Source organism: Apodemus sylvaticus, chromosome 3 (assembly GCF_947179515.1).
Source record: "Apodemus sylvaticus chromosome 3, mApoSyl1.1, whole genome shotgun sequence".
Lineage (NCBI taxonomy): Eukaryota > Metazoa > Chordata > Mammalia > Rodentia > Muridae > Apodemus > Apodemus sylvaticus.
Window position 1 is genome coordinate 137,002,357 of NC_067474.1, and position 68,837 is coordinate 137,071,193.

Here is a 68,837-nt window from a genome sequence, read left to right on the forward strand (position 1 = left end):
TAGGAAGCCTTTCCCAGTCATCACCTCTGTATAGATTACTTTTTCCTTTGCTTGAGGGTCCAGTCTGAGGCACTTAATTCCATAAGCCTTGGTGACAGATCAATATTATTGACACCAGATTGTGTTCCAGGGAAAGGATGATGCTTTATGTATTTTGAGTCTAGGTCTCTTCCATCAGAAAAATAATTATTAATTCCTTTACCTATACCCTTGACTTCTATACATGAATGGGTTTTTCAGACTAGTTCTAGCTTTTAACAGTTTTCAGCCAGGTGGTGGTGGGTCATGTCTTTAATCCTAGCATTCAGGAGGCAGAGGCAGATCTCTTATGAGTTTAAGGCCAGCCTAGTCTACAGACTGAGTTTCAGAACAGCCAGCTACACAGAGAAATCCTGTCTTAAAAAAAAAAAAAAGAAAGAAAAGAAAAGAGAAAGAAAAAAGAGAGAAGGAAAGAAAGAAAGGAAGGAAGAATGAAAGAAAAAAAAAGAAAAAATAGTCTGGTTCTTGGTGATACTACACATTTAATCTCAGTTTCAGATCTAAGAATAAACAGCTCATTCTTAAGCATTTTCTAACCATAAAGGAAAGAAGCCAAATCACAGGTCTCAAAAGGGAGGAAAAGTATCTTCTCTCTCCGGAGGAAGGGCATGTCCTTTTTTCCCAAGACTGACTGAGCCTGTCCTGTAGATAGGAAGCTTAGCGACGCGCTCCAATGTTGTGGGGCCTGCTCCAAGGCCTGAACCCAGCCTGGAGGGTCTCAGAGTCAGGCTGTGGGGGGAAAGGCCTTCCTCCATGCAGGGCAGAGCCATTGCTGCCCATGGGAAATAGAGCTTTGGTAGCAATGGCCTCAGTAGGGCTAGCTGCTCTCACCGTCTGGAGCTCTCCGGAAGGAAAGCATCCTTAGCATCTTCGGCTCACGGGAATACTTGTCCTCTTGTTTCTGTCCCCTCAGGAGGCACGATGCCCTGTGAGTGTTCAGCTCAGAGCGTCTAGCCTCTCAGCACAGAGGCTTCTTCAGAATGCCACAGAAAATTTGTTGACTTAGTGAGCATATGACTCTAGAAGGCCAAGTCTTTATACTTTTCTATGTAAAATCACCACCTGCAAATGTCTGCAAATCGCCACTCGCTCCACTTTCTCCTCTCCTCCATGAGCATGTTCTCCTAGACATTCCAGCACTGTCGGCAAAGCACAGATCCACTAATAGCAAGCCCTGCCTCAAATAATGAAGTCTGTTCCCAACCTGGTAAGAATGCACTGATTTATAGAAGGTACACACACAGGTTTCCCTTTGGATCCCTGTAGGATTCTCTTCTTGCCTGCCTTTTGTCACTATGAGACACTAAATCTTGTAGACTGAGTGTCCCTGAAGCTCCCATGATTCCATACATGGTCTCATAGAGCCACACACCCGCCCCTTGAGACTAATTGGTATCTTCACCCCCACCCCCTACCACATCCCCCCCTACCCACCCCACACCCACCCCCTGAGACAGGGTTTCTCTGTGTAATCCTGGCTGTCCTGGAACTCACTCTATAGACCAGGCTGGCCTTGAACTCAGAAATCAGCCTGCCTCTGCCTCCCAAGGGCTGGGATTACAGGCCTGTGCCACAACGCCCGGCAGACTAATTGGTATCTTGTGATTTTTTGTTTGTTTGTTTGTTTCAAGGCAGGATTTCTCTATGTAGCTCTGACTGGCCTGGAACTCAATCTGTAGACCTGGCTGGCCTTGATATTTTCTATATATTTAAAAAAAATTTTTTTTCATATAGCCCATGCTGGCTACTGTGCCCATTTGTATAAAGTTCCAACTTAAGAGCTTCATGCATGTGAGATGGAGCTCCATCACCAGACTGAGGTTTCCAGTTTTACACACACACACACACACACACACATGACCATATATATAGCCTGAGTAATATTTTTATGTGTATATAAGCTTTTGAGACAGGATCCTATTGCAACTCTCACTACTCCCAAACTCTCCATCCTCCTGACTCATACTCTGATGTATGGTCCCGTGTCACCACACCTGTGTCGCTACACCTGGAAAGATTCAGGTTTTGAATTTTTGGGTCATGGACACTGCTGGATGTCAGCACTGGTTTGGACAGCATATTTTTAGGTATAATAAACTTTTTGAAATGAAGATAGAATGATATGGATGTGATTATGAGTGTTGGCAAGCTACTTTAGAGATTAAATGGTCTGGGAAGATGTCTCTGAGGAGGGAGTCAAATATTACAGAAATGCTTTATTCATTTGTTTTCTTCTGGTTTTTGGACATTTTTTTTTTTGCATGTAGCCCTGGCTGTCCTAGAACTATAGACCAGGCTGGCCTCAAACTCAAAGATCTACCTGCCTTTGACTCCAAGTGCTGGGATTGAAGGCATGCGCCACCACTGCCCGGCTGTGTTTTGTTTTATAACAGCTTTGCCAAGATTTGCTCGTTTTTTTCAGAAAAATCCCATGTAAGATACCAGATACCACCACCTTTTCTAACGACCTCCACAATCCAACCTCAAGGTTATATGTTCTTAAAACTTCTCTATGTCTTGCATACTCAGCTCAACCATGTATCGCATCACCTATGAGATGTACTTTAGCATCCCTTTGTGTAGATGTAGGCATTTCATGGATGTTTTAAAGATTATACCTGCGTGTGGGTGTTGGGGAGGGCATGGCTCAATCCCTACGTTGCGCAAAGAGAATCATACAGGTGCGAGCAGCCGGTCCTCCAAACGCAAGGGGTCGCTGTGACACCTTGCGGCCGCTCCAGGTCACTCTCCTGTGGCTGCCCCGCCTTGGGCCCCAGGGCAGAGTGGGCGGGCACGACTGCGCCCAGGTCGCGAGGCGCCCTTCGACCAGCAGCGCCCGGGGCGGGAGGGTATAAATGGAGCGGTGGCTGCCCCAGCCGCCTCTCTCCGCCCCGGGTCGCAGCCGTCAGTGTTGCGTTTGGGCTCAGCAAGCCTGAAGCAAAAAAGAGAAAAAGCCTAAAAAAAATACAAAAAGCCTAGAAAACCTTAAAAAAAAAAGGAAGAAAAGAAGAAAAGAGGAAAAAAAAAGAAAAAGGGAAAAAAGAAAAAGAAGAAAAAGAGAAGGTGATAGCGACTTGTGCTGGGAGTCCGCGGGGAAGTGACTTTCGCAGCTTCCGGCCTGCCTGTCCGTCGGCGTCGGTCTGTCCGTCCGGTGGTGAGCCGTCCCCCTCGGCCCGGCCCGCCCCTGCACGCCTCCGCGCCGCGTGGCAGCCCCGCGCCCCGGCTGGCCGCACCACGTGTCCGCGCTGCCCTTCGCCGGCACCGGCAAAGATTTGGTTTCCCCCTTCCCGGGCCGCTGTAATTGTAAACCGCCGGGAGCCCGGGGCCTATATTTATCGCGAAACGCGTGTCCCCAGGGCCGCCGTGAGCGCAGCATCTGGCTGCCTCTTGAAAAAAATTTTTGCCTCCTTTGCAAGGGGATTCCCTACTTTAATTTTTTTAAGCTCCAGGCCAGGACAGCTGGAGAGCACAAACTCCAGGGGAGGGCCATATTGTTTTTGAGAGCCTTTTGTCTTGGGGCTTTTGCGGTCCCGTGCAAGTCGTCCCGCCTCGGAGCCTCCCTGCTCCAGCCTCTCGCCGGCGTCGCTGGTGCCACCTGTGCGCTGCGGCGCGTGCCACAGCTCTTCGGAGCCCCTTTTGTCCTGCAATAGGCCTTGTAAGAAGTCCTCCTGGCGGGGCTCGGGGTTGTGGGGGGTGGGGAGATGAACGCTGCAGCCAGCAGCTACCCCATGGCCTCCTTATACGTGGGCGATCTGCACTCGGATGTCACCGAAGCCATGCTGTATGAAAAGTTCAGCCCTGCGGGGCCTGTGCTGTCCATCCGGGTCTGCCGCGATATGATCACCCGCCGCTCTCTGGGTTATGCCTACGTCAATTTCCAGCAGCCAGCTGACGGTGAGTAGAAGCGGTGTGCATACATTTCGAGAAATTCCTGGGGACCTTGGGAGTTCAGTAGGCGGAGGCCAAACTGCCGGGGCTGGGGAACATACCAGCATGTTGCCAGAGAAACCTTGGATGGAAGCAAGATGCATAGGTTGAGAGCCAGGCGTGTGGTCATGACCCCGGCCGCTTCAGTCTTCCACTGCTTGCTAACCTGATGACCTTGGGCTACTGGGTGGGGGTGGGGTAGAACGGGGTTGGAACCCAAGAAGATTGTAAATCGGGATCTGAATAAAGTGACTTGGCTATTGTAGGGTGTCTGGCCCCACTCAGGTAGAAGTGGGTCTGCCGTAGACCCTGGATTGGCACTCAATGGATTGAAACAACACCGTGTAGGTTGCAAACAGCAAGCTCTAACCTGAGCTGACTGATGCTTTGCAATGGCTTTAGGGCCGTGGGAAGGAAGGAGAGAGCACTTTCATGCAGTAGCCTTGAGGGGAGTCGCTACTGTCTCCAGAAGCTTCTTCCAGGCCAGACCCCCACGCCCTATCATTTGCTTAGGGGGGCTTGTTTGCTGTGCTGCTTTGGGGACTTGTTCAGCAGCACGAAGCTCTAGCGATGTAGAGAACAGTACCTGGGAAATCTAGGAAGGTGTCACTTGAAATGTCCTGGGCACTTTGTCTCACATGTACTTGTCAAAACCCGTTTTGAAGGAAAAAGTACATCAAGTTGGGCTTCCAGGGAGGGTTTGCCACCCTGGTGAAGTGTAGACTGCGAGCAAGCCACACAAATAAGCCCAGAAACCTAATCGGGTGCTGCACATGACTCCAGATTAAAAGGGACCAACTGTAGAAACTGGAGTGGGGGCAGGGGCAGGACACACCCCATTCTGTGGCAAAGCTCTCTAGGCTCCTAGCTCTGTCCCCACTTCATTAACTGTGAGGCAGAAGCTTCTGAGGCCAGTGGCTTGGTGTAGTTGAGATGGCAGGTGTTTCTACTATTAGCCAAAACACTTTCTATTGGCCACTGGGATGTAAGGGGGTTGTCACAGAGTCCCTTAGCTGTTGGCCCGCTCCCCTGACTTCTGAACAAAAGTTGTGTCTCTTAGAGATAGCAGAAGCCATTGGTCAGTGTGTCTGCCAGCACATACCTCTGTAAGACTTCTCCTGCTATAAATAAGTGCAGCCTGATTTGTCAAGCTAAGCTGACTCTGATGCTGTCTGAAATAGATCAGGAATTGTGTTGGAATGGGCTCCTTTCCTGTTAATATGATGGGAAAGTTAGTTTGCAAACTGTCTCCTGTAGCCTCTTGGTGCCAAGCTCCTCTCCTAGCTGACTCCCTGATCCGCCTGGCATTCCCCCCTAGCCAGTCCCCCCCCCCCTCACCCCCTACCGTGCTATGGGAAAGGTTGGGTGTAAATCAGTCCTTGGCTGATCCGCAGAGTTGAATTTGTTGAGCAGTTTTAGGGAGCTTTTCCTCTTTCTTGGCAGTGCTAGGGTCTCAGGCACATTGGGCAATTAACCTTGATACTAGGCATAAGCTAGTCTTTGTCCCTCTGAAGTAAGCATGGTAGGGTGAGAAAGAGGCTCACCTACTTTGTTTTTGAGACAAGGTCTCTTTCATGTAATCCTGGCTGCCTGGGAGCTCACTGTGTGAAGTAGACCAGGCCAGCCTCAAACTCAGATCCACCTGACCCTGCTTGTCCTGTGACTGGACTTTTCCCAGGAAGATGCAACATGCTACTCACCACAGATGGGAGTCCAGGACTGAGCAAAGTTCCAATACCACTGAAAGCCCAGCTTTATGAACCATGGGTTTTATTGGTGTTACTTGCAGGAATATGGGTGAAGGGTTCCTTGACAGACAGCTGCATCTCCAAGGCCCACCCCAGCATGGGTGATGACCGCTCACAGAGGTGGGGAATCTGGAGCACACTGCACAGCCTGCAGGCCGCTTAATTGAAGAGTGTCCTGTCCACGCGCCTCAGTTGTCTAGACCTTCAGGCTGCTGATTGGCTCTTGTCTGCTTTTTCCAGGAAGCTGGTCTGGTCTTGACAGTTTTTTGCCACTTTCTGAGAGTCTTGGCAACCCAGCTTCCTTCCCTCTGAGGAGGCTATCAGCTTTTATTGCAGGGATGGCCCCAGTGAATCTGGTCAGTTTCAGGAACTTCCTGATGCTAATGTGGGTTTTTGCCTTTCTGCTTGTCTGGATGGACTGTTTCAGCCACATGGGACGATTACACCATGACTCTGCTGGGCTTAAGAGCCCCGTGCCCAGCTGTCTGATTTGACTGTTTTTCTGACAGTCACCTCACTCACCCAGGTTGATCTCGAACTTGTAATCTTCCTGTGCTGTGGTTTTAGGCTTGTGCCACTGTACCCTACCTTTGACCCTGTTTTAATCTTCTTATAGAGGGTGCTTAAGTCATGTCATTGCTATAGTGAGGTCACTGGTCACATAAGGAAAAGTGTTCGCCATATCTGGGCATCTTTGCCACAAGTGGAGAATGTCATTGGTCCTCTAGTGCCTGGTAGGCTTGGTTGAGCAGTCAAGGAGCAACCCTACCTACTAGATAGAAAGGGCATCTGAATTCTTAGGATTCCATAGAATTCTAATTAAACCTTTGAAAGGCCTAGGCACCTCCAGGCTTTAAGGGCTGAGCTCTTGGATAAAGGTGTGGCAGTTTATCCTTCCTCTTTAAGTTTTGTTTTTCAGGTATAAAAATAGGCAAGGCGTGGTAGTAGAACTCCCGCTGTAGCTGACTGAACTCTCTTGAGTTCAAGGCCAACCTGGTCTAAATATAGGATCTAGGACAGTCAATACTGTAGAGAGACCCTGTCTGGAAAATAACAGGGAGAATAATGGTGAGGACCCTGGTGTCCTGAAGCCATCTTGATATTTTTCTAGGAATTAGTTCAGTAAACTTTCTGGCATGGTGGCCGACATCTTAGTTGGTCAGCATTCTTAATTAACGGGTGTTCCTCCTTGACAGCTGAGAGGGCCTTGGACACCATGAACTTTGACGTGATTAAGGGAAAGCCAATCCGCATCATGTGGTCTCAGAGGGATCCCTCTTTGAGAAAGTCTGGTGTGGGAAATGTCTTCATCAAGAACCTGGACAAATCTATAGACAACAAGGCACTGTACGACACTTTCTCTGCCTTTGGAAACATCCTGTCCTGTAAGGTAAGCATCATCTAAATGATGTTAGCTGAATAATTACTGCATCTTGAAAACAAGATAAACTATAGCTGGGTGTGGTGTGTCCTCAAGGCTGCTGAGATAGGAGCTATCTAGGGAGTTCAAGGCTAGCCCGGGGTATAGAAAGACTCAAAGCTGGATAGCATCAAAGGAAGGGTGCCCTAGAATTGGAGACAATTGGGTGTGATAACTTAAATTCTGGAAATGGATTTTCTTTCAGTCCTGGGATTGAACACAGACCAATGCAAATGTTCTACCACTGAGGGTGTTTTGGTCTGGTTTTAGTGTTTCTTATTAGCATCTGTAGTGGTTTGATTATGGCATTTCATGTATATGCAAATGTATCTATCATTCCCCATTACTTTAGCCTCCTCCCCATAATCCATCCCTAGTTCTTGACTAGACCACTGCTGTGTCCTGTTGTGTCGTGTGTGTGTGTGTGTGTGTGTGTGTGTGTGTGTGTGTGTGTGAGAGAGAGAGAGAGAGAGAGAGAGAGAGAGAGAGAGAGAGAGAGAGAGAGAGCCCAAGACCCAATTCATTGGGGTCATTCTATGACCTCCTCCCCCTTTGCTGTGTAAAGCCCGTGGGATCCAGCTTTACCCCTAGAGACATGGCACCGAGGTGTCTAGTGAGGCCTTGGATCTGTGATTATCCTGAGTTTCAGCATCCTGAGTAGCTGTTGATAACTCTCACCCACTAAGCTGTATGGCACTCTGGAAATGGAATCAAAAGCTTAGCCGCAGCCCTGTATAACCCACGGGGTTTTTTTTTGTTTTTTTTTTTTGTTTGTTTGTTTTCTTTTTGTGTAGCCTTGGCTGTCCTAGAACCATCTCTAGCTCGGGCTAGCCTACAACTCACAGATGGCCTGCCTTTGCCTCCGGAGTGCTGGGGTTAAAGTGTGACCCCATACCAGGTGACTTAGAACTCTGTATGGCATATAGCCAAGGATGACTGAACCTCTGATGTTTGTGCTGCTAGCTCCCAAGTGCTAAGATGCTTGTGTGGTACAGGGCTTACATTCCAGGCAAGCAGTCTGCCAGATGAACTCCAGATAAGTGTGAGGTGTTCTGTGTGCCTCACTACCCACTTTGGGCAGTTTGAACAGTTTTCATTTGGAACTGGGGGCGTGGGGACACAAGCCTGTTGTTTCCCAAACCTACTCAACTCCGAGGCATTGGTTAACTGTGCTCTGACCTTCACGTGGTGGCTCTTTACAATTTCAGCACTTGAGACTTAATTTTTTTGTGCATTTGGAAAACACTCTTCTGAGCACCTTGGTTTATACCTGGATTTTTCCTGGATTTGGTTTTTTTTTCCCATTTTCTGTGCTGATGATTGAACCCAGGGCCTTGCTAAGTGCTTTGTGGAGCTCTACAACTGAGCTACAGTCTGCAGTCCCTGCCCATGAACAACCAGATTGTATCATGGTCTGTTCATGGATCACAGGGAGTGAACCTGGCTATAGGCTTAGAGGCAAACGCTTGTACTCAGTGAGCCATCACCCTCCCCTAGCCTCCCTCCCCACTTTAAGCAGGACCTTAACCTCTAGGCGGGCCTCACGCCATGTCTCGTGAACATGAAACTGTTCCCTATCCCAGGTGCTGGTATTACAAGCTCATCACCAGCCAGATTTTTTTTTTTTTTAATTATTTTAAATGAGAGAGCCAGGCAGGGCAGGAAACCCATTTGGTAAAGTGTGTGCTGGATAGGGAAGGATCTGAGCTTGATCCCTCGAACCCATGTTAAAAAGCATGGGGCTGTGCATGATTGGTATCAGTGTTGGAGAGACAGACATAGGATCCCTGCGGCTGTGTCAGTCTGATGGAGACACCCCGCATCCAGAAAGCCATTCGAGGCTCACCTTGCTGGCACAGAAACACGAAGCGGGTTGGAAGGAGACTGACTAACTGTGGCAGCCAACTGGAAGCGGGGGTCCTTGGTGGTGCTGGGTGCCGTGGGGCGTTGGGTCCCAGTGGGTGCATCTGGCCAGCGGCACCCAGGCGCTCTGCCTTTCCTTCGGCAGGTGGTTTGCGATGAGAACGGCTCTAAGGGCTATGCTTTTGTCCACTTCGAGACCCAGGAGGCCGCCGACAAGGCCATCGAGAAGATGAACGGCATGCTCCTCAATGACCGTAAAGTGTGAGTGTCCCAGTCTGGAGCGACAGCCATCGCATGAGCCAGCCGTGGCCCCACCTCGGTATTAACTGGCACACACAAGGCGGCTGCTGGTTCTCCCGGCCCAAGTGTGGCCTGCTCCTACCTCTCCACTCCAGGGCTGGTGAGTCTCCCTGTCCCAGCCACGGCAGCCCTTTTGACTTGCCGCAGTCGGCTCCCTGCCCGAGCCATGGCCTGCCTGCTGCCTCTCCCTTAAGGCCTTCGTCTGGGTTCTGTGAGCATCGGCAGGTGGGGCTGGCTAGGAGACAGTGCTGAGCCCACTCTGAGCAGGGGCCTTGGCCAGCGGCAGAGTGGAGAGGCCCTTGGCTGACCAGGAGCTGGATGTTAGCTACACAACCTCAGCTTTCCTTTGGCTCGTTGCTGCCTGTGGGGCTCTGGCTAGTTTTTGGCACCAAATTGTCCTCTAGTTCTTTCCTCTGAGCTGCAACATTTCACTGCCCATTTAATTGGCATACAGTGAAGACGTGTCCGTCCCTTTTCGGAGACACTGCATGACGTCACTACTGTGGGGCTGGGGACAGAACTTAGCAGAGCCATGTGGGGAAAGGCATTTTGCATTTTGTACTATTACATTTTGGCTATTACAAACCCCAATCATTTCTGTCCTTTGGGGTGTCGAATAGACAAGGCTGTGTTTATGTCCGTGTGTCGGGTGTGTGGAAATATTTTCCTGTTAAGGTTACCAAACGATAGAGTGAGAGAGCAAAGGTCACCTGATTGCAGCCGTCTCACTGCTGGACTAACCACTGTTAACAGTTTGGCTTGTATCCTTCCAGACATTTTCTATGCATTTACATAGATGCACAGAAATGAACGTTTTAAAAACATGGCCGTCAGGTTCCTTCACGAAGGCAGTGTGATGTGGTAGGAGTGGCCCTGGTCTGAACCAGGAGCCCTGGGACTGGTCCTTGCAGGACAGCCCTGCCTCTTTCTTTTTCTGCTGGGGACTTGGGGCATCTGAGCTTGTTCTCGTGGTGGACGGGGTCCTCGTGTGTTTTAACCTCTCCTGTCAGCCTTTAATCTGCATTCCTTTGGGCCCCTGGACATCATGTTTTGTTCCTTCTGAGTAATCGCGGTTATCCATGGTCTCTCTGTAGGTTTGTGGGCAGATTCAAGTCTCGAAAAGAGCGGGAGGCCGAGCTTGGCGCCAAGGCCAAGGAGTTCACCAACGTTTACATCAAGAACTTTGGAGAAGAGGTGGATGATGGGAATCTGAAAGAGCTCTTCAGCCAGTTTGGTAAGTTGAGGTCTAGAGTCCACGTTACACTGACTATCATCAGCTCAAGACATAGTCTCTTTTCACTTAAACAAGGCACTTAGCTCGCTGGGAGTGAATATGGAGTACAGGCCTTCTTCTTTTGGCTTCATCTCTGCTTTTTCCTTTGTAAGGCTATCCCAGAAGCTTGGTTGGGTTTTAGACCAGATGTGGTACCTCTTTCTGTCTCACACCCATCTGGGCTCAGCCGGAGATTTGCTTCAGCTAGTTAGTAGCAAGAAGTCTCTTGTAATCCTCTGGTAACCGTGGCATCACTCGCTGTTCTGTTCTTTGGTGATAGGTAAGACCCTAAGTGTCAAGGTGATGAGAGACTCCAGTGGGAAGTCCAAAGGCTTTGGCTTTGTAAGTTACGAGAAACACGAGGATGCCAATAAGGTGAGCACGCTGTGAGGGTTGGGAAGGACCTGTGGGCGGTGCCCCGTGCTTGGTAGAGCAGCTAGAGTGGGCTGGGTAGTGTAGTGGTGACTGTGCAGCTCTGCCCAGCATCAGAAATAATGCCTGTCCACAGTTAATGTATCTGCTAACTTGTGTCACCTCAGATACTGTTGGAAGATGAGGACAGATAGAGGGTTGTTCCCATTCTTGGCTAGGGAAACTGAGTCCTTTTGACTGGGAAGGGCATTGTGCTGGACCCTTAACCTACAAAGGGACCTGAAAAGTTGAATGTTGCCAGATCATTAGTCAAGACTCATGGCCTTTGTCTAAATTCATACAAATACGGGGTTTGGAGACCACCGCTACCCCACCCCTCTGCACTAAATCTTTCCCAGGCCTGCTGCTTGGTGCTGGTCTGGGGACAGACAGTGCTATAGTAGAGCAGAGGAAATCCAGACGGGTCGTTTCCATCTGTCCTGGGGCCTGTCTCTACAACTCTGCCACACATCTCCATAGATGTTTTGAAGACCCTGAAGCTAGGGGTGGGAGTTAAGAACCTGTGTCTGGACCAGTAACTCGTTTAGATTTTAACCCCACGCCCCACGTTAGTGCGATTATAGTGCAGCAGGCTTCAGAGGTCGAATAACGCAGGTTGTCGGTCCGGCTTGGATGTTTGTTTTTCTTGGTGTACTGGACTCTGCTCCAGAAGACCACCATGTCTCTGCATTACACATGTCTTCATTAAAGACGTGTATGTTTCTCTCCAGGCTGTGGAAGAAATGAATGGAAAAGAAATGAGCGGGAAAGCCATATTCGTGGGCCGAGCACAGAAAAAAGTAGAGCGTCAGGCTGAGCTAAAGCGGAGATTCGAGCAGCTGAAGCAGGAGAGGATTAGTCGGTACCAGGTGCGCTGGGCCGCCTTCTAGACAGCGCTGATGTGGAATGTTTGAAGTGCCCCGTAGTATTGTAGACTTCTGTGGGGGCTGGGCAACCCAACCGCACTTTTTCCCCTGTAAAGGTCAGGTTTAAAGGTTGTCACCTACCAAATCATTGTGGAGCAGGGACAGTGATTCAGGCCAATTGAGGTCTGAAACTGTCCACTTACTGCTCTTTGCTGTGTGGGTTCCTTTTCCCTAAATTGATGCCCCTTTTGGAATAGCAGCTAAAAGAACCCTGTGGAGTAAGTGGTTGGCCAGAGCGAGTGCTTATGGAAAAGGTGGCTTCACTCATAGCTCTGATTGCTTTAAGGCAAGAAAGACTTGCTCACCATGGGCTTATATCAGAGGTAGGTTTTTGTTCTGTTCTAAGGCAGGGTTTTACTCTTAACAGAGGGTGGCCTGAAGGAAGTCCCTGTCACCTTAGGCTGGCGCTCTCGGCAGCCCTCCTTCCTCAACAGATGTGGGCCCAACTCTGGAGCTCCAGCTTTTAGGCTTGTGTTTTAAAGTTAGGGTCTGTAGCCTAGGTTGGCCTCCTGATTTCAGGGGTTATATATACAGGCAAGAGTTTTTGTTTGGTTGGTTTTGGTTTTTTGAGACAGGGTTTCTCTGTGTAGCCCTAGCTGGCCTGGAACTCACTCTGTAGACCAGGCTGGCCTCAAACTCACCTGTCTCTGCCTCTTGAGTTACTGGAATTACAGGCATGCACCAACCCCTGCCTGACTACAGGCAAGAGTTTGAGCTTGACAGGTTCCTAAGTATGTGGTTCTGGGCTCTACACTTGGGAAGTGACTGTCTAGAGATGTAATTAACAGTAATCCCCTCTCCAGGGAGTGAATCTCTACATTAAGAACTTGGATGACACCATTGATGATGAGAAATTAAGGAAAGAGTTTTCTCCTTTTGGATCAATCACCAGTGCAAAGGTAATAGCGTGTGCTAGTGTGGGTTTGGAAACAATTTTCTGTTGAGTTAATGATGTTAGTTAATTGTGTTGGTGGTGCAGAGCACAGTGTTCTAGCATATTACTCCTTGCTTCAGATGCCCCTGAGAGTCATGCTCTGAAGAGGTAGGCTTGTGATATGATGTGATGTCTACTTTCATTGGAGCTTGGGAGTCTGGTCCAGTTTCTTCCCCCCACCCCCTTGTAATCCCCACAGCACTCAAATCTTTCCCAGGCCTGCTGCCTGGTGCTGGTCTGGGGACAGACAGTGCTATAGTAGAGCAGAGGAAATCCAGATGGGTCGTTTCCATCTTGTCCTGGGGCCTGTCTCTACAACTCTGCCACACATCCCCCTTGAGAATGGGGTTGTTTTAAAGATTTAGTAGGCCTTTGACAGGAAAGTTTGGCTTGGCAGCCGTGGTTACGTAGGTGTGGTCTGCAGCAAGTCTTTGGCACTTAGGGAGTGTGACAGACTGGTGTCTAGAGGTGTAGTGGGTCATGACCTGACACAGTTTACTCCTTGGTAGAGGCACAGCAGCTGCCACAGACTATAGGTAATAAGAAGGGAGGTTGGGTGGTCAGGTGGGCTATGTTTGGCTTTCTGTGTGAGGTGTTACCATTTGTATTGGTGTGGGTTTTTCATTGGTTGTATTTTTCATATTGGGTCTGGCTATGTAGCCCTATTTTAGAACTACGTAAACCAGGCTGGCCCAAAAACTCAGATCCGCTTGCCTCCTGGATGTGGCAAGAAGGTGTATGTATGCCACTATGCCCTGCTGTGGGATGTTTTATTTAAATGATATCCTTCTGGCAAACACTGTGAATGGCTGTGAAGGTGATGTAATATAACTGCATTGACAGCCCTGGCAAACTTTTTCTGGTTCCTCTTGGTGTCACCCACCAAGGTGTCCTGTTGGTGTATCCCACTGCAAAGTCCTATGCCTTAAAGTCCCAGGCGCCATTTTCAGGCCAACAGCAGGGAATGGGAAAGCAGTGAGTGACCCTTCAGTGAAGGCAACATCGCAGGCTCTGCAGAAGACCAAGGACCGGCAGCTGTGACACATTCTTATAGAATGTTGTCTTGTAGAATGTGGGGACTGGGGGCTGGTGGGACTATGATTAGAATCTGGGTTTTTTGACCTCCAGACAACTGCCTCCCAGTGGCACCCCAGTCATTAACCTGGAATAAACCTAAGAAGCTCAATTATCAGTTTTTTAACGCGTGTGTTGTGGTCTTGAGTGGAGCCTCCCGAGTGCTGAGCTAGCCCAGCGGGGTTTTGTTTGCCTTTCCTTCAGGTCTCTGCACCTGTGCCTTCCTCACCACACAACTCAGCAGCTGGTCTCTTTTTGTAGGTGATGCTAGAAGAAGGAAGAAGCAAAGGGTTTGGTTTTGTCTGTTTCTCCTCTCCTGAAGAGGCCACCAAAGCTGTCACCGAGATGAACGGACGCATTGTGGGCTCCAAGCCACTGTACGTCGCCCTGGCCCAGAGGAAGGAAGAGCGGAAGGCTCACCTGACCAACCAGTATATGCAGCGCGTGGCCGGGATGAGAGCACTCCCTGCCAACGCCATCTTAAATCAGTTCCAGCCTGCCGCTGGTGGCTACTTCGTGCCCGCAGTTCCGCAGGTGGGTGTGCTGGGTGATTGTGGCAGCCGAGGAGAGGGATTTTTGGGTACTAGTGTTCAAATAAGAAGGAGGGATTAACGTGTGATCATTAAATTACCAGGCCTTCGCCTTTTGAGTAGAGTGCCTTTCACTCAAATAATTAGCCTAGTAGTGAGGGGAGGGAGATGAAACTCTGGTGAGGGTTCAAGTTCTTAAGATTTGGTGCTCCTCCCCCTCCAGGCGCAGGGAAGACCTCCATATTACACGCCTAACCAGTTAGCACAGATAAGGCCGAATCCACGCTGGCAGCAAGGCGGGAGACCTCAAGGTAGGTGGCAGGGAGCAGGGCTTTGCTGGCCAGGGTGTGCCTGTCTGGTTGCACCTGCTCCTGCAGCCCAGCACCTGGTCCACGTTGGCTTGTCCCTGATGAGCGCCCTCCCTTCTAGGCTTCCAAGGGATGCCAAGTGCCCTGCGGCAGTCTGGGCCTCGTCCAGCTCTTCGACATCTGGCTCCAACTGGTAATGCTCCGGCCTCTCGTGGCCTTCCTACTACCGCTCAGAGAGTCGGTGAGCAATCGGACCTGTCGGAGCGTGGCCGGGGCGGGGGGGATCACTGGCTCTGCTGGGCCTGGTCAGGCTGGGTCTCGGTTTCCTGAGTCCTTAGCTGTGTGCTTAGGTAGTAGGTTCGCTCAGGAGCAGTGATGATGTGGGGGTGCGTTACTTGGAACAGTCTTTGCTCTTCGGGTGCCATGTATGTGAAAGGTGAATCGGAAGTCTCTGGATCAATATACAAGCAACATGCTGTTGAGGGCGGGGGACAAGCTTTGGATTGTGTCGTTCTAAATGTGCAAAGACTTCTGTGGTGTCCTTTGACCCCGTGAGGGGGACATGTCTGATCGTGTGTTGGAATTCTTCCATGAGACGTGGCCAGTTGGGCATCTGCTGCCACCACTGATGTGCGTTTGCTGGTCTGTTGTAGGGTCTGAGTGCCCGGACCGCTTGGCTATGGACTTTGGTGGGGCTGGTGCCGCCCAGCAAGGGCTGACTGACAGCTGCCAGTCTGGAGGTGGTATTGGGTGTACACAGAAGGGGGAAAGCTGGGATTTGACGGGCCTTTGCCCAGGCTGATGCGCTTTAATGACCCCCGTTCTCTCCACAAGGCGTCCCCACAGCTGTGCCAAACCTCGCGCCTCGGGCTGCTGTTGCCGCCGCTGCTCCCAGGGCTGTGGCTCCGTACAAGTATGCCTCCAGTGTCCGCAGCCCCCACCCCGCCATTCAGCCGCTGCAGGTGAGGCCCATTGGCTGTGGGCTGTGGAGGCACTTGTCCTAACTCTGCTGTTTTAGAGATGCCTTTTCACTCCTCTTGTTAACAGGTGTTAAATGCCTGCTCTTCCTTCTGTCAGGTGATTCAGGCACTGTCCCTGAGAGCAGCAGGCTTGATTGAAAGCCTTCTGATTGTTAGTGGCTCAGAAATACTGAGAAGCAGCTGCTGCTTCTCGTCCCCGCTTGCGCTGCTCGGGGAGTCTCTGGGTTACCTTCACCTCCAGCGACCTAATTGATCTTGTCAGTTGGTAACCTCTAACTTGTCTAAGACTCAGCTTCAGCGCTAGGGACGGGCTCAGCTGTCTGTCTATAAAAGGCTCAAACGCAGACTTGCATGCCCAGAACCCTATCAAAAGGACTGGGGAAGTGGGCAGTGGGTACAGTGCGTATGTACCATGGAGACATGAGTTCTGTCTGGTCCTAAGCACACATACATGTAAGAGCTGGCATTGTGGAGTCAGACAGATGCTTGGATTTACAGGCTGGCCAGTGGAGCTGGACTAGTGAACTCTAGGTTCTATGAGAGGAAGACAGACACCTGAGCGTCCTCTGGCCTACACCCGTGCACATGACACATGCACACACGGCACAGAAAGAGCTGGGCAGCGTGTAATGTCAGGATTGGAGATCCCTGAGGCGTGCCGGCCAGCTCACCTAGCCTGCTGCTGGGCAGATTCCAGACCAGGGAGGTACTCTGTTAAGAAAGGTTAATGGGGTGGTGTCTGAGGAACAAGCCCCAAGGTTGACCTCCCCTGCCTACATCATCACATATACAGAAACACCCAAAAGAAGAGGCTTCACAGAGCGTTCAGAGTTGCCTAAGCTGTGAGCCAAAGTACAGCCGGCTGCTTCAGAGCTTTGCCACAGCTTGCTCTGACTGGGCCTTGCTCAGACACCTGAGCAGTGCAAACTGCTTTTGTGCCCCGTGGTGTTTCCTTCCTCTGCAGTCTCTCCAGTGGGGGTTTCTTGGAACTTAGAACTAATCCACCTGTAAGGCCTTTTGGGGCTCTAGCAACACTGTTGCATATTAATAATCCTCAAGTAACTCATATTTAAAAAATACCTGGACCAAGCCCCAGTCTGGTAGGGAAAAGTTAGCCAGGATATTGACATGTCATAGAATCCTAATGCTGGGGCGGGCAGTGGAGACAAGAGGAAGGATTAGGACTTGAAGGTCAGCAAACATTACCTAAGGGGGGGCAATGAGGAATGTTTTGATTCTCACTCTTTGGCTGCTGGCTCCATATGTGCTGGAATAATGTGAGGGGAAGAGCGGAGAGAGGCCTGCACACACAGGCGTTTACTGTGAGACTGGCCTGGCCTTGTAATCCCAGCTCTTGCCTGGCACTTGGAGGCAAGGGGATCAAGAATTCAATCAAGGCCGGCCAAGACTACATGAAAAATATACATCTTGTCTCCTGAGGCCTGTTTTTCACTGCAGGGCCTTGCGTTATGAAGCAGGCTTGGTCAGGACCTTGGCCTTCCCTTTCCGATAGCTTGCCATGCACAGCTAGTTTATGCCGCACACCATTCTATCTTCACGGCCCTTGTTCGCCAGAGACAGGACTGCCGCCCCTGCTCCACATGGTCTTCCTTAGTGCTAACCCCACTGTGTGTCTTGGCTTGCAGGCCCCCCAGCCTGCGGTCCATGTCCAGGGTCAGGAGCCCCTGACTGCCTCCATGCTGGCTGCGGCACCCCCCCAGGAGCAGAAGCAGATGCTGGGTAAGTTTGCATGCTTGCAGGAGAGAGCCGGGTGTCAGTTTGGGGTCACTGGGATTGGACACTGTTGTGATGACAACTGTTCCGCCCACAGGGGAGCGTTTGTTCCCGCTCATCCAAACAATGCATTCAAACCTGGCTGGAAAGATTACGGGGATGCTGCTGGAAATCGACAACTCCGAGCTGCTGCACATGCTCGAGTCCCCCGAGTCCCTCCGTTCCAAGGTGAGTGGCTTCCCAGACCCTGTGACAGACATCATTCAGTTTTGGGCCGTGAAGTTGGCGCTCAGGGAGAGAGGCCTGCTGCCCTCATGACCCCTCATGTCTGGGTGCCAGGGAAAGACAAGCGGCTGAGCACCTGGAGTGGCTCTCCGCACAGTCTCTGAACATCTGGGGGTCTTTCACAGGTGGATGAAGCTGTGGCAGTCCTGCAGGCTCACCATGCCAAGAAAGAAGCTGCCCAGAAGGTGGGCACTGTTGCTGCTGCTACCTCTTAGACAAGAAAAAAGTACGTTAACAGCTGATGTTTTCTGCCCCTTTGGGTTTTCAGATAGGGTCTTACCATATGCTCCAGGATGTTGGAGGCAGGGGGCTTAGATCCATAACACAGTTATGTCTGTAATCCCAGCTGCCTATGTGGCTAAGAAGCAATCACGAGTGCCCCGTTGCTAGTTGAGCAACACAGAAAGACCTCACCACTCACACAACAAAAGCAGTTCCCTTAAAAAGCATCTGATCGATCATGTGGCTTGACCACCGCATAAGAATGAATAATCTTCCTGGCCTGGCATAGTGACAGAGAAAGAAATAGTTGTCACAGTGACATCATAAAGCCAATCTGCTATCTATGCATATTTTGTAAGTACCTTTCTAGCTTGGCCTGAGGTGGTATGCCTGCTGCCTCACTGGGAGTGCAGTGTGTAGAGAGGGGTATTGGTATTTTAGTCTTAGAGAGCAGGCACAGACTGTAGTGACATCTGAGAGCTGTGGCCTCTGCCTGCAAGGTTTAGGAGAGAGTGAACTCTTGATAAAGGGAAGGGAAAGGCTTTGACAGAGTAGAAGACAGGCAGATGGGAGCAGCTAGTGCTGATGGAGCAGAGGTCTGGTTCTTTAACAAACAGGATTATTTGTGTTGCTGCTTCTCTTTTATAGGAGTCAAAAGCCAAATAACCCTTCATGGCACCCAGCTAAGGTCTAAAGACGGCCTAGTTTGTCTGTGGACCTCCATCTACACCAAGAACCAAGTTGCAAATTCAATAGGTCATTTTTGTATCAAAAAGGTCAATTATGAAGCACCTAGAATTTTTCAATTATAAGAATATATTCTCTGGGTTTTGTTGTGGCCCAGATGACAACTTTTTTTTTTCTATTGTGGATTCTGTTTTTTCCCCCATCCCAGAAATTGGTTTTGATGTACCCAAGACTTAAGTTTCTCAATAAAGGAAATAAAATCTCTATAAATCTGGCTGCTGTATTTGTGTTGCCAATTAGTTTTATTCTATAATTTTGGGCTTTTGCTAGAACTACTGTTGAACTCTGAATATATTAAATGAATTTAGTTTTCCTTATTTCCTAGAATTGGGTTAGCAACGTGGAGATTTAAATGTGGGGCTGGAGTGGGGCCTGCCTGGCATGTGCCAAAGCTCATGGCCAACACCTGTGACCCCAGCTGGAATTGGAGTGATCAGGAGTCCAGGACAGTGACACCCGGTGAGTTTGAGCCGTAGACTGATGCTCACTGCACCCCATGGCAGAATCCTTACACTTGCATGTAGAGTGCTAAAATCAGGAAAGCTGAGGCCCTGTAGGATTGCTGCAGACACGCTGCTAGCCCATTGGCCAAAGCCTCCGCCCTCTTCACTGGAGTAAAGTTAAGGTTTATCTCCCGTTGTTACCTCACCCTACTTACGTCAGCGTGCAACAGTCCAGCTTCTGCAGCCAGGCTTCAGCTCTGGGAAAATGCTCAGGTGTCCTGTGATGTCAGATCCCAAGTGCTGGCCGCAGTCAGCTGCCCTCCTGTCTTTCCAGCCAAGCCTGCCTTAGGGCCAAGGGTAGTTTCGCTTAAGAGTTGGTCTCCTTTTAAGTAACAGGTCCCAAAAGCCCAAACTTGTTTTATGACAGTGTATGTGGATACTCTTGGGTCCAAAAACTAGGAGCTAGAGTTGGTTGAGGATTCTGACTCTGGTCCTCTGGAAGAACAATCTGCTCTTAAAAAGCTAAATTTCTAGCCTAGTTTTAATATTTTTGGACACATTGAGGCTTAAAACCATCTTAACTTTAGGGGTTCTGAGACCTCTGCCCTCCTTGGGCTCCTTCACACATATACACCACACAGCTACAGTTCTATCTTAAAGATGGGGGATGTTAGAGATCACCTGACCTTTGACCTCTGGTTGTCACTCAAACTGATTACACAAGTGATCACACCCTTAGGCCACCGGCATGGCAGATTGGGTGCTTTAAATGGTTATCAGAGGTTTGGTTGCACTTCGGCAAAGTAAGTTTTACTGAGCAAAAAAAATCGCAGTGTTGTAGGACTGTCCTTTTGGAGCCCGCAGCAGGGATCTTTGTTCCCTTCTAAGGCTTATGTCACTTACATGTGGCCTCTGTCTTTGCACCCTGCTGGGACAGTTGAGTCTGTAACTGCCTGAGAGTCTCTGAACCTGAGATTGGCTGCGTTCTGCCTGCCCCAGCTCTGCAGTTTTGAGTACGAGCCACTGTGACTCCCGGAAGCCTCAGGGTTGTGTAGCAGCTGCTCTGACTACTGAGCTTCCCAGAGAACACTTGCATATTTGTGGCCCAGTGTTTCCTCTGGTCTCTGCTCAGCATTTTGTTTTTCCGTGCTGATATTAAACTCTTAGGCATATAATTTCCTTCCTGTACATACGTGTAATCAGGCTTTTTATATACACTTGGGTTTATATGTACATAAGGAAGATAAGATTCTTTTTCACTCAGCACCAGTTGAGAGAGACAGGTCCTTATGCCCCATTAACTCCTAAATCCTTAATTTTTTAAAGTTTTATTGTTACTTTCACTGAGTCACCCTGGCTTCTAACTGCCTCTTCCTGATCGAAGGTGTGAAGCCCGATTTTAATATATTTACTAAAAAAAGTAGACTCAGTACAGGCACACTTTTCGGGACTTCATGAGGTTAGAGTGACCAGTGGCTTTTCTTTCTCAGCTGAGGGTTCAGCCTGTGTGTGCTCTTACCTGCATCTCTTTGTTCCACTTCATTTGAAGCCATTTTCCAGGGTTTTTAAGGCTGTGTGGCTTAAGATGTTCCCCTGTGGGCTCAGCGGGCAGGTACTCCCTCATGATTACATCTAAGACACATGTTCTGAAGGGAACAGCACAGACGTGGCACAGTTTGTGTGTCCCCTGAGGAAGTACACGGAGCGGACTCAGAGATACCCGCCGTCACTTGGTCAAGTCACAAAGTCAATCAGTCTTCATTTTTGAGAGTTTTTCTTTCCTCACAGGGTCTCACTGTTGTAACCTGGAACTTGAGATTCTCCTGTCTCAGCCTGTCTGAATGCTGAGACTACAAGGCCTACATCATTATGCGCGTCTTGTTATTAATAATAGTAAGAGCATTTCATATGGTGGCCGTGGCTGTATGGAACTTGTGATCCATAGAACAGCCTAACCGGGAGGGCACTGCCTCCTGAGTGCTAGGATTAAAGGTGTGTACCACTGTCAATTGGTTTTTCAAGATGTAGGGTTTCTCCATGTAGCCCTGGCTGTCCGGATCTCTCTAAATCAGGCTGGCCTTGAATTCAGGCCACATTAAAGAGAGTAAAGTCATGTGCTGCCACTGGCCCACCTTTCTTCTTTTTTTAAATGAAGACTACCTTACATCTGCTAGTAAAACCAGGCTTGAGAGCTGCCTTGGTGGTTAAGAGCACTCTTGCACCTGAGGTCCTGGGTTTGATTCCCGTGGCTCACATGTCCTGTAATTTCACGTCTAGGTATCTGATACCTTCTGACCTCTATGGGCGCCAGTGGTATACAGGCATACGTGCAAGCAGAACACCTGTCCACACACTTTAAAGTTCTAAAGGTTGAAAACCACACCAAGAATTCTACATGAAGTTGCTTTTGCTCGTGATAGGTCTGCCTGTTTTAATTATGCTTTTTGTTGCTGGAGTGACCCTGGGGAGGAAGGGTCTCTGTTTCTCACTGCAGGAAAGGCATGCTCATGGTGCAGGAGCATCCGATGGGCAGAACCAGGAGCAGGCATCATCTTCAAAGACCATCCCTAGTGACTCAGTGTGGCTGTCCTCATACCCTAAAGATTCCCCCCACCTCCCAAAACAGTACCATTAGCTGGGGAGTCTTAATCATGCAAACTGCACTAACCAATCTGAGCAAATCCTTAGGTTTTGTTTTGTCCTTTTCAAATACAAATATTCTTTCTGAACTTTTCTTCTTTTGTGTAGAAGCTTCTGGAATTCACTCAGTATTAGGTCTTGGCTACCTTGCCCTTACCTAGTCCATAGCTAGACTGACCATCATTGACTCAGTCAGGGCCCTGTTCATGGCCTTGTAGGCAGTGTCTGTTATAATAGTTAACATTTAGAGGTATGATGTTTAGCCAGAACTCCCCTGAGAACTCCTCCTGACACCAAGTGGAAATAGGATTCTGGGAGTCGTCCAGTGAGTTTGTCAGGCTTCCTTACAGTGCATGGGTGATGGATTACCGACAGGAGGTGTCCTCAGACAGCTGCAGTGGAGAACATAGCAAGGATGGATGGTTTCCCCACAGGCATAGAAATGGAGTGTCCCCCTCCCCTCTGATAACCTTCCCCAACTTGTATACTCTAGAATTTGCTGAGACCCTGAGTCCACAAGCCACATGCAGTTAGGGCAGAACTGCATGCAAATGGTGTGTATGTGTGCCGGTTAGTCTCCAGAAGGTGCCCTTGCAATGATCTTCCAAGCACCCTCCAGAATGAAGGTGATTGATTTCTTGTAGGTGATATGATAAATCAGATGGAGGTCATAACACATCCAACAGTCTTCAGGGTAAATTCCTAGAATTAGAATTACTGGATCAAATTACTATAAAGACACAGGCTACAGTGGTGTATGCTTTTAATCCCAGGACTTGGCAGGCAGAGGCAGGTGGATCTCTGATTTTGAGACCAGCTTGGTCTACAGAGTGAGTTCCAACACAGCCAGAGATACCAAAGATACATAGAATCTATCTTAAACAAAAAGACTTATTGTTAGTTATCTGTGCTGTGTGTATACATGTCGGTGAGTGCAGGTGCCCGAGGAGGCCAGAAGAGGGCGTCTGAGCTCCCAGAGCTGGAGTTACATACCGCAGCTTTATTTTAGTTTTGGGACTGTGTAGATTAATTGGTCTCAAACTAGCAGGAATCTTCCTGCCTCAGACTCTCAAGTATTTTAGGTATGTGTGGTGGTTTGAACAGGTTTGACCCCCAAAGACTCATGTGTTTGAATGCCCATGGGGAGTGGCACTATTAGGAGCTGTGGCCTTGTTAGAGTAGGTGTGGCCTGTTGGAGGAAGTGTATCACTGTGGGGGAGGGCTTTGAAGTCTCCTATACTCAAGCTCTGCCCAGTGTGAAGTCCAGTTTCCTCCTTGCTGTCTTTGGATCAAGATGTAGAACTCCTGTCTCCTCCAGCACCACATCTGCCTACATGCTTTCAGCCATGATGATAATGGACTGAACCTCTGAACTGGAAGCCAGCCCCAATTAAATGTTTTCCTTCATATGAGTTGCTTTGGTCATGGTGTCTCTTCACAGAAATAAAACCCTAAGGCAGTGTGCCACCACTATCTTTAAGACATTTTAAAAGTTTATTTTATTTAATTGTGTGTGTGTGTGTGTGTGTGTGTGTGTGTGTGTAAGCAAGTGAGTGCAGGTGCCTCCATGGCCCAGTGATATCCAATCTCCGGGGCACTGTGGTTACAGGTGGTTCTGAGCCATCTGATATGGGTGCTGAGAATCAAACTCAATCCTCAGCAAGAACATATGTGTTCTTACCTGCTGAGCCATCTCTCCAGTCCCTTTCCAACTTAGTTTTCCCCCATGTTGGAGCTGGGCACTGAAGCCGCCAGGCATGCTGTATATACAGCACTACCCCCTGAGCCAGATGTTTAATCCTAGATCCTGCATGTCTTTGGATATTAAATAGTGTGTGGTATCTGAGGCACACAGACATTTCTCTTGGTTATCAAGCTGTGGTTTTTATTATTTTACTTTGTTTATAATGTATTTTTGCTGTGTGAAGACTTGTTTTTAGGGGCTGGAGAGATGGCTCAGTGGTTAAGAGCACTGACTGCTCTTCCAGAGGTCCTGAGTTCAATTCCTAGCAACCACATAGTGGCTCACAATTGGATCTGATGCCCTCTTCTGCTGTGTCTGAAGACAACTACAGTGTACTCACACACATAAGATAAATACAATCTTAAAAAATACTAAGAAAACTTGTTTTTTATGTAATAAAACTTTTTTGTTTGGTTGTTTTGAGGGTTTCTGTGTGCAGCTAGAACTCACTCTGTAGAGCAGGCTGGCCTCAAACTCAGAGATCTGCCTGCCTCTGCCTCTCAAGTGCTGAGGGGAAAGTTCTGAGCCACCAGCAGCTTATAATTAAATTTTGTTATCATTTTTTAAGGACTTTACTGTGTAGCCCTGGATGTAGACTAGGCTGGCCTTGAACTCACAGCGATCTGTCTGCAAAGTACTGAAATTAAAGGTATGTAGCACTTCTAGCTATTGCTGTATTTTGTTTTTGTTTTGTTTTTGTGGGGGGGGTTTGGGTTTTTTGGGTTTTTTTTTTTTTTTTTGAGACATGATCTCATATAGCCAAGGCTGGTCATAAACTCTCTTTGGAGCAGAGAATAACCTTGAACTCCTGATTATCCCACCTCTATCTCCTAATTTCTGGGTTACAATTATCTACCTCCATTTCTGGTTTTGTTTTTTGGTTGGTTGGTTTTAAGACAGGGTTAAACTTAGTATGGTATACTTGCAGTTTTCCAAGTAGCCTCTAGAGGGCAGTACTACTTCGCTGAGAGCCTCTGTCCTGTCCCATAACTCACACGGCTATGTTGAACTTTTCTCTCAGTCTGCCATCTGATGGCGCTATGCCTTCCTGCGCTTGTCCAGCTGTCTGTCTGCCTGTGATCTTCAGTGGCTCCTACACAGGGCCTGTAGGCCTTTAGTCTCAGATCAAAGCCATCCCAGTCCTCCTTCATACTATCTTCCTTCCCACGTCCTGTTTTAGGAGACACTACAGCTAGCCAGCTTGCTGCGCGGGGTCCCGGGGCTCATTCTTGGCACTCATCTGGGCCCAGCCGGCTCTTCCCTCCCACACTTACCACGCAGTCCTCCGAAGTACTCCTTCTGTCCCCAGGATGGCCTCTGCCTCGTTCAGGGTAGTTTGCTCAGAAGCATCTTTTTTTTTTTTTTAATTTATTTGGGTTTTTTTTGGATTTAGTTTTTTCGAGACAGGGTTTCTCTGTATAGCCCTGGCTGTCCTGGAACTCACTCTGTAGACCAGGCTGGCCTCGAACTCAGAAATCCGCCTGCCTCTGCCTCCCAAGTGCTGGGATTACAGCGTGCGCCGCCACCGCCCGGCTCAGAAGCATCTTTATGTTGTTGCTTACACAGCCCCTTACTCTGTAGCACTGGCTAGCCTGGAACTCACTATATAGTCCAGGCTGGCTAGGAATTTGCTATCCCGCCCCTACTTCCCAAGTCTTTGGATTATAGGCAAGTGCTATCATGCCTGGACAGGTCATTTCCCCCTCCATTTTAATTTTTTAAAAATATTTTTTCAGCTGGCTAGCGGTGGTGCATGCCTTTAATCTTAGCATTCAGGAGGTAGAGTCTGAGTCCGAGACCAGCCTGATCTACAGGAAGAGTTCAATGATAGAGCTACACAGAAAAACCATGCCTCACAAAACCAAAAAATTAAAAATATATTCCTTATTAATGTGTGTGTGTGTGTGTGTGTGTAATGTGTCACAATACCTCACAATGTTCTGTGAGGTCAGAGCACAACTCGAGTTGGTTCCTTCCTGCCACCTTTATATGGGTGCCAGCATAGATCTCAGGTCACCAGGCTTGTTCAGAAGTGTTTTGCCTTCTGAGCCATCTGGTCAGACCTCCACATCTTAAATTCACGTTCTTTTAGTTGTTGAGACAGTCTCCTGTAGAGGCTGGTTTCAACTGGCTTCCTGAGGCCGGAGGATGGCTGGCGGCCTGGGCAGCGCCTCCCACTGAACTGGAAGCTCAATGTTTCATCCAGCTTGGCTGGGCAGCCAGCTCTCAGAGCCGAGGTCACAGGTCACAGGTCACAGGCATGGGTGCTGGGGATTCAAACTCCAGTCCGCGTGCTTGCAGTGAGAAGCCCCCAGGCTCTCTACGGTCACGCTGGGGCAACTCTTTCCCACTAGGTTCTGAGTTTCCCCAGGGTGGGAACCTCAACAGGAGTTCTCCTTACCGCATAGCTGGTGTTTTGTTGAATGAGAAGAGAAGCTGGTGTTAAAAGATCAAAACAACCCTCATTAACCTGGTTCACGGGGAAGAAAGGACCAGGTTCCACATCTATATGACTTGTGCGTCTCAGAGGCTGAGCCAGGCCTCAGGGGGCTGTTGACAGTCTGTGCAGACACACTTTAAGACCTGGGAGCAGAGTGCAGGAAGCTTGGGTTTCTCCCAAACCCCTCCAAGGCCACCCTGGTCCAAACTCCCATGGCTCCCAGTTCTTCCCAACTTGGGAAAAGCAGATCAGCTGGGTGGTGGGCTCAGGTGTTTGGAAGTCAGAAGGCTCAGCCGTCTTGTAGCAGACTGAGGATGTCACCTACCCCTGCCCTGGCTGGAATCCTTGTGCAGAGTCTAGAGAAGGTACTCTGTGGTCGGGTTCCAGGCAGGAGGGGGGAAGCCCTGAGCCTTTCAGCTTTTCCTGTGCTCCTTCTCTTTCACCCCTGATTTCTCTGCTCTGCCTGCAAAGGCCCAGAGCAGCAAGGTAAGAAGCCAAAGCAGATGACCCGGCTGCCTGGAGGGAGGGCAGCTGAGGAGACTGTGCTCTCCACCACCTCCGCTTCAACCCTGTGAAGTCAGGGGAGGAAGCAGCTTCAGGAGTGCCGGTGTGAAGTGAGCCCATATGGCCTGAATCTGTGAGCTTCCTCAAGGACAGTTCCTCTGAAGTGCTGCCTGGTCTGGCCTGCTCTGGGTACTTACTTTCTTAGGTGTGGCCGGGGCCTGGGAGCCCACAGGTGTCCGTCCCTTCCTTACCGAGAGCAGCTGTGCCTAACCTCGGGCTCTCCCAGGCATGGGCTGCCACAACCTGTCGTGGGCCATCTAGGGCTCCTGAGTAGTTTTTGTTGTTTGTTTTTTGATAAATAAACCTTGGCTTTTGTAGTGACCTCTAGCTAGGTCCCAGAGGTGGCAGGCTGGGACAATCCTGTCCCTCCTGCTGCTGAGACCTTAGGGAGACATCCAAGAACCCAGTGCAGGAAGCTTGAAATTAAAAGTGGGCAGGAGTAAGGCAGGCGGTGGTAGTGCACGCCTGTAATCCCAGCACTTGGGAGGCAGAGGCAGGTGAATTTCTGCGTTCGAGGCCAGCCTGGTTTACAGAGTGAGTTCCAGGACAGCCAGGGCTACACAGAGAAACCCTGTCTTGGAAAAACTAAAAGAAAAAAAAAAGTGGGCAGGAGCCTCTGTTCTGCTACCAGGCCGGCGGGCGGCCCGTGGCTGCTCTCACACGCTGGTGCTGTGTTTCATGGGTGACTGTCGTCCGTCTCACAGTGAGTTCTCTCCTCATTCACCCACAGGCCCACACCAGAAATTCTTCTCCACAGGGTCTCCAGAGCCTTCTTTTGCCAGGTCCTATTTGGAACTGGTGAAACACACACAAGCCAGATTTGGTTCCTATGCTACCCCTCCCAGATCCTGCCTGGAAGTAGCTTACGGTGGGGTGGCCTCACTCCCTACACCTGATTTTGGCCAACCAGGCCTCTCATGGAATTTCGTGTGTGTAGAGGCTGAGCCTCATCCGTCACCAGGAAACCCTGCTGTGAGGATGGCTATTGCTCTCAGAATGTGTTCTCATTTGGGGTCATGCTCAGGATGAACCTGGAGGCGAGGAGAGAAACCCGCTGCCCCTGACCTGGCGGTGGTGGTGGTGGGGGGGGTTGGCTTTTGTTTGTTGAGACAGGGTTTCACTGTGTACCTTGGCTGTCCTGGAATTCACTGTGCAGCTAACCTCAGGCTCAGAGATCTCCTTGTCTCTGCTTCTTGAGTGCTGGGATTAAAGGTGTCCGCCACCTTTAATGGTTCAACATGGCTACTTAAAGCAATGTCTCTCTTGTGGCTGGTCAGTTACAGTGGTCAGGACAGGCAGCTTTGAGTCCAGTTGATGCCAGCAACTGTGGGCCCTTGTGAGGTTCGAGAGAGGATGAGTATAAAAGCCTCTGTCATGGCTGACTCCAGGGCAACACGTGGCCAGGTAAAGCAGGCTAGACCAAGGCCACCATGAAGAAGGGTCGTGCAGCCCTGCGAACAATGAAAACAGGGTGGGGAGTATGGACTTTGTCTCAAGGCTTCCCAGATTAACCCCGGGGAAGCCGCATAAGTACGGGGTCATTCAGTGGCCTCTCCAGGGGTTTGCCGCTGGCCTCTTTGTGATCCTTATATTCTGAACCTCCTGAGACTAAGAGGTGAGGCGCCTGCCTTGTCACCAGATGTCATCTGCAGAGTTCTACTGTAACTCCACTCGTCCCAGATGCTTGGCAGGAGAGGGGGCTGGCCTCAGAGTTCCCGGGCTTGTATGGGAACCACCATGCCCAGTGGGGCCAGGGCATCTGCTGCCCACTGAGGAGCCCGCTTTGTGGAGAGAAAGCCGAAATCAAGGCAAGACTGCTGCTAGAATTTGTTTTCAAAATTAAAAAATATTTAATATCATAAAATTTCCAAGTCCATCATACAGTGAATAAATCAATTCACCAGCAGTGTACAGTTTCACTCTAAGTTTGTAAGCTACCCACAAGTCCTGTGTGGATGTGTACATAGGTGCCATGAAGAGACTGGGAAGATTATTAATCCTGGTTATCCAGGCAGTGGAATTATGGGATTTATAGTCTATTCTTTTAAGTTTTATATTTTAAATGAACTAAATTTTTTAAACATTATATGCAATGTTTTATAAATGAAGAATTTTTTTAAAGGCCAAATATCTGCTCAAGCTTTACTTCCTAATATAAACGAAACCATAAATTCCCTTCACGTATGTGAGGATTCAGTGTGCTCCTGTCCACTAGCGAGACACGGGAGGGCCACAGGTTAGGGCCACACCTGCCATCTCTTCACAGAGACCCCAGTGCTACAGTCTGGTCCTTCTCATAGGCAGGCAAGGTGCAGGGCTGCCCCTCACTCTGAGATATTTTGGGGTAAACATAACTTTGTTGTCAATACAGCAGCAGCAGGGTACATTCTGGAAGAAGGCCAGCAGTTCTAGGAAGGCAGGCCAGGGCCACACCGCCAAGTCCATTTAAAATGAGATAGATACCATTTACTTCCCACACCTTCACAGGCAGTCGGTTGGTCAGTCGGTCAGTTGGTCGGTCCATCGGTCGGCGCTCAGAGTTCTGTGAGCACATCTGAGCCTTGGTGACAGCAGCTGTGCTCTGCTCCGCTGCAGACCTGTGCTCCAAACCTGCGCTCTCTGCCTCTCTTCATGGAGACCATAAGGAGTTTCTCCCGTGGATCCCACACTTTACTGCATTCTGGGCACTGGGACAGCCCTGTGCTCAGCCAACATCCAGATGTGCTAGGCTGTGACTGTGATGTCATGAGGGTCGGTCCCCTACACAAAATGATCCCACAGTGCCTTTTTCTCCTGTGGTTGGTCCTTACTGGCCCCAGGGGCCTTCAGTGATGGTCGACTTTGCTTCTAATGTGTAACCTGAGGGGTCTGAGATGACCAGAAACCAGATGGTCTTTGAGACAATGCTGACACCCAGGCTTTCTTCTCTAAGACCTTTTCAGTCCATGACTGCCTGTCTGTCTGTCTGTCTGAGGCCTAGGAGGCTGTGACTGACAGGCATTTGTTTTGCTGTGGGAGGAAGTCACATAGTCACCTGGTGTTCCTGCCCAGCAGTACAGAGGCCAAATCGCCCAAGCTCTCTCTCTCTCCTCTCTCTCTTACACACACACACACACACACAGCTACATTCTAGACACTGAAATCAAACATTAAAAGGTCTATCTACTGCTTTGGTGCAGGAAGATTTGTTGGATAAGCTTTTGAGTCCCACGGCCATGCTTTGAGAGACAGCCAGAGAGGCAGGCGGTCAGGTCTCCTGGTGGGAAGAGCCTTTGGAACAACAACAACCACCACAGTTCCCAATGAAAAGGATGTCCCCAACAGCCTGTGTATTTGAGGCTTAGTTCCAGGAGTAGTGCTGGTGGCCACTGCAGTGAAGGAGGTTTCGGGTCATGGGGGATGCATTTACTGAAGGGGAGTCTGGGGTCAGGCTGCTCTTTTTCTTTCCTTCTGCTTCCTGCCCACCATGAGAGGAGTGGGCTTTGTCCGCCTTGCCCTTTGCCACAATGTGTCACCTTACCACCAGCCAAAAACAGTGGGGCCAACTAACCACAGACCCTTAAAACTGTCAGTCAAAATAAACCTTCTCCTGTGTCAAGGGGATTGTCTCCGGTATTTTGTTACAATAACAGAGAGACAACTTCATGTTACAGATGGGGCATTTAGGCTTGGATAAGAATGATAATCTGTCTAGACACTAAACAAGTCAGTGTCCTGAGGTTCAGGCTAATGCCTTGTGCAAACCCAGCTGGCCTTCGTTTGGGGCCCAAAGGTTTGTTTTTTTAAAGGTTTGCTTTTATTTATATGTATATGAGTATTTTGTTTGCATGTATGTCTGTGCACATACATGCAGGAGCCACTGGAAGCCAGAAGATGGTACTGTATCCTCTGGAAACAATTATAGACAGTTGTTAGCTGCCATGTAGGTACTGGTAATCAAATCCTGGTCCTCTGGAAGAGCAGCCAATGCTCTTAACTGTTGAACCATCCTTTTGTCCCCTAGAAGCTTGAAGCTTTTGGAGAATTCACCATCTCTCAGAGATTCTAGGCCCATTCTCTGTGTACATGGAAGGGTCCCCTTCTCTGGCCTCACAGGAAACCCTCCCAGGTCAGGGGTGGGTGGGCAACTGCTGTCCTGCAGCGAGGCCCCAGACTCACCCTGGATGCTAGCCCTGCCCTCCCTGGGGCCCAACCAGGGGTAGAGAATATGAACTCCATAGAAGTGCATCCCTGGGCACCTGGGTGGGTCCACCTCCGCTGGGTGTGTCTCTAGATGAGGATGAGTCCAGGACCTGCTCTTAATGATACAGTTTGGGCAGCTGGACTCTGTTCCCGCAGGTAAATTATAGGCTTAGCAAGTCAGAAATCAAATAAACACTCCAGCTCCCAGCGGCTGTCCCAAGGAGAACAGTGGTTTCTGAGCCTCCCCACCCAACTCAGCCTAATTACCACCTGTCAGTCCCCTGGGACAGGGGCCTTTTCTTTGACTCACAGGTCCCAGAAACAGGATGGAGCTGCTGGGCCCCCAGGGTGACGCCAACTTGGTGACCAACCTGTTCTTAGTTCCCAGACATAAGCAAAGGCTGACAGTCCTCCCCTTTGCCCCATGCCTGACTGGAGCGCTGTCACTGTGGCCTGGGTGGGATAGATCGCTCGTCTTAGAGAAAGAGGAAGGCCAGGTCCTCTCCTCTGAGTAGCTGAGTGGCCATCCACAGGCCAGTGCTGAGGGTGTATGTGGCAGGCCTGTCCAGGTGCATCGTGGGACATTTGGAGGGAGATCACTGCTGCAGGCCATCAGCTCGTAGGAGAGGTGGCACCTACCGTGGGCCAGGCTGGACCAACCTTTTCAGCTGTGTTCTTGCTTCTGCTAATGGTTAATTTTGTCTCGATGCCCAGCCCCAAACTGGTCAGCATGGCGACAATGGTAGAGGGAACTGGAAGCTCCCAGGGTCCTTTGCCTACAGGCAGAAAGGTCAGGCCCAGGACACATGTCGTGAAATGTCTCTCTCAGCTTTACTGTAGATTAGCCAGATGGTTCTTTTTTCTTTTCTTTTCTTTTCTTTTCTTTTCTTTTCTTTTCTCTTTTCTTTTCTTTGTCCCCCCCCCCCCCAGAGACAGGGTCTTCCTATGTGGCCTTGAACTCACAAAGATCCTCCTGTCTGCCTCTCCAGTACTGGGATTAATAACATGTACCACTGTACCACCATACCTGGCCCTGATTCTTTTTCTAACATGCTAGCTCTGATGTCAAGGAGTATCACAATGCCACAATGCACTTTTCTTTTCTTTTCTTTTCTTTTCTTTTTTTTTTTTTTTGGTTTTTTGGATTTGGTTTTTTAGAGACAGGGTTTCTCTGTGTAGCCCTGGCTGTCCTGGAACTCATTCTGTAGACCAGGCTGGCCTTGAACTCAGAAATCTGCCTGCCTCTGCCTCCCAAGTGCTGGGATTACAGGCATGCGCCACTACTGCCCAGCTACAATGCACTGATCTAAGTGTGTGTGTCCGTTATACCTAAAAATGTCCCAGCCACCATAATGACCAGCCAGTTTCAAATTCTAGGGCCTTCTTAGACCATCCAGAGTTTGCCAAGGGCCAGTCTTCCTCATGTGGGCCTTCAGTGCTGACCCCAGAGCTCTCAGTCTGTATAGCTCTGGGATGCTGTGTGCATTCAGTCTATGCTTGGGGTAGGGGGATAGAGAGGGGAGGGCGATTGCCCACAAACCCCACGGAGAGGACAGAGGAGCGGGGAAAGGACCAAAATTTTAGCAGGAAATGGCCAGGGGAAGCAAGGGCCTCCCATTGCCCCTGTCTGTGCTGTGATAACATAGGAGGGTTTCCTGCCTCTGGGGAGGAGCCTGACCAGATGGTAAGGCAGTAGAAGCAGGATGCTGGGCAGGGCCTCAGTGGCAGCCACAGGCCTTGACCACCATGTTGCGGTGCTTCCGCAGGATGACGTTGTTGCTGCTGTCATAGTAGAGCACAGAGGTGGCGCTCAGTTTGGTGGGTGCACAGCACGCCTTGGGGACAACATCTGGCTTCATCAGGTGCACCTGGCAGGGAGGGAGGGGACACAGGCAACCGTGTGAACCTGGTGTCCTCCTCAAAGAGCTACTCAGCAAAACCTCAGCTCTCACCTGCTTCCTTTCCAGAAGATCTGAGCCCCTCACTAGCCCAATGTCATTCTCCACCTTGGGCTAGAGCAGGTCCCTCACTGTAATTTGTTCTGCCCACTGACCTCAGAGCATAAGCCCGGCTTGGAGGTCATGGAGAGTCTCAGCTCCTGGTCTACTGTCATATCCGATTCTGCCCAGACACAGACAAGCCTCCCAGCCCTGGGTGCCCACAAGTGCCTCTTCTGGGTCCTCATTACCCGATACTGCTCTGTGCTCCACTACATTCCCAACAGTTATAGAGCCGTGTGTGTGTGTGTGTGTGTGTGTGTGTGTTGTATGTGTGTGTGTGTCACACTGCAAAGTGAGTTATAATGCTCATGGAACCAATGTGTAAGTTCTGGAATGCTGTCCCACTTGCCCTGACTCAGCCTCATAACTTCGAGTCAAGGCTGTCTTTGTGGGTAATGAACAGAACTGGCCATTTCAGTGCTACTGGGTTTGAAGCAAGTGCTAATCCACATACCCATCTCTAAAGCAGCCTTTACTCCCTGAAAGGCTCAGTGAGCAACTGTTTCCAGCCTTGAGATATGCTCACCCAGACCTGACAGGACCAGCTGAAGTTCAAACTGGACTCCTCTCGGGGTCCCCACCAGAGTAGAGGCTAGAGGGAACAAGAACCTATCTCCTCCCTGTGTGTGTGTGTGTTTGTGTGTGTGTGTGTATGTGTGTGTGTTCAGCTGTCTAGAGCTTCCCCAGTCCTGGGAGTGGGGTCTATAGGAAGCAGTCTGGTGGGCACCCTCTTCCCACAGGCTTTGCACTGCAGTCCAGCTATGACTGGCATGGGACAGCAGCTTCACTGAGGCCATGGAAGGAGGGCAGGCCTACAGGGTGACATATAGCCAGACTGGGACCTGGGGGCAGCTGTTCCTCACCTCTCCGTGTACATCCTCATGTGACATAACTAGCATATGCTAGCTGTTGAGTGTGTCAGTGGCAGAGGGGGGAGGGGCATGGCTGAAATGGCTGGAATCCAGAAGGGGCCATTTCTGCGGTGGGACATTGGAGAGAGGGGTGTTGATACCATAGGGCACCTCCTTACACTTGCTTCAGCCCTGGGCTTCGTCAGGTGACAGTGTGGAGAACAGCCTTTCATTCACTCAGCATCCACAACTAATTCATAGTTTGCATGGGGCCATCTGTGTATTGTTATTATTTTGTATTATTTTGTATTTGTGTATTTTGGTTTGGTTTGGTTTGGTTTGAGACAGGGTCTCCCTATGTAGCCCTGGCTGTCCTGGAACCTGCTGTGTAGACTTGATTGGGTACAGGGGTGGATTTTAAGGCAGGGTTTCTCTGTGGAGCCCTGGCTGTGCTGGTCCCCACTGTGTAGACCCTGCCTCTACCTCCTAAGAGCAGAGATTAAAGGCGTGTGCCCCCCCCACACACACTACCCCAGCTGACTTCGTTCTATTGCTGACTGGATGTTCCTGATGCAGAAGGGCAAACCAGGCTCCCCCAACACACACACACCCCGTCAACCCCCCTCGCCTGTCACTATGAGCAGCTTTACCCTGGAACACATGCTCCTCCTCTTGCTCACTGTTGCTTTGCTTGTGTGCTTACCACAGCCTCTCCAGGGGACAGAGGTTGCCCTGTCAGTGCTGGGACAGCAGGGCTTACTGTAGCCAAGCTGTTGTCAACAGGGGAACAGAGCCCAGAGCAAAATGGGAGGAGACTCAGGTGAACTCACCATACCAGCCCCCCCCCTTACTTGGGAACAGCACATTTCACTGACACCCTGGGCTGCTCCTCCCAGGACAGTGGCTCCAGGGGTCCAGCAAAGGCTGGTGGCCACAGTGAAAGGATTCCTTAGCGTCCGCTCAAAGCTGCTCTTTTAAACTCGTGATGCCCACTCTGGGCCGTCGCTTGGCACAGCCTCTTGCTAGATAAACACAAAGCTGTGGGACCCCAGGAAAAAAATTCTAGGAGGTGCCAAGACCAGAGTCAGCAAGCACAAATGCCTTTTAATACAGGCTGCCGTGTGGCTTCTGCTAGAACCTGCCTCCTAACCGAAAATGGCCCAGAATCTAAGGCTTACCAGGGCTACCCTAAGAGAACAGTCAAGAAAGAGGTGTGATCAGAAACAGCAGCAGAGGTGGAGTTCTGGATAGATCTTAGTTGGCTGTGTGCCTGTTCACCAGTCCTGGGAGTGGAGTCTATAGGAAGCAGTCTGATGAGCACCCCCTTCCCACAGGAAGAGTACACAGAAAGCCCCAAATCTGACGCACAGCATCACATAAACTGGGCATAATATGACACATGAATAATCCAGCACTCTGGACCAGAGGTGGGCGGAGCAGAAGTTCAGAGTCATCCTTCGTTACACACCGAGTCTTAATCCAGCCTGGGATGTAAGCGGGGAGGCATTAGGAATGACCCAAAGCCCAGCACAGAGCCAAGCGAGGCCTCCATGCCAGGCAGCGCGGATGAGGAAACATGGACACCGCGGAGGTCGCATCCACTGTGTCCATTTTTCACTAGTGCATGGAGGTCACACAGGCTCCTGTTGGATGCCCATCTGTTGTAGTATGCCCCAGTGTGATCACGGGGACTGTGGTGTGTCAATCTGGGTCCTATACAGGTCCCCAGGCTCCCTGGTGTCATGTGCTGTGTGTGCACATGCGCTCCTCTGCACACAGATGCCCACATAGCAACAACTCTTACTGAGGTTCCAGAATCAAGCTCTAGCTGAGTCTGCCTAGAAAATTCCTCTTTGTTGCTGTTCTTACCACTCCTTGCCCCGTCCCACCTGTCGCAGCAGGCCACTGTGGTACTGACCAGAGACTGCAAGATGGCGTGGTTGGTGGCATTCATACAGGAGTCCAGTGGAAAAGCGCACTCCCCCTCACAGTAATAGGCAGAGTAGCCCTGGGGTGCAATGACCCAGTCCTGTGGGTGGGAAAGGGGGGTTACCATCAATGTCCTTCCAAGACCATTGCCCCAGCTCCTGTCACAGTATGACCTGAGGCTGTGTGCCCTCATCCCCTCAGTGACCCTCACCTCAGCAGGTGAGGCTGGACCCCAGCTCTGCCCTTCACACCTGACCCCCTCTGCCATCTCCTCCACAGCTGCCCCTATACCTCCTACAGCAGCTGTAGCAGGAAGAGCCCAGAGGCCCTGCCCACCCAGCCTCAGTTTCCCTGTTGGAGTGCTGATGGCTTACTGGGCAGAGCGCAGGCTGCCTTCATTTTCATGGCTTTTATACCCATTAAAGGCACAGGAGCTCCACCCCCACCCTGGAGGCACCAGGGTCTGCAGGTGGCGGGCAGAGGAAAAGCAGAAATTACCAGCCAGCCGAGGTCACGGAAGCTGACGTAGAGCTCATGCCTGCGGCAAACCTCTCTGCCGCGGGAGCCGTGGCCATCATCTGCAGGGACAAGAAGCACAGTCTATTCAGGTCCTGCCCTACAGAGTTGCCATGGGTACTCCTGGAGGTGATGTGACAGGCACTTTTACAATGGACAATAGGAACCGTAAACCACTGGGATCACCAGTTCCACTTCTGGATCCCTGCTCATGCCGTGACCCAGCTCCATGGTCCTTTTGTGCCTCCATCACCACAGGCTATGGCTGTGTTCAGCAAGATCTCCCACCTTGCTGCCTGGGAGGCCTCCAGATACTCCAGAGAACACCCCAAGCGGACCCAGGACACACACACACAGCTTCTGCTTTCTTCTGCAGACTCTCGACTGCAGCCTCTCTCCTACCCAGGCACACCCCAAAGGTCTCCAATCAGATCTACCGGAAGGCTACCACTTTGTAAAGAGGCCTCTGAGGAGGCTCAACCCCACCCTCACCAAAGATCCCTGGGAGTTTGTTGGGGTGTGGAAGCTCGTTCGTTTTCTTTGGCTGCCTCCTCTTCAGTGGTCTCGCTGCCCGAGGGGCCCGCACAGGACTCTGGCTGGCCCTGAAGAAGGTGACCATGAAAGGCTGTCTGGAGTGAGGTGCTTGTCGTCCAAGCAGACCAGCCAGGCCAGGATCCATGCTGTGCCCTGGGAGACAGAGACAGAGACAACAGAGAGGGAGGTGGGGGGACTTGACTTGTGGGTGGTAGCATGATACCTATGAACCTGTGTCCTTATCTGGAAACCAATCTAAGCATTCTGGCCAGCAGGACTGAGGTGGCAGGGACAGGGACCTCCATAGCCACAGGCATCCCTACTGGTGATAACCTGATAGACTTGAGAAACATTTGACGAGGAGTCAGGATTTCACCCTTAATTTCCTCAGTCGGTCCTCACTATAACCCCATATTTCATTTTGGGGTTGGGGATAAGGTGTAGGGGGGGGATAGGGACAGTGTCAAGACAGCTTTCTCTGTGTATCACTGGCTGTCCTGGAACACACTTTGTAGACTAGGCTGGCCTTGAAATCCACCTGCATCTGCCTCCTGAGTGCCAGGATTAAAGGTGTGCACCATCATTCAGTCCATGTTTTATTCTCTATGGAACACAGGTCACTGTCACTCAGAGATGACCAGAGTCCACTGCTGGCGTGATGCGCAGGACTGGGACTCCTTGGTCCAGTGATCTAACAAGCATCGTGGTCCTATCAGTCTATACTTCCTGGGGATTAGAAGGTGTGATTCACGACACACCAACTCACGGGCAGCCTCTGCAAGGACAAACCTTGGGCTCATTCTCCCAGCATGGCAAGCTTGCTCGTGCAAGGGCAGGACATTCGCTGCCTCTCTGGTTCCCACAACCAAGGCCCCAGGCAGAACAGGGACAGAAGTCAGAGCAGTCACAAAGTTGAGGGTTCAGTTCACATCCTGCTCACTCCAGTGCCAAGGGTGTGCTCACTAGGACAGCCGATGGCTTCAAAGAAAGGAGGGGCTTCAGGGAGACAGACCAGAGCCCTGTGCACAGGGAGAATGGAACCTGTACAGGGGGATTTCACCCCAGAGCCACTAAGGACAGCAGATGCCTCCAAAGACAGCACAGGAGAGCAGCCTCCATCACTAGCTCTGGCTTTCCTAGTGTCCCTGCCTGCCTGTGTCCCGTTTCTTTCTAAATGCAGAAGCACTCTATTATGCTGGTGTGGTGGCTCAGCCTACAAACTCGCAGAAAGTAAAGGCAGGAAGATGGGGGGCAGGAGAGAGTTCAGTCATCTTCTGTTACACACTGAGCTGGAGGCCAGCATAGCCTACTTGAAATCCTGCTTTTAATAAAAAACACACCACACAGATCTGATTGCTAGTAGGTTGTCTCCACTCCAGAGGATGGCCGCACATCTACTTGCAGATGGGCAGCAGAGTGGACTAACCAATAAGAAAGGGAAGCAGACAGGGAAGCATGAGAGGAAGAAGTAGGCGCTGGGGGATGGATTTGATCAAAACACATTGTATACATGTATGAAATCTTCAAATCATAAATACAAAGTATCATTAAAAACCCAACCAAACAGTGTAACAACCTCAGAATGAGTCTCCAGAACACCCAGGCACACACAGCAGCTCACTTTGGGGGTTTCACCTCCCATCTGCAGTCAAGTTCCCTTCTGGTGTCAGAATACAACTCAGACCATTTCCCTCCTGCCTGTGTGAGATCCCACACCAAAGCCCGACCATGCTCACGGTTATATATCACTAACACAGGGCTGTTGTTCACCTGATTTGTTACACGAACCAGTGCACACACACACATGCATGTGTGTGCACAGATAAACTCTCAGACACCGATGTGGCTCAGAGGAAGAGTTCTCAGTGTGCCCAAGGCCCTGGAAGGCGTGTACAAGAATCCACAGGGCTGAGGCCACGGCTCAGTAGTAGAGCGCCTGCCTAGTAAATATGAAGCTGCAGGTACAACCCCAACACAAAACCATAAAACACAACACACTCATATGTGCATGCACTCGTCTGTTTACACGATTTGCACTCTGCCAGGCTCTTCCTTACACAATGAGGTCAAGGCCTCTGCCTGTCGCAGACAGTCCACTTAAAGGCGAGCCCTTCACAAAGCTGGGCTCCACACCAGGTGTTCACAGCCATTTGAAAGAAAAACTCATCAATTCAACCTTTGACCTGGGACTTCACCTGCCGGGCAACAAAAGTGGCAGTTGTGAGACTCGATCCCAGGAATGTGGCCCAGAGCTGTGGGGCAGGACTTGGAGAGCTGCAGGTGTGCCCCACCCCCAGGAAGAGACCCAGATGGGTCAGGCAGGAAGGATGGGAGGCAGGGTGAGGATGGTGGGGAGCAGGGGCTGTGAGGAGCCAGAGTCTCAGGCACAGAGGGAGAGCTGGGGAGGGCGCAGGGCCACACACTAGGAGGACCGAGCAGCTGTGAGCAGGAAGGCCTTGAAAGCCACAGTATCAGACCCACAAATGACACAAGGGGCAGGCTTGGACCCAGGGCAGGCCTTGTGTCCCTGTTACTTACTGTGAAGTCCCCGAGCCCTGACTTCTGGGGACACAGAGGCCACCAGTGCTCGAGGCTCGGCCGCATTTGTTTTTCTTTTGTGTAACTGGTCTTCCAGGCTCTTCTGGGCACACAGCAGCTTCAGAGCAGCCCCTGGCTGGACTCGTCAAAGCCAGAGTGGGGAGTTGCTGTGCGGGGGACTGGGGACGTTTGGAGGCTCTCAAGGTAAGGTGGGCTGGACTGAGAGCCCATGGTGCAGCGAAGCCAAGGTTCCCGTTTATGGTTCACAAATGAAGACCCATTGACCATCCACTACTCAATGCCTGGAGCAAGCAGCCGCAGACAGCGACGCCTACGCTGCCCAGCACACGGCAGAGGCCTGAGTGAGGGTGGAACAGAAGCTTAGAGGGACTGAGGCTGCGCTGTTTCGGAGAGGCCTGGAGAAGCGGCCTTGCCCAGGCCGGAGTGCACCTGTCCTACCAGCTTTGCTCCCGGTCCCCGTCATTAGATCAGACCCTAACTAACAGTGGGCACCAGGCTTCCCAGCTCTGGATAGAAACGCATGAAGGGGAGGTGAATGCTTCTCAGGGCGTGAGCACACGTACACACACACACACACACACACACACAATTTTCTCACATTAGTTGTGAGCTGAAGATTCAGAATGACAGATCCCAGAACTGCCACACTGGGGTCAGGAAGTCAGGACAGCGGGACTTCCGGAAGAGAGTGTGAGTATGGTTTAGGCAACACTGGATACTGCACTTTACTAGGTAAGAATCCACCCGTGCCATTGATTAGATTGTAGATTCCACCTGTGCTAAGGCCCAGCTTGTCCCTACACACACTGGGACTGTTAGTGCACAGTGGGTCTCCCAGGGGGAGTACCAGCACCAAGCACCTTCCTGAAGTCTGATCCCACAGGAACCGCACCTGCCTGCCTTCTAGGGATGCACAAGCATCTCCCAGGAGGAAGGCTGGTGCAGGCAGGATTCAGGAAACAAAGTTAAGAACGGAAACGAGGACCCAAGAAGACAATACAGAGGGACAAGATGGCGCGTTCCTCCTCCTGATCAGGGATCCACAGTTCTGCATTTCCTGGCAGCAGTAAAGCAGCACCCCGTGCACTCTGGGTAGGATGTCTTCCTGCCCCGCGGCTTTCTCCATGTTTCCTGGCTCAGTTATGAGGGCAGCGCTGGTGTTGAGACCTCCCAGAGAACCCTCTGGAGCCTTGTATGTGAATGTCACCGAAAGTGGGAGAGGGAGACGAGTGTTGTGAAACGGTTTGATCAGAAGCTTTAGTTAGGGACAGGACACACAGGCTCGTGTTTGGTTTTTAATTAAAACCACGTGGCCCTTGGTAGATACCATCTAGCAGCAGGAAGCCCGAGGAGCCAGTGTGGCACAGTGGTCAGGTGCCGCCGAGATGTCCAGTTGTTACTAAGTGGCAGATCAGCCCTGGAGGGCTGCTCAAGCATCGGTCTTAATCTGCTGCATGGGCTTGAGGTTGGGGCTCACCGCAAACGGACAGCCTGTGGTGGCCTTGATGTCATCTATGGAGGAGCCCTCCCACATCTCCACCAGCGTCAGCCCCTTACTCGGGTCCACGTCAAACACCGCCTTCTCGGTGATGATGAGATCCACGCAGCCCTTGCCGGTCAGTGGCATGGTGCATTTGTCTAAGATCTTGTGCTCCTTTGTCTTGGTGGAGTGTTCCATGGTGACCACCACTTTGGTCTTCTTACCAGACACCAAGTCCATGGCCCCGCCCATGCCCTTCACCTTCTTGCCTGGCACCATCCAGTTGGCCAGGTCGCCGTACTGAGAAACTTGCATGGCCCCGAGCATGGTCAGTTGGAGGTGTCCGCCGCGGATCATGGCAAAAGAGTCATCGCTGGCGAAGAAACAGCCCCCGGGAATCACCGTCACTGTCTGCTTGCCTGCGTTGATGATGTCGGCATCTACCTGATTTTTCAAAGGGAACGGGCCCAAGCCCAGGATCCCGTTTTCACTGTGCAGGTAGACGGTCATCTTGGGGCTGATGTAGTTGCTGGCCAAGAGCGGGATGCCGATGCCCAGATTGGCATACATGCCGTCCTCGAACTCGAGAGCCGCGCGCTTGATGATGCGCGTCCTGGAGGGGTCATCCACTTTGCTGCCGGGCGCGGGCTTGCTGTCACGCGTGGTCAGGCGCTCGATGCGCTTCTCGAACCTCGGCCCCTTGATCACGCGGTTCACGTAGATGTTGGGGATGTGGATGTCCTCCGGGGCAAAAGTACCCACGTCCACGATCTCCTCCACCTCCACCACGGAGATGTCCGCGGCCTTGCACATGGGCACGTTGAAGTTGCGCGCGCTGCCCCTGAAGATCACGTTGCCCGAGCGGTCGGCCTTCCAGCCCTTGATCAGGGCGAAGTCAGCGTGGATAGCATGCTCCAGCAGGTAGTGGCGGCCCTCGAACTCGCGCACTTCCCGCGGCTCACTTAGGGTAAGCAGGTGGCCTTCGGGCGAGTACCGGATCGGGGAGCCCCCTTCCTGCACCAGCGTGCCGTAGCCCGTGGGTGTGTAGAAGGCGGGCACACCCGCGCCAGCCGCGCGGATGCGCTCGGCCAGGGTTCCCTGCGGCGTCATCTCCAGTTCCAGCTCGCCCGCCAGGTAGAGCTTCTCGCAGAGTGCGTTCTCCCCCAGGTAGGAGCACACCACGCGCTTGACCTGCTTGGAGGCCAGCAAGATGCCCAGGCCGAAGTCGTCCACGCCCACGTTGCTGCTGACGATCTTTAGGTTCTTCACGCCCTTGGTCTTCAGCGCCCCGATCAGGTTCTCAGGGATGCCGCAGAGCCCGAAGCCCCCGAGCATGACGGTCGACCCATCCTTGACGCCCTCCACCGCCTTCACCGGGTCGGTGTAGAATTGGACACTCCCGCTGCGGTCCGAAGCATAGCGGCGGACAAGGCTGTGGGGCAGCGCGGGCCGTGGGCGGTGAAGAGAGAGCCCGCGTGGGAGCGCCCAGGCCAGAAGCCTCAGCGCCGCCATCGTCCACCGGCCACGGGGCTCCCAGCTCCCGGACAGAGAGGGAAAGGCCAGGTGCGCCTTGTGAGAGCGGCGGCGCACTGCCTCTGCGCTGCGTCACAGAGCAGGGAGGAGGACACTGCCAGGGAGGTCGTGGGACTCAGTCAGCTGAGGACAGCCTTGGCCATCCCTGCCTGTCTCTCAAGAGCCTTGGACAGACACTCCAAACCCCTTTCATGCTGCTGACAACTGGCTCTGAGGGTCGGGCTACACTGTACCCAAGAGAGCTCGCCCTGGAGAAGAGTGGGGGTGGGGCAGAGCCAGGTTAGGATCCCCTTCCTGGAGGGAGGGGCGGAAGTTAGCGGGTCTTTTAAAGTCACAGCCCCATCTGTCACCCCCTGCTGTTAAACTCCTCTAACTCACCTTGTCACTTTTCCTGAACTCAGAGTGACCCCTGCCTGCCACCTGTCTGTCCTCTCCTTCCAAGTTATCCTCCAGCTTTTGCTGGACTCCAGAGAGACCAGGTTCCTGCCCTGTTGTCCTTCCTGTCCTCCCTGCCCTACAGAAAGGAAACGTCCCAGGAAACCCTGTGAGTGAAGTATAAATCTCTGTATCCCAGGAAACAGACTTCGGTGCTGAGTTACAACTCTGCAGAGCTCTGCAGTTACAGGCTCTGCGCTCTGAAAACCTGGGCTGCAGAGCTCCACCCCCCACCCCTCCTTCCTAGTACAGAACCTGTCAGAGTGGAGGCCTGCTGCCCAGAGAGGACTGTTTTCCTGGAGAGGATCCTGGCTCTCAGGAGGTCAGTTGCTGTGTAAGAGGGAGCAGAAGGCATTCCTGGTTGGGGCCTCGCCATGTCCAGGACCTCACCAGTCTGCCTGTCCTCAAGAAAGGCTAAACATCTCCCTTCCCAACACCCTCCCCTCAGGTGAGAGGGCTCTGTGTACTGGCCTGGGGGCCTCTGCTGGAACCACCTCCCAAGACCCCCAGGGCAGCTCCCTGCTAAGTCCTAGAGCCTCACCATCTGCTGTTTCCACATAGAGGCGGAGTCCCAGGTCCCTGTGATGGTTCGGCAGCCATCGGTCACTGGCTGCTGTGATGTCCAGCACCAGCCAGCCCTCATCCTCAGATCGGAGCGTCTGAAGATCCAAAAAGAACAAGTCAGACTCCCTGTGGACATGAAAGAACAATTAACCAAGGGCTGAGGGAGGCTGGCACCTGTATCTTGTGCCTGCCTGGGCACCACTCTCAGAGCCTCTTCCCTGCTTGGCTCTGGGCTGGCCCCCTTTGCTACCACATTTCCCTGATCATCAACCCTTGGCATTTTAGGGTCCATGTGCTGATGGGGACACTGGCTCAGTGGCTCAGTGCTGTGGCCTAGTGAGCGCCCCACAGCCAGAGTGACAGGGCAGGAGTTCCAGGCCAAGCCCCTTTCTCATGTCTGAGGCCCCTCTCCCAGGAGGCTTCCCTTTCCTTTCTTGGAAATGCACCCTCGTGCAGGACCCCTGCCAGAGACTAGACCGTGAGGCTATGAGTGGGTGGGCACCGGGCAGAGGGACGGTACCTGTTGGAGTGCTCCTGGACCACTTCAAACATGCTGATGTGGAGGGTCTTGTTGAGCGGGTGGATGCTGGGCTCTTTGTATATCCGGAACTCGGCAGCGGTGACAGCCTCCCCGGCCGGGATCTGGGTCAGGTCAAAGTGGAATTCCTTCCAGTGAGGCTCCTGGGAGCCCAGGGTACGGTCTCGCTCCACTGGAGGACAAAGTGGGAGTGGGGTCATCGCCAGGAGCCAGGATGGCTTGTGCTCAGAGTAGGACCCCAAGCAGCCTGCGTGGGGCCCGTGCCTGCTCTCTACACAGGCTTGTGTCTGCCCTGGGTGCCCACCAGCTCCCAGAAGGTGGGGTAGTGGGAAACTGAGGCAGTGCCCTGCATGCCCCTGGGCCCACAGGTGAGTGGCAGAGCCTCCTCTCAGAGCTCCCAGGCCAGCAGCAAGATGGACATTGGTCCAAGGTAGAGAAACAACTCCATCCTCAGGGAAGAGCCCTGTGGACAGGGACATAATTGACTGATTTTCAGTGGGACAGGACTCCCGGAGCCTGCGCTTGTGTGACAGCTGAGTGGGGCTGGGAGGGCTGTGCTTGAGTTTCTCTTGGTGTTCTGTGAGAGGCTGTGTACAGTGCAGGTCACATCACCAGGTCAGCAGCAGAAGGGTCTTAGGGACGGGAGAGGTACGGTGCCAGGCACCAGAGGACAATGCGAAGGAGACGGGTGGAAAGCAAGAGAAAAGGTGACATCTGAACTGGTGGACAGGATGTCTTGGCAGTGGCCACGCGTACTCTAGGCAAAGGGCAGTTGTCTGTAGACCCAGACCACAGAGTGTCACAGCGGCTTTGGCTGGGATCCAGGGCCTGAAGCAAGGCTGTGCCAGGAGGAGCCATGTATTCTCAGGGACCCTGCAGAACCTGCTCTAGGGAAGGATAAGGGATGCCTCGGACAACAGCTGACCAGAAGCTTGGTCCGGGAGCTGACCTTGCCTCTCTATAGCCAAGCCCAATGTTTTAGAATAAAACCCTTGGCCATCTGCACGGATGTGCCAGGGTAGTATATTTAGGGTCCCCTCACTTCAGCCTCTTGTCACTTTCAAATGCCAAAAATCTGTGTTTCCGGAAAGAAGAGGTGGGGAGCCGCCTAGCACCTTCCCCAAAAACCAACAGAGATTTTAATTATATATTTTAGTCTTAAAAAAAAAATCCTCTCTGTGGCTTTGGGCTCAGTGACCACAAGCCAGGTTTTAAAAAGCATCAAGTTAAGCAGATGTCAGGAGCATTTCCTGTCCTCTGCCTAGAGTCCTGGCCCAGTGACAGACAAAATACAGATGTGCTGGGCAGAGCTAAGGGGCAGCCACATCTGGACAGAAGCAGGTGGAAAGAGAGGAAGGAATGGACAGTGTGTCCCACAGGAGCAAAAGATGCCAGGCACATAGCACATGCCCACCCAAAAGTGAAGAGATGTAACCCTTGGCAGATGTTCTGCCCCTCCCTCGGAGGCAGCAGTGGGAGGCAGGGCGTCTGAGCCTTGGTTTGGTGTTCTTCCTGCTGTGAATATCTCTCCTCGTGTGTCCTGTATACTTACACACCCACAATGTTGGTGATAATTTCAGTGAGTTCAGGAGCTGTGCGGGCGTCTCTGCTACACAACTGTGCAACCGGCCCTGACGTCTAGAATAAAGTTGGTCCGGGCTGCTGCCTGTGTCACAGTATGGACAGATATGGTCCCTCAAGCAAATCTTCATCCCCACTTTCAGGACACAGTGGGGCTAACAAGTGTATCTTGGAAGTTTTATTGGGGACTGACTCTGAGCTCTGTGGACACCCTCCCTCAAGGATATATGTGACCTACATAAGGCATCTTGAAATGCCCGTGGACTGAACTAGCCATCACGTCCAGACCTCTGTGCTATGGGTCTGTGAAGGCAAGAACCAGCACAGGAAAGTCCCTTGGTTGTTCCAGACAAGCAGTAGAACTGGGAAATGGGTGTGACTTTCATCTGAAGTGGATCAAAGGTCCTAGGAGGGCACGCCAAACAGAGCCTGCTCCGAAAGTGGCATATGGGATCACCTTGTTTCTTCGCAGAACGAGGGGTCTGCTCTGTGCCCACTGTGGTTGGGGAAGCTGGGTGGGCACCCACCGCAGAACAATGTCTGGGGCCTGCTCTTCCCTGTGCCAGTTCTTGAACAGCTACCTGTCTCTGCCCTAGCGAGAAGCTCTAAGAGGACAGCATCTCCATGAGACTCGAGTACAGCCAGGCTGGGCTGCACAAGTGCAGGAGCGGTGGGACCGTGCTGGCCGCCTGAGCTCTAATTTCTCAACGTCCCCCACCTATCAATGTGACAACCTTGAGAGGCCCATGGGGAGCATGTGTGTGCTCTGTGCCTGAAATGCAAGCCATAGAACAGCAGCAGACACATTCAACTCTTCCTCCCTCCCTTCCTCCCTCCCTCCCTCCTCCCCTCCCTCCTCCCTTCCCTCCCTTCCTCCCTCCCTCCCTCCCTCCCTCCTTCCCTCCCTCCCTTCCTCCCTCCCTCTTTCTCGCTCTCTCTCTTTCTTTCCTTTGTTCTGAGATAGGGTCTTGCTATGTAGCCCAGGCTGGCTTTGACCTCACAGAGATGCTCCTGTCTCTGCCACTGATTGCTGGGATTAAAGGAACGAACTACAACTCCCAGCTCAATTTTATTTTTCTAAACGAAACTATGGAACAGGAAACCATGACTCATGAAAATAAGTCAGCTCAAAGGCATACAGAAGGTTTCGCAGTCGTCTGCTTTCATCCGTCTGCTCTCGGGCCGTTCACTGGGATCAGCGTCCACGGCTATTTACTGAGCCTTCAATACAGTGTCAAAAGCATTTCCTTCTCCACGCATACCCAGTCTCACCTTCCCATAAGTTAGGGTCTGGAATCTACCAAAGATGCTGAGACTCCAAGAGGCAGCCCCTCAACAGTGCGCTGGCTGGGACAGAGCACCATATAGCATCTGGACTTTAATGTGCATGTGGGCACGGGACCTGGGAATTCTAGCTCCTAGCATGGCTCCTCCCATCACAGCAGCCTGATACCATGTGCTAGTAAAAGCAACAGTACAAAAACCAAGAGAGAATTAGCCAAAAGCAAGACAGATACCCAGGGAAAAATGCATAAAATGCCCACTGTGCTTCCCAGCTCCTGGGTGTAGAAAGATCATGCCATGGAGATGTGGTTTCTTGGGTTTTCCCAGTGAAGTCCTGTTGCTGGCTGTGACGCTGGCACAGCACGGTCCCTGGGAGATTCAGACTAGGGGGCACACTGCTGATTTCCTGGCCGCTGTCCTGCATCCTGAGATATGGCCTGCCAGGAATTCTCGGAGTGACTCCAGAAGGACTGCTGATATTTGGAGCATGGTCTCCAAGTAGAACATCTCTCCCTTTGCAATTAATAATGGGTAATGGAGGGGGTCCCAGAATCTCATTTTGGGGTACGTGGGAGAAGGTGCTTGATGGTCTCTTCTCTCAATTCTGATAGCTTCATAAAATTCTTCCATTTTGCTGGCAAAATGGCTAAGGTTAAAAGCATTTACTGCTCTTGGAGAGGACCCAGGTTCAGTTCCCAGTACTCACGTGTCAGCTCACAACCACCTGTAACTTCAGTTCCAATGGATATGAAACCCTTTTCTAACCAGAGAACTTACACACATGCACCCATGCACACACACACATGATACATGCATATGCACTCAGGCACATAAAATAATTTGTTTTGTAAATTCTTCAATTTCTGTATTAATTTTCTTAGTGGCATTCACAAAAACTACACACCTCACTTATTCAACACATTTTCAAATTTCATTCATTTATTCATTCTGTGTGTGTGTGTGTGTGTGTGTGTGTGTGTGTGTGTGGCCAGTCGGTCTGTCACAGGCACTGTCCACAGTGTAGGGTGTTGTAACAATGTCCTGCATTTGCAGGATTGCCTTCCTCTCACCAGTAGCAAAGACCAAAATTGACTCCAGATATTGTCCAAGACCCCCAAAGAGGCAGAACAGGCCGTGGTTGAAAACCACTTCCTTCGAATAGTGCCAGATCTCTCCAGCCTTGCTGGTTAGGAAGTGGAATCCTCTCAGTGGGTATCTAGTAACAATCAAGAAGAATTAGAAAGTCTTTGACTTCCAAATTCAACTTCCAAGATAATGTCCCAGAGACAGTCACAAAGATATGCAAATGCTCAGGGCTGTTGCAGTGTAACAGACCAGAAACAACCGAAACAGCAACAGGAGACTAGCTGTGAACTGAGTAACCCTCTCAGGGGGACACCACACAGCTGGAAGAATCTCTTAAGATACCATTTAGTCAGCCGGGCGGTGGTGGCGCACGCCTTTAATCCCAGCACTTGGGAGGCAGAGGCAGGTGGATTTCTGAGTTCGAGGCCAGCCTGGTCTACAGAGTGAGTTCCAGGACAGCCAGGGCTATACAGAGAAACCCTGTCTCGAAAAACCAAAAAAAAAAAAAAGATACCATTTAGTCTGTAGTCTACCGTGACATGAGAAAAAGCAAGGCAATGCAGATACTACATAGTTTATGATATATACACATACATCACATGCCCACATGTTAAGGCACATATGTAGTTGTGTGTGCATATGTGTGCACATGTGTGATGCATGCATGTGAAGGTGTGCGTGTGTCTGCCTGTGTGCACACATGTGGAAATCAGAGTGGGATGGCTGATGTCTTATGATATTCCTCTCCACCTTATGTGCTGGAGACAAGGTCTCTCATTGAGCAGGAAGCTTCCCAGTCAGTGAGGCTGGCTGTCCTGGCAAGCTGTAGGGACCTGCCTGCCCCCACCTCCCAGTGCTGGGGTTACAGCATACACAGCTGTGGGCAGCTTTTAACATGGGCAGGAGGGATTCAAACCCAGAGAGATGGTCTTAACCACCAAGCTAACGACCCAGTATTTTTTAAATAGGGAGCCAAGCCACAAGCGAAAAACAAACAAAACAAAACAAAAAACACTGAGAAACTGAGTGCTGAAAGCGATCAGAGACAGAATCCAGGGGACAGGAAGCAAATCAGACTGAGCACAAGGCTCCAGCGTGCATTTTGTAGAGATTTCACAAAGTCTGAAAGAATAAACGCAACAAAACCAAAGCATAGTATTTGAACTAACTGTATATTGAGTTGGTGGCTGGTGGCTTAGCTACAATAGGGTTGTGTGTGTGTGTGTGTGTGAGAGAGAGAGAGAGAGAGAGAGAGAGAGAGAGATGTGTGTGTGTGTGTGTGTGTGTGTGAGAGAGAGAGAGAGAGAGAGAGAGAGTTTAAACTCGAACAATTTGACTATACATTCTTTTTTTTTTTTTTTTTTTTTGGTTTTTCCAGTTTCTCTGTGTAGCCCTGGCTGTCCTGGAACTCACTCTGTAAACCAAGCTGGCCTCAAACTCAGAAATCCACCTGCCTCTGCCTCCCAAGTGCTGGGATTAAAGGTGTGCATCACCACTGCCCAGATTTTTTAAAAGATTTTATTTTATCTATATAAGTACACTGTCACTCTCTTCAGACACACCAGAAGAAAGCATCAGATCCTATTACAAATGGTTGTGAGCCACATGGGGAATTGAACTCAGGACCTCTGGAAGAGCAGTCAGTGCTTTTAACTGCTGAGCCACCTCTCCAGCCCAGCTATACATCCTTAGGGAAGGAGCTAGAGAACAAAATGCAGGGGCGGAGAGCCAGCTGAGTGCCCACAGAGCCAGCTGAGCGCCCACAGAGCCAGCTGGGCGCCCTCAACACCTGCTGCTTTTGCAGAGGACCTATGTTCAGTTCCCAGCACCCAGATGGGGGACAGCTGTCTTTAACTCCAGTTCTAGAGAATCCAGTGGCCTCTTGTGGCCTCTGTGGCCTCTGTGTGTACATGGTGGACAGATATACATGCAGGAAAAACACTTATGCATGAAAAATGAAAGCAAATCTTTTATTTTAAAGAGTACTCGGATGAAGCCAACACTAAAAGGGCTTCACAGTGGCCAGAGGGACAGTAGGAGAAGCATGTGAGCTTGCATTCCAGAAGCCACATAAAAAACAAAAACAAGCCAGGCATAGCAGGTCTTCTCACCTCAGCACTGTGGGGGTTGGGTGTGGGGTGTGGGGAGGGGGTTGGGGGAGATGGAGACAGGTGGCTGTCCAAGGCTCACCTAGCTTCATCAGAGAGTTCCCAGCTAGGGAGAGGCTCTGTCTCAAAAAATAAGGTGGAGCGCTTCCAAGGAACAATACCTAAGGTTTTCCACTGATCTCTAAACACACACACACACACACACACACCACTATACCTGCACTACTACACACACACACACACACACACACACACACACACAACATGACACCACACACATACCACACTATCACACACACACTTGCACATTACCCTACACCACATACACCATACACACACACTATTCTACACCACCCAAGCACACATACCACACTACACCACACACACACACACACACACTATATATACCACACACACACATAAATGCGCACACAGACACATACTACACTACATCACATAAACACCACACACACACACACACACACACACACACCACATGGTTCAAAACACCACATATGTTAACACAGAGCACTAAGAAGCATCAGACATTACTAGCCTTTCATATGAATCTATGCGGACGTCTGGGCTGGGCATTCTTTGTTGTAAACATCATTCTCTGCATGTCTAGGCTTTTGAGCCGTATCCCTGGCCTCCCATCAGATGCTCACAGGATCTCTCCCCTAGCTGCAATAACAATGTCTAGATATTGCCTAAGATCCTCAGGGAGGTGAACTGGCTCCTGCTGAGAGTCACTGCCCACAGATGAGCCTAGCTACCCATGTGCTATTTTAAAACCTGGTGAACCAAGACTGTAGAAAAAGCTAGGCCAATGAGATGGGTTGGCTTTCTACACAAGCCCAATGACCACAGTTTGATCCCAGAACCCACAGTGGAAGAAGAGAGCCATCCGCCAAAAGTTGTCTTCTGACCTCCACATATGCACTGTGGCAAATGTTTATCTGTAGTCAAGTACACATCCAAATATTTCTAATTTTAAAAATAAAATTTTAATTTGAAAAATTAAAAATCTGTTTTTTAAATTACATGTATGAGTCTGTGTGGGAGGATGTGCACATGAGTACAGGTACCCATGGATGCCACAAGAGGGCGTACGATCCTCTGGAGCTGGATCCACCCAACTTGAGTACTGGGAATAGAACTCAGACCTTCTACAAGAGAAACAGAAGCTGTAACTGCTTAGCCACCTCTCCAGGTCCAATAATAAATAAAAATTTTAAATGAAAACAAAACAAAACAAAACAAAAGCAACAACAAAACAGCATTCAGAGAGGTGAAGGAAGAGGAAGATTTCTCTAACAGAGAAATCCTGAAAAACACAAGGCTTGTGTTATGTGTGTGAACCCTAAAGAAGCTGGCATGGCTGGGATCCAGTGGTATACAAGAGGACCACAGAACAGCCGGAATAGCCAGGCTGTTCACAGGACACTCTGTTCCTTACCTCAAATAACTCAGCCCAGTGATCTCAGACACCCTGTACCCTAGAAAGAATCCTATTCAGTTCAGTTGTTGCTTTAATTGTTGCTTGATTCTGTCACAGTCTGTGGCACTCAGAGGCACACATGCTGTGTTTCCAGCAATGTTTCCAGCAATGGGGTCTTGGGAGAGGTTCGGTGTGAAATCATTTATCCCACAAACATGAAGAACGGAGTGTAGGTCCCACAATCTGCATGACCGCCAGGCAGGCTCAATGGCTTCTTGCAATCCCAGCACTCATGAAGCAGAGAAAGGATGCTCAGAGCAAGGTGGCTAGCTAGACAAGCAGGAATTGGCAAGCTCTGGGTCCAGGGAGAGACCCTGATATCACATAAGGTAGGGAGAGACTGAAGAAGGCACTGATGTCAGCTTCAGGTCTACACATGCGCGTGAGCGAAGAAAATGGAGTTTCCAGCAAGGACTCTGGACAGGCAGCTCCACAAAGCTGAGAGATGGGGGACATGACACTGCCCTCAGCAAAACTGTAAATGGGAAGTTGAGTTTACCATCCGAACTGCCCAAGGCTTTGAGAAAACCCTGGAACCCTTGGCCAACTCCTCCAGCCCCTGATAAAACCAGCTCCAGATGCCATGATTTTGGAAAAGGCCACTGTGGGCAGGAGGTGGCTTCCCTGGCCACACCAGTGTCCACATCCTGCCGGTCTACATCTGGGGTGCTGTGCCCATCCAGCCAGACCAGACCTCCACATGCCAAACCCTGTGCTGGTCAGCAAGACACTCACAAAATGTTGGCCTTTTTTTTTTTTTCTCCTAGACAAAGTTAGATTCACCCAGACAACCTAAATCTGTCCTGCCTCTGACCAGAAGAAATACTTCAAAAGTCCTCCTCCTCCTCTTCCTCCTCGTCCTCTTCCTCCTCCTCTTCTCAGAGTGGCTGGCAGGAGACTGAGATCTTCCTTCAGACTATCACAGCCCCTCAGGGCCCATGTCTCAAGGCCCTCCCTAAGCTGTCAGGACGCCATCTTAGCCTGTGCCTTTCGCCTGAGACCCTCCCCACACACCTGCCTCCTCTCAGGCTTATGTTTTTCCTAGGTTCTCTTCTGCCTGACACATTTTCTTTTGCTCAATCCAGCTGAAGAACTTCCTCCTTACACACCAGGTTCTGGGTCTGTCCCCTTCCCTTGTGTCGTCAGTGGGTTCTGTCCCTGACTGAGGTGCCCCTCTGGATGGTAGCTCTTTAGGGCAGTAGCTGAACATGTCGGGTGGATGCTGCGTGCCACCCATTAAGCTGCTGTGTTCCGTGGACAGATGGCAGCTTCTGCTCTTCCCGGGACTCTGGCTCCGTGTCCATCACTCACAGCTCCCAGGGCTGGGGTGCTGCTGCTGGTCTGTGTGACCACATCACAGTGAGTCCCCTCCAGACACTGATGTCTGCGCTTGCTCTGAGATTTGCTTCCTTCCCTGATGGGGCCCTCGAGGGTGGGGACAGGTTCCCCAGGCCCTGAGGAAGAGGGGCCGGGCTTTAACTGCCTTGTGCTGCTGTGGGGCCCTGGGGTTGGTGACCTGTGCATTCTGCACCTGAAGGAATTTCTCCCACCAGGAGCCTCAGCGCAGCGGTGAGGCCCAGCCTCACTCCTGAGGTATTTTCAGCTGAGCCTCCCTCTGCACTGGCTTTCTTTACAGGCCATTTCCATAAACAGCTCTGCACACATAATTACCGGTCCAGTCCTCAGCTGGCTCCAGACCCCAAATTAAAAGGGAACACCCGCACAGGCGGCCACATCAAGCCTGCCGAGGTAAAAAATAATTCCCAGGAGATGTGAGCAAGGAATGATTCTTCCAGAGGAAACTCAAGGACATGGTCCATGATGACACATCCCGATTACCTGCCTATCCTGTGACTCACTCTTGCAGAAACCCCCCATCAATGGACAGGGCGTAGGCACAGTTTAAGTCAGAACTGGGAAGGTCTTCAGGGTTGGGGTTCTGAAGCAGGAAAACTGAGGCCCACAAGGGGTTCTCTGTTGAGGCCCCATCTGAACTCAAGGTAGTGTGACACCAGCTTTCAGACCTGGCCATGGAAGTGTGTGGACCTGGAGTTCAATAGTGGCGTATTGGGGCGGAGGTGACTACTCTCACCATGTTCTCTGTCTATAAGGAAGCCACCTTCTTCCCTCTGCTGGGTCTGATGGAACTGGGGCTGTCAGGAGGTACTCAAGGATGTGCTCACTGCTGCCACCACAGGGATGGGGACAGCCCACGTGCACCCCACGGGAAGCAGCTCTCCGTGCTCCCTGACTCCTTCCCCTCCACCAGTCTGCCCAGATGCTGGGGCACATGGTGCGGAGGGAGGCATGGAAAGCCCATTTGGGACATTTCTAGGTTGCTTCCCAAGGACAAGGAGAAAGAGGAACTATCTGTGACCCTAAATCAGACAGAGAAAGCAATGCCCTAGCAGATGCAGCGTGCAGGCTGAGACTTCAGGAAGGAGCTTGCCTGTCAGGGATGGAAGAGCTGGCCTAGGGCAGTTGTCTGGAAATCTCGCCCATCTCTTATAAAACAGGGGCTGGGTTTATCCAGTCTCTAAAAACGGATGTGGGCGTGGGTGAAGCTCAGTGGTAGGAGTACTTGCTTAGGAAGGGAAAGACCCCAAGTCCAATGTCCAGGGCATGCGTGTGTGTCCATGCGCGTGGACACAAACTGAACAGTCTCCTTCTTGGAGAACAGCAAGCTTTCTGTACACTAAGCCATCTCCAGTCATGGCTTTCTTTTTTCTTTTCTTTTTTAAAGATTTATTTATTTGTTTGTTTTGTGTATATGAGTACACTGTAGCTGTGCAGATGGTTGTGAGCCTTCCTGTGGTTGTTGGGGATTGAATTTAGGACCTCTGCTCGCTCCAGTTAACCCCGCTCCCTCTGGTTGGCCCATTCAATCAGTCCCTGCTTGCTCCAGCCCAAAGATTTATTTATTTATTTATTTATTTATTTATTTATTTATTTATTTATTTATTTATCTATCTATTTATCTATCTATCTATTTATTTAGTTAGTTAGTTATTATATGTGATTACACTGTAGCTGACTGTGTCAGATCCCATTATGGATGGTTGTGAGCCACCATGAGGTTGCTGGAATTTGAACTTAGGACCTTCAGGAGAGCAGTCAGTGCCTCTTACCCACTGAGCCATCTCTCCAGCTCCCAGTCATGGTTTTCTTTGTCCTTATTTATGTCTTTTTCTTTTCTTTCTTTCTTTCTTTCTTTCTTTCTTTCTTTCTTTCTTTCTTTCTTTCTTTCTTTCTTTCTTTCTTTCTTTTTCTTTTCTTTTTTTTGAGACAGGGCCCAACCAAGTTCCCCAGCCTGGCTTTGAACTTCTCAGCCTTCTGAATTCCTGGGACTATAGACAAAGAGAAGCTTCATTCAAAGTACTCCCAGGCAGAAAAGAACCAAATCTCAATTAATAAGAATAAATGAACATGGATCATGTGTGTAAGCCATTCATGCAACTCGGAAGAACCACAGAGACAAGAATGTGGGCGACTCAGAGAACTGCGTCAGGTGGGAGCTTAACAGGCAGCACACGGGTGGCCACACGCTACAAGATTCCATTTCTATGACGCTTAGAAACAGGCTGGAGGAGCCTTTGGTGAGAGGAATCACAAAGCAGTTGCCCAGGGGACTGGCTGGTAGGTGCTTGATTCCCTGGAGACTTCATTATCTCATTGTGGATGATCCGAATTTTATGGAACGAGCACGTAAACCTTATCTGAATGGCAGTGTACAGAGGACATATGCATCGGGTGTGGACGGACTGCTGTGTGGCCTTGGGACTATCGAAACCCTCTCTGAGCCTTATTCTCCTGTGGCAGTACTTGCAGATGCAAATGCAGGAACAGACGTGGAGGTCTGGGCATGTGGCCAGCACAACTGTCATCTCACTCGGCCCTGGCAGCCCCTTAAGATGAGCATCTCACAGAAGGGGAAACTGAAGCTCAGAGGGGGGAAGGGTTGCCTTTGAAAGATCAGATTATAGAGTAGGCACAGCATCAGGATGGGAGTGCTTTCTGTGTGAGTCCCAGGTCAGGAGTCCCTTGGCCCAGCCCTTCTCAGGTTCTCTTGTCTCCAAACTGGGTGGTGAGGGGTCTATCATCCCTGACAGCCATCTTCATGGCACATGTATGCATTCTCTGTCTCTCCCACTAGAAGGTCATCTCTGAAAGAACACAGGCAGCGTGACTGCCCCCGCAATTGGAACCAGGAGCCAGGCCTCCTAGCACATAGTAGGCACTGCATGACTACTTGTAGGAGGAATGGATGAATTAGTGAATGAATGAGTGAAGAAATGAAGGAATTCCCTGGGTAAGAGCCAAAGGAAGTGAGCCTGAGATCAGTGATGAGAAGGTCTCTGGCCGCAGAGCTGGCAGCAGAGGGAGGCCATGGCCGGGTCTCTACTGCTCACAGACTTACTCTTTCATACCCCGCCACCACACTTCATTGCTGCCCCAGCCCTTGGCCATCGGAGGCCTCGGGAATAAAAGCTCCTGGGCTGGGAAAGGGGTCAGTGCATATGCTGATGGCTACATTGTAGTCCTGCCTGGACTCTGCCTGTTAGTGCTGTTTTGCCTCAGTTTCCCCATCCAGAACAGAGCCACCTTCCTGTCCACCGGCATGGGCAGAGCTGGTCCTTACTGACTCCTTCCACCTTGGGAAGGAGAGGAGGTCCTGAGGCCACCCAGCCAGGGACAGGGCAGTGAGCCAGCAGGTTCCTCTGAAACAGACCCGATGATCAGGGCTGGGAGGCATCTCATTTTCCTGATACTATCACTCAGATGCCTGGAAGAAACTGCACACAGAGAGGAGGACACGTGGGCAGGGACAAGCAGGGACTAAGGGTAGGTCCGGGAGGGGAGTCAGGGTCTGGTGCTAAGAGCGCCAGGTTAGCTCCGGGCTCGCCATTCCCTGAGCACAGGGACACCGGGGTCAGGAATCTGCTGTCACACCTGTTCCACAGGGTCGCTGCTGCTGTCAGTGGCATGCTGGTTCCAGGGCTCTGGCCTCCAGGATCAGCCTGGCTTGCCAAGAGAACAGCATCTGGGCACGTGTCTGACACACAGGGCCCCCTAACCACCAGGGAAACAATCATTCTAAGATGGATGTAGTGGCACACCTTTAATCCCATCACTTGGGAGGCAGAGACAGGTGGATCTCTAAGTTTAAGGCCAGCCTGGTCTACAGAGTGAGTTCCAGAACAGTCAGAGCTACACAGAGAAACCCTGTCTTGAAGAAAAAAAAAATCCATCTCTAGGTTTCAATGTACACAAGACACAGACACACAGAGCTAATTTATCTTCCTCTTCTCCCAGCCTCTTTTTTTCCAACAGGATTTGCTGTTACTCTGATGCCCTGGCTGGCTTTACATATATGATATAGCCCAGGCCGGCCTTGAAGCTATGACAATCCTCCTGCCTCAGTATCCTGAGTGTTAGGATTATAGTCATACTTTAACACATGCAGCCACATAGAGAATTGACTGCTTTGTGTGCAAGGCTGGGCTGCAGCTGGAAGGGCTGGGGGTCAGCAGTGGCCCCACTCTGGGTTACACTGGGACGGACAGTGGCCATGTCCTAGTTCACACTCTCAAGGGCATATGCTCAAGGGAGGCTGCTTTTCTGCTCCTGTTCATCTGTAAGTCAGTCATATAACCTTGAGGACCAGTCACCGGGAGTACCATTTGTTCATCCATTTTTAGACAGAGTCTCATTTGTAGTTGTGGTTGGCCTGGAACTCATAGAGCTCCCCCTTCCTCTGCCTCCTCAGTGCTGTAATTAAAGGTGAGTGTCACCATGCCAGGCCTAGGAGTCCCATTTAAAAGGACAGATTTAGGCTCAGAGACAACAAGGGACTTCCCTAAAGTTGCACAGCAGCAGTAGGCCCTGGTCTGTTCATAGCAACAGTTCCCACCAGAGCTGTTCATGTTTTGACCAGCTGAGGGGGGTGGGGTGCAAAACATGGGCTGGGTGGTGATTCATTCTGATCAGCAGCTCCTCTGGGGACATTCTTGGGCAAGCCTATCCTTCGTTCTTAGTCCTAAGCCCTGGGTCAGCCTGTTCTAAGGATGGAGAGGCAGTTACAGCCCCACATGTGGTCTGGCCTAAGTCCCCACCCTGCCCTCTCGTAAGGAAACAGTACGCAGGTCCCTCCTGCCCCCGAGCTTTCCGTCCTAAATACCCACCTTCCCCCTGTGCTGTGCTCCACCCTACCTTGGCCCTCACCAGCTGTGGATGGGGAACAGAGGATTGGGTGCCCTCTCTACCTGCCTTCAGGTAGGGAAAGGAGTGGCTGAGGGTCCCACACACCCTGCTGTCCAGTCCCCTAGGTTCCTCTGCCCACATCCTCTCGAAAGCTCTCCCCACCTTGGAGGGAGTGTCACCAACCCGAGCACTGGAGGTAGAGCTAAGCCAATCCAAGTATCTTCTGGGCTATCTCAGGGCAGCCACTGCCTCTCTGTGCCTCCCTGCTCTCCCCTGGGGAAGGAGAGTGGGTACTTGATGGTCAGCGGCTGCTAGGAGGATTAGCTATGCTCTGCTGGGCTGGCCATGGCAGGGTCCTTGGTCTCAGCTCAAGCTGGGTATTCAAACCTGCCCAGGTCAGTAGCCACAAGCATCAGCAAAGCTGGTGGGGACCTGACCCACAGGGAGGAAAACCTCCAGAAAAGTATCTTTCAGACTCTTAGAAACTGGGGCTACAGAGAAGGCTCAGCACTCACTGCTCATGACTTCCTATAATTCTTGACTCCAGTCCCAGAGGATCTGACAGCCTCTTCTGCCCCCATGAGACACTGCATACACTTGGTACCCATACATACAGGCAGGAAAATCTTGTATACATAAAAGAAAAAAAATTTTAAAAATTTTAAGGTGGAGGATGTAGCTGGAGAGACAGCTCAGGAGCCAACCCTTTCCCTACCTGAAGGCAGGGATAGAGGGCACCCAAGCCTCTGTTCCCCATCCACAGCTGGTTGTGAGCACAGCCCAGGGGGGAGGCGGGTGTTTAGGACGTAAAGCTCGGGGTCAAGAGGGATCTACGTACACTCTTCAGCTTAGAGAGCAGGGTGAAGACTTAGGCCAGACCACATGTGGGGCTGTAACTGCCTCTCCATCCTTAGGATCTTCTCTGAGAACCTGGATTTGACTTTTCAGCACTCATATGGCTACCTCAAGTGTCTGTAACTCCAGTTTTCGGGCGTCTGATGCTCTCTTTTAGCCTCTGACAGACAAACATGCAAGTAAAACACTCATATACATAAGTAAAAAAATAAAAGACTCCTAGGAGAAAGCGGTCCTAATGTCTACAGATACTTGGAGAAAGGAGGAGCCACTCTTTGGAAGAATGGACTCACAGCTGCCCCTTGGGTCACTCACTGGCCTGACTCTCTCCATGCCAGGCCAAGGTCCAGCCGCTGGGGCCCAGGCCCACAAGACTACAGTCACGTCTGAGTCTGTCCACTCCACCTCCTGACACCGCACCCCACCCACTCACTTCCTACTGCACAGAAAGAGCCTGCTGTCCAGGCATGAGGGTCAGCTCTGGTCACTTTGATATGACCACAGGTTTCCGCACTGAACTTTGTCCCTCTCTTCAGGGCTGCATTTATCACAGTGACAGCATCATGGTCTGTTTACTCATCAGTCTTCCCGGGACTGTCTTCCGGTGCCACCTAGGGTACCTGGACATCGTCAGATCCCAACTCCTGGGTGCCTTGGTGGGCGAAGACCCTGGGCACTGGCGCTAACACACAGACCTTTCGATCCTGACCCCCTGCAGTCGCTTCTTCCTGTAGTTTTACTGAACCACGGCTCCCTGTTCCAGGGGCTTTGTATTACCTGAGGGCATCATCCGCGACAGGCAGCTACGCATGGCCACCCTCTCCTCCCCCTACCGCCCCACCCGGATCCCTGACGCCTTTCCTGCACTCACCCATGTTGACGAAGCTCATGACCAGGTCGGCACGGCCCAAGTAAGCCTGTGGCGGCCCGCCGTCATCGTCATCGGTCATGGCGTGATATAGGTCCAACATGAAGAGGGGCGCGGACGCTGGCTGCCGGGCAGCGGCGGGTGGTGCACGGGGTCGGGGCCGCCCGGGCAGCCCGAGCACCGCTAGGATTTCACGCTGCATGTCGCGGCGCTCCCGCGCTCCCAGGCGACGCTGGGGACAGGTGTGCGGGGGACGCGGACCGTGGCCACCTCCCAGAGCGCACAGAGCAAGTCCCAATAGCCAGAGTGGCCCGGGGCGCACAGCCATCTCGGACTTTCAGCGGGCGTGCATCCACTGGTAGCTGGCAGGGCTCAGGCGCGACGCCCGGACTGGAGGAGCAGACAGTGCAGTGGCTCCCTGAGTTCGCACCTGTCGCGGGCAACTCTGCAGTGACTGGGCACCACGCACTCGGCAGGTGATCGCTGCGCCCGTAGGTCCTTCAGAGCAACGTGGGCTTTCACTGCGCTGACGGGTGAGTGTCCGCAGAAGCACCTCGGTAGCAGCTCAGACTAGCAAGTGCTCTTCCTAGGCCCCGCCCCTTCCCGGACCAGCCAATGGCGTCTCGGGGGCGTGTCCGACTGCGGAGGGACGCCCCGGGATGGTCTCTGCTCTACTACTGGTGCGCGAAGTGGTGGGAGCCAGGTGGGTACTGGAGAGAGGCCTTTAAGGGTGTCTTGGGTCTCCATCCAGCTTCCGGGGGGTGGGGCATACCTAGCTCCACGAGGAAACATTGGGGTCTCTGAAGCGGGCACTCGCGCCCTGGGCGCGGGTGGAATCCTGAGTCCACGAGCAGCTGTAGGACCCGCAGCGTCGCTCTTCTACTCTGGGAGTCTGCTTACGCCCCTAGTTCCGGCCGTCGGGCCGGGCGAGTGCCAGAAGTGCAGCGAGGGTGGGGCACATTCCGCTGCCAGTACAGCCCCCGCTACTCCTCGGTGCCAGACTCCTCCACCTGGCCGATCCCCTTGTAGCTCCAACCCGGGATAGGCTCTGAGCCTCTCCAAGGAGGGCCACCTGTCTCGTTTGTGACAGCCCTCCACCCCACCCCAGGGCTTGCAATAAAGGGACCTTGCAAAAACTCCCAGACTGGTTCCGCCCCTTTATTCACTCCCGCCTCCCAAGGCGGCTGCCCGCAAAATAGACACTGACAATAAAGGTGTTGGTGTGGCTCAAGTGGAGAATCGAATGAGCGAATGAGCTCCGGAAGGCTGGAAGGACTCGAACAGGAAAGACGGAAGTCAGTGGGAGGAAAGTACCCAGCAGAGGGAATGGCTGCGTCAAGGCTGGGAGTGTTGACAGGTAACAGGGCTTCCAGACCTATTAGTGTTTACAAGCCACTATGGGCACACAGCTGCCTCTTTTCTTTTTTTTTTTTTCCTTTCTTTCCTTTTCTTTTTTTCCTCATTCCTTCTTAGCTTACACAAAGCAATTTATTAGCAAAGTAATTTTGAGAAGTCCTGTTCACAGACCATGATGGCCCCCTTCCTTCAAGTGCTGTCACAAGGGATGGGAGTGACAACCTCAACCTGCCCAATCTTCACAGCTCTGAGCAAGTAAGAACGCTAAACGCTGAGGGTTGACTGGGCTCCAGATCTAGGGGTCTTGGTTCTGTTTCCTCCTGTGGTCTGGAGTTTGCTATGCTGGGCAGTGCTGCCCGGCTCCATGCACCTCTGATCCACATCGGTAACATGGACAAAGCTATCACTGAAAATTGTAAAGATACAGTAGACACCAAATACATTCTCTCCTTCAGCCACTTGAGGTCCAATGCAGATGGCTTGTTCTTTCCTTCCTCTTGGGAGGTGTTATTTCTGAATGTCATCTCCAGATTCCTATACCAGCCCTGCTATAGCAGCCCTGCCCCGCTCTGAGGCAGGTTCTCACTATGTAGCACTGGCTGACCTGGAATTTGACCTATAGAACAGGCTGGCCTCAAACTCAGAGATATGCCTGCCTATCTCTGCCTCTGGGATTATGGTATGTGCTACACTGGGCCTCACAAAAGCTTTTTTTTTTTTTTTTTTTTTTTAAACAAACGGGAAAGCTGACTGTTAAGCACTTTACCTCAGGTGCACAACAGTGCAACTGGAGAGCTGGAGGTGAAGGGTGGGCGAGTGCTGGAGAAGCTTCCGGAGAGAGACCATAAAGGTCCTGCAGGTGGTGCTACATGAGGGTCTGGACCAATTAAGGATTCTCTAATGTGCATTCAAAATCCAAATCCAAATAAATGTATAATGCCTAGCAAAATCATGCTGGTGTGGTCCTTTTGAAGTTTTCTTTTTTCTTTTCTTTTTTTTCCTTTCTTTTCTTTTCTTTTTTTCTTTTCTTTTTTTTTTTTTTTTTTTTTGGTTTTTTGGATGTTTTTTTTCGAGACAGGGTTTCTCTGCATAGCCCTGGCTGTCCTGGAACTCACTCTGTAGACCAGGCTGGCCTCGAACTCAGAAATCCACCTGCCTCTGCTTCCCAAAGTACTGGGATTACAGGCGTGTGCCACCACCGCCCAGCTCTTTTTTCTTAAATGTGTGCACCTCCTGTGTGCAAATGTCCTCAGACCCCAGAAGAGCGCAACCAGAATTACTGCCCACTGTAAACCACCTGATGTTCTAGGAACGGAACCAGAGTTCTCCAGCCTTGTTTCAGAGTTTCAAGTATCAACTCAACCCTTCAAATAATCATGTCCTTTATTCAACATGGTCAATTTCCATACTGCTTCAAAGCCCCCATTAAAACACAGAGTTGTAGAATATCTATAAGCACCATTGGTCAATAAAGCCACCATTGGTGGCTTATAGCTTAGGTAGGAAATAGGACATCCTGTAGGCAGAAAGGATTCACCCAAGAAGATATAATGAGACAGATGTCTTCTGAGACGGTACCTGAGCACAGGTAACCTGCCACAAAGATTGGAATAAATGAGTTATTCTAAGTTATGATCTAGTCAGAGAAGAGCCTAGCTATATGACCAAGGTATCTGTAAATACATTTTGAGTCTGAGTCTTATTTCTGGGAGCATGAGGCTGGGAGGAAGACCTGGAGTGACCTTCAACCCAGAATGACTGAAAAGTGCTGGAGGAGGGCTGTAAGTTCAAGGCCAGAAAAGTTTACATAGCTCAGGACTAGCCTCATAGTTACTGTCATACCTTGTCTCAATACAAGACAAAACAGAGCAAAAAGGAGGAGAGGGGGGAGAAGAGAAGGAGAAGGGGGAAGAATAGAAGGAGGAGGGGAGGAGGAGGAGGGAGAGGAGGGGGAGGAAGAGGGAGGAGAGGAGAAAGGGAGGGGGAGGAGCATAGAACAGAAAGAAGGAAGAAAAGGGGAAAATGTTGGGCTTTTAAGGAAGATGCTGCCAAGTAGCCTTTGAATCTGCCCAAGTTGAGGCTAGAGCTAGAATGCTGAGGAAGTGTGGTTAGGAGGGAGGGAGACAAGCCAGGGGCTGACATTGGAGACTTAGTAATAGGGAAAGGGGCTGACGATAAGTTCCTAATAGAGATGGGGTGAAAATTGGGGGGGGGGGCTGAATTTATAGGGCTTGATGACTGAGGTAGAAAGTTACATGTCCATATATTTTTTGTTTGGGAGCTTGAGTCTCCTGTCCACAGCTCCCCCCATGCCCTCTGGACCCTGGGCACTCTCTGTACCAGACTCCATCATACCATCAAGGACCAACCTCCAGCCGGGCAGTGGTGGCACACACCTTTAATCCCAGCACTTGGGAAGCAGAGGCAAACAGATTTCTAAGTTCGAGGCCAGCCTGGTCTACAGAGTGAGTTCTAGGACAGCCAGGGCTATACAGAGAAACCCTGTTTCGAAAAACCAAAAAAAAAAAAAAAAAAAAAAAAAAAAAAAAGAACCAAACTCCCACTCCACCTGTAGCTCACATGTTGCATTCTAGGCTATCCTGGGCTACCAGGCTACTTACTATAACCAGCCCAGTATGGGGCTGGTTCTTAGGGCTGAAACATTCATGTCAGCTTAGGAGTTGGCCACTTACTCTCCCCACAGTGCTTCCTATTCCTATAAACTGAAACAGGGCTTAGCCAGTCACCCAAGAGTCTCCATCCGGAGTCCAGTTTGGCAACAGTCATGGTGGGCTGCTCTGTACTGAGCCCTGAACCAAACTCCACCTTTGAGCAGCCTCGACTCTGATGGTGTTGACCATCTGTGAACTTAGTCATTTCCAAAAGCAAAATGAAAGATGTATCCCCAGAGAAGCTGAGGTAGGTTCCTGTGAGTGGAACCCTGGAACAGCACAAAGACTAAGATGGCTAAAGTTTCTTAAAGATAGTGTCAAACACCTGAGCTTTCTGGCTCGCCTTTTGCTAAGTTACTTAACTTCCTTATCCACAGGGGGATTCAAGATCATAGCACTGGGATATCATTTATCTCATACCTGTGTGCACATGCATGTCATGTGCGGAGGCCAGAAAACAACTTACAGGAGTAGTTGGGTTTCTTTCCTCATGGGCACTGGATGAGCGCGGCCATTAGCCTGGCTGGCGAGCATCCTTACTAGCTGACCTGTCTCTCTGGCCATCGAACATGCATTGTTTTCAAATCACATCTCAGAATTATTATTATGAGGGAAGAGACTCAGGTAAAGGTTAGAAGATGATTTTGTGGAATCCGTTCCCAACCTATTTGTGGGTTCTGGGGATTAAAGGCAGGTTTCCAGACTCATGTGGTCAGCACCTTTACTGCCTACCCCGCCCCCTTGTCAGCCGCTGTAGTGTTTAAGCCTTTATCTGGCCCATTTCCTGTCTTACAGGGACTCCTGTGGAATGGAAGCTTTTTGTGGAGCCATCACCAGGCAAGCTTCTGTTTTTAAGATTTAATTGTGTGTGTGCACATGAATGCATATGCCCTGAGAGGCCAGTTTTTCATTCTATGTGGGTGCTGGGACCTTAGCCCAAGGCCTACAAGAACAGTGTATGCTTTTGACCCCCACCCCTGCCCAGTCACATCTCCAAGTATCCCTCACACCTGCCTGCCAGCTTCCTGGGAAGAAAGTCACAGCAGGAAGTGCCCTCGAAATACAGGCACCAGCCAGTCCTGCCATGCTCCTGCTGCTGGGCACCTGCAAGCAGAAGCCAATTTGGGCGAAAGCACCTGCACGAAGTTCTCAAAGCTTTTTACAAATAACGTTTTTAATTAAAAATAAGTTTATTCAACTTATATACATATTAAGGTGATTGTGGTGGCACACACCTTTAATCCCAGCATAGGCAGGCAGGTTTCGATGAGTTCAGAGACCAGCCTAGTCTACAGTGGGTTCCAGGACAGTCAAGGCTACATAGTATGACCTTGTCTCAAAACCAAAACAAGTAGGTGTGTCACATGTAGGTATGTATATATGAGTGCAGATGCCTATAGAGACTGTCTGATGATGGTGCTTGGAACTAAACCCAGGTTCTTTGGAAGAGTACAAATGCTCTTTTCTCTGTGTAGCCCTGGCTGTCCTGGAACTCACTCTGAAGACCAGACTCAGAGATCCACCTTCCTCTGCCACCCTAGTGCTGGGATTGAAGGTGTGTGCCACCGTCATCCAGTGCAAATGCTCTTAACGAATCTCCAGCCCCAAATATTTATTTTTAATTATAAGTATGTGTAGCATGTGGGTATGTGCATGGGTGCACAGGTACCTATGGAGGCCAGAAGATTGCCTGGAGCTGGAATTACAGGTGGTTGTGTATCACCATTGGTGCTGGGAACCGAGAAGGTCTTCTGCAGGGGCAGCAAGTGCTCTTAACTTCTGAGCCAGTTCTCCAGTCCCAAGCTGACAGCTTTAAGGTTACCCAGTTCTGCGAAGAAGAGTGTGGTGCTCACCAGGCTACACAGTCCCTTTAATCTGTACATTTGGCCCTACACAGCTTTGTCAAATAAGCACGTACATCTTTCCAAAATTCTCGGAATTTGATGGGTACGTGGCCTGAAGAGTGAGAACATGGATCTGAGCTGGGACCCTTTCCTGAGTTCTCATCGTCGGTATTGGGTTGTTCTAGTCACATCAGTGCCAGCTAAGGACTGGAGAAGTGGAGATATCAGACTAGTACAGGAGTTCCAAGACTCAACTCCAAAAGAGCCAGCCCACCATGGCTTCATCTGTGATCTCTCTCGTGCACACACCTGCCTCTCTACCTATAAGACAAAGGGAACAGAATAAACTGCCTTCCAAAATGGAGATCAGATGTCCAGCAGGCTTAGCTTCACCTCATTTGTCTTCCCCAATAACTAGGTAGTGTTTTCCTTCACAAGTCTGGAAACTAGCAAGAAGGCCTCAGAGCAACCATTCCTCTGCCCTTGTCTACTTTGGACTATGACAAGAGGACGCATGGCAAACTAGTAACTTTGAGAACAGCCAAGGCAATGATGGCTCCTGAAATGGACAAACTGCAAGACACCTGCCTAAGTAACCAGCAGGCAGTGTGCACCATCTGGCCACAAGTCACCGGTGAGAAGGGGCAAAGTCTGCAATTGGCCGTCTCCCGGTATGCCCCGCCCTGAATCAGCTCTTACGGTGCCATCTGGTGAGCTAGTCCATTAGAATAAGGCTCCTTGCACGCTTTGGCCTTGCCTGTCCGTTAGTTTCCACTCTACACAGTGGTTGGTTAACATGGTAACCATGATGTTCTGTCATCTAACAGAAATTTCAGCACACCTTGGGAAGTTTGCCCACCCCAAGGTATATTTCTCACACACCATCTGTTGAATCATGTGGGTAGACAGGATCCCTTCCCTATATATCTGTGTGAAAACATCCTGCTTCTCTGGTGCCTTGTTAAAATTAACAAGGGTAAGATAAAGAAAAATAGTAATGAGTTCTATGATTTTTTTTTCCATCAAGAAAACTCTTGTTGAATGATGTATTTAAGGTCTACAACATTTTTATACCTTAGAGGTAACATTTAAATATAAAGTAGTGGTTCAGAATAAAGCCAGGAATTACAAAACATTTGTTACTGCAAGCATTTTTAATACAAAAGTGTGTCTTGTTTTTAAACAGTTCATTGGTAGAGCTTCAGTTTCTGCCTCAATTAAAACCAATTGAGATAATCACACAGCAACATGGTCAGAGCTGACAAGGAACAGCAGCTAAAAAACAGGAGCCCCAGACAGCTCCTCTGTGGTCCTTGGTCAGCCGACTTTATTACACACAAAAAAGACGGAAGCAAACGGGACTGGTGAACAGGTGTGCTGGTGAACTCCGTTAAAGGGTGAGCAAGTGTTTGTTCTTAGGTCCACATTTCAAAACGGGCTTATGAAATTTATTCCTCAGTTTATGGGAGGCTGATCGACCATTTAAATAAATAGGAAAAAAAAGCAGAGAAACAAATCTGTAATTCACAGTGCCACCAAGGAGCCCCCTCACCAGGGGCCTGGGGCCTGGTGAGCACAGGAGCCATTGGGGGCTAGGTTAGACAGTTAGTTACAAATCAGTTTAAAACCCCAATGTTATGAGGTTTCCTTTTACCCCTGAATCCTAGCAGCTATGTGCCCTTTAACACCCAGAACTGAGACATTATTTTAAGACAGTATTGCAATGAATTCTTTGCTGTATCATGTGCAAAAGCTATCTAGATGAGGTTCTGTCTCTTCAGCTAAGATTACACAAGAGTAAAACAATGGAAACGCAGTAAGTGTCCTCTTCTTAATTCTTGCTAACTGAGGTGTCTGTGATTTAGAAAGAAGAGTTCCTTAAACATTGCGGAATTCTTATTTTTTTTAATATAATTTATCTTGCTGACATAGCAAGTCAAGTTTATAAAGAAGATGCATTTAGGAATAATCCTAAAAGATAAAGCAGGTTTATAACCCTGCACCACATGAAACCTTATTTAGAGGCTTTTCTTTTTAATACACATTTGCGTCTTGACCTTTTGTTTTCCTCAAATATTTCATCTCTGGGCCCTATCTGTTACAGGGTTACCAGGAGGCAAGTTTTATCTACATAAATATTCACATGAAAATAGTAAGTTACAAAAAGGAAAAAAAAATAAGGCAGCTTCATAACACAATTATTCTTTTACAATTTTAACAATATAACTTCTCCCGTTCAGAATAAATATACACCCAATGTATGGAGCAGGATTCAAAGTGGAGAGTGGTGTGGGGTGCTTGTACAGTGTTATCGCTTGGGACCTGTAGTCCTGGGGGAGGCAGTGGTGGCCTTCTTAGACATGGTTGGGATTTTGGAAGGTTTGCTGAGCCCTCTTCTGGAGCTGCCCTGGCCCCCTGCAGCACTGCTCTCAGAAGTGTCTGAACAAGCCGACTGTGTCTCTAGAAGGTCAAAGTCAGAGGCGTCACTCCCTCGACGGCTGCTGGCCCGACTGCCGGCCCGACTGCCAGCCCGACTCCCAGGACGGCTGGCAGACTTCTTAGGGTCTGGAATTTAAGAATCAAGCAGGAGACTTAACAGAGAAAACATTGAAATGGAAACACAAGTGACCAGGGGCTATGGCTAATAGCTCAATTGCTGCATGGTTTTAGGGAAATGACAGCCATTCTGGACCCACACTTCACCACAACAGCAGGAGATGAGCCTTTCTGGTTTGTGAGGCTACCTACTAGATCCTGATGAGGAGCAGAAAGCAGCTGCTGTCAGCAGCTGGACTACTGCTCAGAGCTGCTCAGTCACCACAGCATGGGATGTGGGCAGATGGGACGTGGAGGTGCAGGTGGGGAGGGATGAATTCCAGTTCCCAGGAGGAGTAGCAGTCAGCTAGCTCACTTTCCCAGTTCACCAGCAGCCATAAAAGACATGGCAAACTGACTGGGCAAGTTACTAACATGCAGTTTGCTTTAGCTCAGGCTGGCCCTTTCTTCCTTTTACTCAACTGCAATCATTTCTGATCCAGAACAAAGGCTTCAGTGTTTAGTGGAGGAGGAAAGTTTGCTGTGATTACAAGAAAAAAGCAATGGCTGCCTAACAACCGTAAGTGCTCTTCCAGCAATGGCTCCTGAGAGGCTGATGCCTCCCCAGCCCAAAGCAGCTGGGTCGTCCCTCCCTCTCTCCCTCAGCCCAAGCACTGGCGGGCGCTTACCTGCCCGGTTAGTTTTGGCACCTGTGGAGGCTGGGGAAGAACTGTTGCTGGTGTCACCAGCGAGGGATGTTCGGCTAGAGTGAAAAGTTGGTGTTGGCCGTTTCAGCTTGCTGCCTGTTGATGAAATGACCTTAAAAATAACAAAAGACCATGTTCAACTGATACAATCTTTGACAGGTATGTAATTGAATTGTCAATTTAAAAGGCTTTTTATAGATAACCATTTGAAAAAGCAAATTAAAAGTCCAGGAAAACAAAGATTTTTTTTTTTTTTTTACAAAATGTCATAGGATCATAGATTTTTAAAAAAATATTCTCAAAAAGAAGTTGTTAAGGTCCAATTAAAGCTTCAGAGGGTCTTCTAATGTCTCTTATCCCTTAGGAATGGTAACCTCCGATGGCTGTATTCTTGCTGATACATTTTCCCTAGGAATGTGAGATCTTCCAGTAGAGAGCTACTCTGGTCAAATGAATCCAGTGATGAGTTAAAAGAGAAATCCAAACACCCCTGTGTACCAACGTGCTGGGGCAGCAATCTAACGCAGAGTCAGACCCCCACCCGCCATGATTAAACACACAACTCT

General features: G+C 50.6%; 4 protein-coding genes and 2 non-coding genes across 21 annotated transcripts in view; 3 read left to right on the plus strand and 3 right to left on the minus strand.

The window, feature by feature from the left end:
• Positions 1–2,843: 2,843 nt before the first annotated feature.
• On the plus strand, positions 2,844–18,931 carry Pabpc4 (poly(A) binding protein cytoplasmic 4). 4 transcript variants are annotated; one of them, XM_052177272.1, is made up of 16 exons: positions 2,844–3,933; positions 6,911–7,104; positions 9,143–9,258; positions 10,392–10,531; positions 10,851–10,945; positions 11,713–11,850; positions 12,711–12,806; positions 14,177–14,449; positions 14,669–14,756; positions 14,875–14,946; positions 15,407–15,493; positions 15,588–15,715; positions 17,380–17,473; positions 17,565–17,695; positions 17,878–17,978; positions 18,623–18,931. In XM_052177272.1, the coding sequence occupies exons 1-15, from the start codon at positions 3,741–3,743 to the stop codon at positions 17,965–17,967; spliced, it is 1,935 nt and encodes a 644-aa protein (XP_052033232.1). In that variant the 5' UTR covers positions 2,844–3,740; the 3' UTR covers positions 17,968–17,978; positions 18,623–18,931. The 4 variants fall into 4 exon arrangements, with proteins under 4 accessions (XP_052033232.1, XP_052033234.1, XP_052033230.1 ...); XM_052177270.1 differs by having other exon boundaries at positions 2,845–3,933; positions 14,875–14,994; XM_052177274.1 differs by lacking the exon at positions 15,407–15,493.
• On the plus strand, positions 11,323–11,453 carry LOC127681901 (small nucleolar RNA SNORA55). The gene has a single exon (XR_007977244.1). It is a non-coding gene; the product is annotated as a small nucleolar RNA SNORA55 (small nucleolar RNA).
• On the plus strand, positions 13,040–13,172 carry LOC127681903 (small nucleolar RNA SNORA55). The gene has a single exon (XR_007977245.1). It is a non-coding gene; the product is annotated as a small nucleolar RNA SNORA55 (small nucleolar RNA).
• Positions 18,932–31,889: 12,958 nt separating the features above from the next.
• Positions 31,890–59,872, minus strand: LOC127681234 (bone morphogenetic protein 8A). Its single transcript, XM_052177275.1, has 7 exons — positions 59,161–59,872; positions 43,656–43,845; positions 43,113–43,261; positions 36,523–36,717; positions 36,013–36,092; positions 35,504–35,614; positions 31,890–32,602 (listed from the first exon to the last, which is right to left on the minus strand). The coding sequence occupies exons 1-7, from the start codon at positions 59,483–59,485 to the stop codon at positions 32,453–32,455; spliced, it is 1,200 nt and encodes a 399-aa protein (XP_052033235.1). The 5' UTR covers positions 59,486–59,872; the 3' UTR covers positions 31,890–32,452.
• LOC127680093 (succinyl-CoA:3-ketoacid coenzyme A transferase 2B, mitochondrial) lies at positions 40,525–42,115 on the minus strand. Its single transcript, XM_052175668.1, has one exon. The coding sequence runs from the start codon at positions 42,113–42,115 to the stop codon at positions 40,553–40,555; it is 1,563 nt and encodes a 520-aa protein (XP_052031628.1). The 3' UTR covers positions 40,525–40,552.
• A 6,292-nt stretch (positions 59,873–66,164) lies between the features above and the next one.
• Positions 66,165–68,837, minus strand: part of Macf1 (microtubule actin crosslinking factor 1) — a 331,824-nt gene continuing 329,151 nt past the window's right edge. For all 13 annotated transcript variants that reach the window (XM_052177285.1, XM_052177287.1, XM_052177284.1 and 10 more), the window contains 2 exons: positions 68,254–68,383; positions 66,165–67,594 (listed from right to left, as the gene is read on the minus strand). In XM_052177285.1, the coding sequence (XP_052033245.1) occupies positions 67,338–67,594; positions 68,254–68,383 (387 nt within the window). In that variant the 3' untranslated portion in view covers positions 66,165–67,337. The remainder of the gene's footprint in view (positions 67,595–68,253; positions 68,384–68,837) is intronic.

Bases quoted from the DNA above. Each gene is read 5' to 3' on its own strand.
- LOC127680093 (XM_052175668.1), bottom strand. From the start codon at position 42,115: ATGGCGGCGCTGAGGCTTCTGGCCTGGGCGCTCCCACGCGGGCTCTCT.
- LOC127681234 (XM_052177275.1), bottom strand. From the start codon at position 59,485: ATGGCTGTGCGCCCCGGGCCACTCTGGCTATTGGGACTTGCTCTGTGC. The intron at 43,262-43,655 runs GTACCGTCCCTC...TCATGTCCACAG, and splicing joins GTCCAGGAGCACTCCAACAG to GGAGTCTGACTTGTTCTTTT. The intron at 35,615-36,012 runs GTAATTTCTGCT...TCCCACCCACAG, and splicing joins TCCGTGACCTCGGCTGGCTG to GACTGGGTCATTGCACCCCA.
- Pabpc4 (XM_052177270.1), top strand. From the start codon at position 3,741: ATGAACGCTGCAGCCAGCAGCTACCCCATGGCCTCCTTATACGTGGGC. The intron at 15,716-17,379 runs GTGAGGCCCATT...CTTGGCTTGCAG, and splicing joins CCGCCATTCAGCCGCTGCAG to GCCCCCCAGCCTGCGGTCCA. The intron at 17,696-17,877 runs GTGAGTGGCTTC...GGTCTTTCACAG, and splicing joins CCGAGTCCCTCCGTTCCAAG to GTGGATGAAGCTGTGGCAGT.